The following is a 72,089-nucleotide window of genomic DNA, read 5'->3' as shown; positions in this document are numbered from 1 at the left end:
AAAAAGAATTGGAATGAATTTTTTTTCCTAAAAATACTTGATTCTAACTTGCCCATGTTTTTATAGAATAAAATATCTAAATACTCACAATTGTTGTCAAATATCTTAAAAGTGAAATTCAAAAAACTAGCTGTTGTTTTTAGAAAATTTTCAAACTCAATAAGCATTTCTCTGTTGCCCTTCCAAAAAATAAGAATGTCGTCCAGGTACCTTAAGTAAAGGGCAATGTTAGGCCAGAAACTAGAAGTAAAAACACTTTGTGTTTCACATAAGGCTAACACCAAATTGGCATAAATGGGGGCGCATCTAGCCCCCATGGCCACACCTGTACTTTGTTTATAATATTCACTATTAATAAACATAAAATTGTTTTCAAGTACAATAGCCATCAGTTCACGTAACAATTTGCATTTAGCCTTATTAGACTCACTAAATTTCAGCAAACTTGTCTCAAACATTTCAAGACCTAAGTCATGAGGAATCACTGTGAATAGGTTGACAACATCAATAGTTACCATTGTCATATCGTCTTCAATATCAACAAAATGTTCTCTAGCTAGGTGAAAGCGCTGAGTACAATTTTGGTTAAATGTTAGCATGTTGTCAGCAGTAGAGTGTAATGATATGCTTGAAGGTGTAGCTGAGCAGGCATGATGCATTAAAGCTATGATTGTCATTGTAGTGTTGTTTACACCAGTGTTAGTTCCAATTGTATATTGTCCGCCCACGTGCCACTTGGCTGATGTGTGCAGTATTGGCAGCATGTGATAGAGAGTGGACAGTATGATTGGGATGTGTGTAGCACATATTTGCAGGTGTACAGTTGTGAAAATGGTGGAGGTGCACTGTCTGCATGTACATGCATAGTGGACACATGGACAGGGTGACATGCTCTGTATTCCACAGTAACACTCCATAGTTTCTATTGGTGGCCATTGTACTACACACATTTTGGAACCTGACTACACATGTGTGTATGACATGGTTTGACACTGTGCTGTGGGTGATACTGTTACTATCTGTCATTGTTTTGCATTCTGGTAGTATACATGACTTCAACAGCCTGACCATAACCAATTGTTAGATTATGTCTTGACAACTGACACACAGATGTAGGACACACAGCAACATTTGAATCCTACATGTACTATACTATGCCAGTAACCAGTGATATTCAGCTGCACCCATTACTGAGACCATTCCTGTTCGGCATATGGCTCTCTTAGGTACAAGCAATCACAGTAGGGATATGTCTGTCCATGTGTGCTAATGCATACTGTGGCCTATACTGCATTTTGCAGGTGACACACACATCCTCCACAAGGGTATCATACAGATAGATACCTGTTGTTGAACCCATGCTGTAAAGCTATAGGCGAAACTAAGCGTAGTCATCCACCTTTACGGAACATAGTATCCCCACAGTAGCACATAGGTAGTAGCCACCAACATGATGAACAGGTACCGATGTGTACATGCAACTTAGTGTTATGTCATCTCTCCTTTGATAATCACATTCTCTAAGGTATTTTTAAATCCCTCAGTGGATCACATAAGCAATAAGGGGTTTGCATGCATGTCCACAAAGGTTGTTGTACACCCATAATGCTTAGTCATCATTGACAGACTCTGCTGCATTTGAACAGGTCTGACATATACCTTGGCCATAAACCCTCACTCACAAAATTCAATAGAAACCGTAATGAGTGTGTGTGACATGGAGGACCTAGGCCAGGCATCACTGCAGTGGCTGGCCTTGTCAGAAGCATACAGATGTGACCTAAGGTCTGTGAAGCAGCAGCACAGTTTGGCAAAGATGACAACTGTGTACTTGGATACAGCAGAGTTCCCACACATGCAATAATTGAGGTAACATGTACGTATATGTATTTGCCTCACAGCTACCTCTCATGTGCAATGCCTACTGATATGTCATATGGTGGTAAAAGCAAAACCCCCAACACAGTCACACACATACTCACCAAGTGTAGGATTCAAACCCCTACCTAACTACTTCATGATACTAGAGGAGTATGCATTAATACAGTGCACTATACACATTACTGTGGGTTCTCTTTTCCACAGGTATATATGTAGAATGGTGACATAATCAAACTTGGCTTAACACTTTTAAGGTGTTTTACTACTCTCCTTAAAGGTTGCTCCATCCCAAGGAGACCACATACAAACACACACACAGTTGTCAAGTGCAGGACTCAACCCCCTACCAAACTACTTCATGATAGTAGAGGAGTATGCATTAACACGACGCGCTACACACATTACTGTGGATTCTCTTTTCCACAGGTATATATGTAGGATGGTGACAACATCAGACTTGACAAAGATTGGTTTAACACTTTTAAGGTGTTTTACTACTCTCCTAAAAGGTTGCTCCTTCCCAAGGAGACCACACACAAACAGTTCTCAAGTGCAGGATTCAAACTCCTACCTGACTACTTCATGATACTAGAGGAGTACGCATTAACACGACGCGCTACACACATTACTGGGGAGGGTTTTTTTTTTCCACATGTATATTTGTAGGATGGTGACATCATCAGACTTGTCAAAGATTGGTTTTACACTTTTAAGGTGTTTTACTACTCTCCAAAACATTTGCTCCTTCCCAAGGAGACCACATGCAAACACTTGTCAAGTGCAGGATTCAAACCCCTAACTAACTACTTTATGATACTACAGAAGTACGCATTTACATGCCACACTATACACACTACTGTAAGTTTTCCTTTCCACAGGTTTATTTGTAGGATGGTGACATCATCAGACTATACAAAGTGGGTTACATTAGGTGACATTAGGTGGGCTACACTGAATGAATGTCTAAACACTTTGGCCATGTCGTCATCAAAGGGGAGTTTACTATCTATCTCTGTCCCCAGGGCCATGATGACTTTCTCCGTACATACTGTATTACCACCTATATGGTAATTTGTGTGCACTTTGTTGTACCCAAATGGGATGACTATGCATTCTTTGGCATTCAGCTTGAGGGCATTGTTTTGACACCAGGTATCTGTCTCTGTAAGACACTTCTGGAGGATGTCTGTGTTAGTCGTACAGATGATTATGGACCACAGTTACCATTCATCTGCAGACCTGTTCAGCCATGCACCTCCTGTGCTTGCCTGTACCTCTGAGCAGTATCCACTGAACAGGTGGGGTCCCAGGACCAAGACCTGTGGGATGCCATTTGTGACTGGCTTAGAGTTGGACATGGCACCAGCAACTCTGAACATGTGTGTTTGATCTGTGAGCCACCTGGCCACCCATTCTGTGACATAGCTGTTAATGTTCCAGCTGGTACGCTTGCCATTGATGACAGAGTGGGGAATGGTGTGGAAAGTCCTTCGTGAGGTCTGGGTGGGCTGCATGGACTACTTTCACCTCCATCTATGTCCTTGGTAACTGCTTGAAATGAGTCAGCTAGGTTTAGGAGCCAGGATCTGACTTTAACAAGGCAAAGTTGTGGAGAGTCCAGTGTCTGGAGGTCTCCAATGTCTTTGTTCATGGGTTCCATGACAATTTGCTCAATAGCTCTGTAGACCAGGCTGAGTAGACATATTGGGCAATGGTGTCCATGTTCTGTTCTGGCACCCCCTTTGTGGAGCTGGATGAAAGTTTGTGTATGCCATTCTTTGGGTACATAGCCTGTGGTACACTTATGTCTGGACAGTGAATGTAGGTGAGGGTCTAGTTCCTCATGGACCTAGTGTACGATGCAGCCTGGGACACCATCCAGTCACATTGATGATGTGTTCGTAGCTTTGGTGAGGGCTGTGCTTACCTGCATGTCCATGACGTCTGGGGCTCTGCATCCTTCTGTGATGGACCCAGGCCCTTTTGGGGGTGATGGGGGGAGTTTACACTGAACTTGTCCCCCTAGATGTGGGCAATGAAAGTTGGTTTGGTGTATTACTTTCCTTTTTGCAGTAGCTGACAGCATATTTGGAAGTTGACACCTACATGTCTGGTATAGCTACTGAAGGCTTTGTGCTTGTTATTCTTACATTCCTTGGCAATTTGTCTTTAGAAACTGTCCTTGGCTTATTTTATGAGCGATCATTGTTTCTTCCTGATAATGATCAGAGATGCCTTTCCTTTAGTGAAGTTGGCTCTGTCATGTGTTCGTTTCCTCCTTCTGTTCTCTAGCTTATTTATGGGTAACAATCACCTGATTGTTGTCCTATTTGTGGAGGAGTGCATCTTGGCTTTATTTGTGATGTCTCATTCTATGCATCCCTGTAGATGCTCATAGGATGCACTTGTAAATGATTCTGCAGATTGTATACCATTATCCTATTGCAAGAGGGCTTTGGAATGCTCCACTTTGGTCTTGGAAGTGTGCAGTTTGCTTTTGCAAATGTCTTCACAGTGGTTTCATTGACTGGGTGGGGGGGCTGGATGTGGATGTCCAGTGTGCTTACTTCATGATCTGATATTACCAGTAAGGGGGTTATCTCTGTAGTGGAACACTGGTACCCCATGTTGGTGATGATCATGTCCAGTATGTTGTCACCTGTAGTTGGTGTAGTGACCAGCTGTTCCAGGGTGTTAGGGTTTTTAAATTCTAGGAAACATTGGGCTGGGGACGTTGTACACAAGTAATTCCACCACTCAATGTTTGGGTAGTTGTAATCTCCTCATATAATGGTGTTTGACAGGACCTTTATACTTTCCACTGTTCTCCGGAATACTGAGTGAAGTTCCTGAGACAAGGTACGTGATCTGTAGCAGGCTACAATCTGATGGGCAGCTTTGGCCAATGTTAGTTGCACTTGCATGGTCTCCAAGGCCTCTTGCTGTGCCACTAACCTGCAGGTGTGGGTATCCATAAGGTAAATGGGTACATCCCTTCCTTTTGTATTTCAATCGAGGTTTTGGGTCCAAAGTTCGGAGGGATTGTGAGTGTTTTACGTGGGGCATATCCAACAGCTCTGTGTTTGGCCTAGCTTTGTATGTTAGTCAGTGAACACCTCTGAGTAGGTGATATGCAAGGGAGTACAGATGGAGCATTTTGAGATGGTCTGTGTATGGCATGTATTTCAGGCCACTAATGCTCTTTGTGTGGCATTGCTGCTGGCTTTCCAGTTGTTGTAGTTGTCTTGTGAGGTACATAGCAATAGTGGCATTGTACTCTATTATAGTTCTAGTGAGTGATGAGTAGAGGGGAACATTGTCCTCTTCTATTCTGCATGAGACACATTTTGCGATGAGGTGTGCCACATAGGAGGGTTACCTGACAACTGTGGGAATGCGATTATCACAGTTGTATCCACTGTCCACCTGTGACCCAAGATCTCTTGTCACACTTTCACTGTGAAGTATACTACCACCTCTGTTGTAGTTCTTGGCTACAGAGTTTTTAACAAAGGGGATGCCAATGCACCTTTTGGCATTGAGCTACAGCCCATGGCTTTGACAACAGCCATCTGTCTCAGTGAGGCCCTTTTGTAGGATGTCCGCATCTTTTGTGTTTACAATTATGGCTCCTGGTTTGCAGTCCTCCGGAAACTTCTGCAGCCACAGACCTGCCATGTTAATGTTTATTTCAGGGAAGTAGATAATACACAGCCTGAGAAGTTATCAGGTCCCATGGCTGCTGTGATACTTGCTTTGGAGAGTGTTTATTACCTGTGTGGCCGTGATGACAGCAACTTTGCAGTCTTCCATTATAGAGATGTGCTCTTTCATGGGTGGGAGGGGGGTAAAGTTAACAGTGATCCTATCTGCCAGGATGTTGGCAATATCTGTTGGCTCTGTACATTTACTGCCATTGAGCTGTAACTCAGAACAGATCTGAGTGTAACCATGACATGAACCTGTCTGTTGGGCAGTGATCTCCTGAGTAGACAATTTGCAACAGAGTACAGATTGGGTTACATTCAGTCTTGTTGCATGGGGCGAATATTTGAGGCCAGTAATCCTCTTGTTAAGGTACTTCATTGGTCTTTCTAGCTGCTGAACGTGCCTAGTCGGATTCGTCCCATGTGTGTTTTGGTACTCTCTGACAGGTCTGATGACTGCTGAGTAGTGGGAATCTCCTTTGACCTACATGCACAGACATTGGCAGTTTGTGTGAACACATAGCATGAATTTCCAACCACTTTGTGAATGTGTTTCTGGAAGTAGAGATGACTATCCACATTTGTCCATAGATCCCTTATTATCACATCTGTATTTAGCCTAAGTGTGTGAGCATGCTCAGTATGACCTTTCAGTATGCTGCTGCCTGACATTTGCTTTGTACGTGTGTGAGCATGCCCAGTATGACCTTTCAGTGTGATGCTGAATGGAATCCATTACATTTCTTGGAGTGTGTGAGCATGCCAAGTATAGACATTTATACTAGATGTGTATGGAAAATCAAGTTGTATTTTTACAGCAGGGCCCACCTTTGTGTCATAGATCAACAGGGATCATGCTGTGCCTGCAGGACTTCCATGCGACACTTTGCATAGACTTATCAAAATTTCTACATAAAGGGGGGACAGCTATTCTTTGTACATGTCTACCCGGGGGCACACCTGATTGTTACTGTGGGTGTACATTTTTATTTTATTTATTTTATTTTACATTTGTTAACCGGGCTAGTCTAGCTGGATATATGTCCATTTTCAGTAGAGGCCCGAGGAGAAAAGCTCCACACATACTAAATTTCAACAGGACAATTTACAGAATAAAAAATTAAGTACAAAATGAATATACATTTAGTAACATGAAACAAACAAAAAAAATACACGAAATACCTAAGGAACATACTATAAAATAGTTGTTCAGTAAAAGCATTACACAAAGTCAGGATTAGTAACATGGTTTCAAAAAATGTTGAAGAGAAGTAGAACAGGAGATAAGAAGGGAATACAAAGGAGGAAGAGGGAAAGAAGCAATAGTCTAGAGAGGAGAAGGGTAAGAATGTGTACGAGAGGACAGGGGAGAGAAAAAGGAGGAGTAGGTTAGATCATTAGAGGAGAGCAACAGGGCAATAAGAAGAAGGAATAAGTATATTTACTAAGTAAAGTGTAAAGTTCTAGTGGAGGAGGGAAAGAAGAGATTAGTCAGGAGTCCTACAGGAACAGAGCCAGTGATTTTGGAAATACAGTTTGATTTTTGTTTGAACAGAGGTAAGGAGGAGGTTAGAGTGATATCAGTGGGTAGCTGATTCCATATCCTTCCTATAGTATTAGTGAACAGAGAGTCACCAGCTAGGTTATGGGACTTTACAGATTTGGTCATGAGTTTGGAAGAAGATCAAGGGAGGTAAGATTATTGTAAGGGATTAAAAGTTGAGAAAGTATAGGGGTATTATAAGGTTGGTAAAGTATCTTGTGAGCAATGGTAAGTTGTGAGATCAAAAGACAGTTTTGTAGCTCAAGCCAGCCTAGGAGTTTTAGGTTGTGACAGTGGTGTGTTTTGAAAGGGTTGCTGGTGGCAAATTGGGCAATGCTATTGTAACAAGTTGCTAGTTTATTTAGGTTGGCCTTCTTAAGGTTAGTGAAGATAGGTGAGGCATAGAAGAGAGTAGATATAAGATGGGAGTGGGCAATAGTAGCTCTGGTAGAAGGTGTGAGAAAAGGTTTGATATGGTATAATGATCCTATTTTTTTATTAACAGTTTTGATGGTGTTATTGATGCTTTGATCAAAAGTAAGATTGTTGTCGATGGTTATTCCTAGCAGTTTAGTTGTTGTGTCAGGAGAGATAACAGTAGTGTCATTAGACAAAATGTTGAAGTTTAATGGGGAGGCTCAAGTGGTAGGAGTGAAAAGGAGAAGTTTTGTTTTTTTAGCATTGAGGAGGAGGTATCGTCTAGTAAACCAAGTTTCTACAGTGTTGAAGGTAGTTTGAGTTAGAGACAGTAGTTCTGCGGGGGTAGATGCTGAGCAAATGATTGTCGAGTCGTCAGCATATTGGATGCAGGTAGCTTGAGGGATGACTGTGTTGAGATCGTTTATGTAAAGGGAGAAGAGAAGTGGACCTAGAATAGAGCCGTGTGGGACTCCAATAGAAACAGGCAATAGAGAAGAGATATGATTGTCCCAAAGAACGGCTTGATGTCTGTTGTTAAGATAGGAGGTAAACCATTTTAAAGCCAGGTTATCAAATGAGAGGGATTTAAGGATGTTAATAAGGGAAGAGTGGTTCACCATGTCAAAAGCTTTGGAGAGGTCAATAAATAGAGCAGAGGAGAAGATATTGGAGTTTCGATAGTTGTTGATAGTATCCATGAAAGAAAGGAGGGCAGTGGAGGTGCTATGGTGGGGCCTAAAGCCATGTTGACAGTTGGCAATTATGTTGTGAGAAGAGATATTGTATGTGTTGCTGATGAATGCATTTCTCCATAATCTTAGCAAGAGGAGAGAGAAGAGCAATAGGTCTAAAGTTAGTGAAGTCAATAGAGTTTCCACCTTTGTGTAGTGGGATGATATGAGAGATTTTCCATATATCTGGTATGGTTCCTTCTTGGATAGTCCTATTAATGAGTAAAGATATAGGGTATGCAATCTGTTTAGCAGCCTTTTGAAGAAAGAGAGAGGGGAGTTTGTCAACAGAGGGGGTGCAGGGTTTCAGTTTAAGAATAAGCTTATAGATGAAGGAGGTAGAGATAGGATGAAGAGTGAAGTTTTGGGATGAATCCATAAGATTATTTGGAGGGTAAAAGTTATTGGTGTTCAGTTGTCTAGCAAGAGATTGAATGGTTTCAATAAAAAAGGTGTTGAAGGCATTAGCAGTATGGCTAGGGTTGTCTGGGTTTGCGTTTATTGGGGAGGGAGTTTTAGCTGAACCAGGAGAAAGGAGTTTGTTGATTGAAGACCAGAATTGTTTGGGTTTATATAATTGGGTTGTTTGAAGATCACAGTAATAGTTCTTTTTGTCAGAGATTATAACTTTTTTTGTAAGATTTCTAAGTTTGCAAAAATGATGAAAATCAGAGGTGGTTCTATGGTGTCTCCATTTGGCCCAAATTTTATTTTTACTGTGAATTAATTTCTTTGTTTCCTTTGAGAGCCATGGGGCTGTATTAGACTTCATTCTAATAGGGCGTGTAGGGGCATGTTTATCCAAAATGGAAAGGAAGGTTGAGTTAAAGAATGATACTGCTTCATTAAGAGGAAGTGATTTCAAGAGTTTCCAGTTACATGTTTGAGATCATTTTGAAACAAATCACTGTTAAAGTTTTTGGTAGAGCGTATTATTCTAATGTTAGGGAGGTTTAGATAGTCGGTCTTTACTCTAGAGATATAGGTTAGGCAGTGGTCACTGAGGTCATCAGGCATAGTTCCTACTTTGTATGAGACATTAACTTTGTTTATAAGTATCCAGTCTAAGATACTCTGTTTCTTACTTGGTTTATTAAACCTAGTTGTGGTGGTAATGGATTGAGTAAAACCATGTAGGTTTATATGACAGGAGGGATTGTCGCTACTAATAGTATTCCAGTCTATATTAAAGTCACCCAGAATTATAGTTTCTTGGGGGAAGTTTGTGGAAGTCCAGCTGAGGAAGTCTTCTAAGATTGGTATGTTGTTGCCTGGAGGTATGTACATACAGATGATGTAAAGAGCTTTTTGAGCATTTAACTGAAGTTTAGTGATGATGGCTTCAACACTAGGATCTTGGGTTGGGCAGGCTGGGAGGGTGGAGATGCTAAGATGGTTCTTAAATAGAATTGCCACCCCACCACCTTTACGTTTAGTACGATCAAGCCTATGTATATTATAGCCTTGGGGTATAATTTCAGTGTCTTTGGTGGCTGGCTTTAGCCAGGTCTCTGAGAGGCACAGAATGTCAAAGTGGTGAATGTCTAACAGGGCATGTAAATAGGGTACTTTGTTATTTACACTACGTATATTTAGATGACCTATGAGAAGGGTGTTATTGAGGTTAGGCTTAGATACTTGAGGGGAGGGATTTGAAGGGCCTGGGTTGGGGTGAATATCACCGTCTTGTAAGGTCGGAGTATTAGGTCAGGTTGTGAGGTTGCTTTTAAGAAGGGTTAGTTGTTTCATTTTTTTATCAGAGGGAAAGGTGTAGGTAAGATGATAGTGCCTATGGAATTTGGGAAGGTGATAGCTAGTGGAGGATGTGGAATTTAAGAAGGAGGTAAGAGAGGTGTGGAAGATAGCTGTATGTTTATTTATAAGGTCTGGCTGGTAAATAAGTGGGTGTTCAAAGAAGGTAAGAAGGTAAGAAGGTAAGAAGAATAAAGAGAGGTAGAGAATAAAGATAAGAATATTACCATGGTGGGTATGTATGGAGCCATTTGTAGAAGTGGTGAGGTATGGGAAGTTATGAAGTAATTGAGCAAGAGAGGGTGAGAGAGGTGAAGTTTTAGGTAAAGTGCAAAGAGGAAAGAAGGAAAGAAGTAATAGGTAGATATGAAGGGGTATGAAAAGAGAAAACAAAGTGTAGGTGTAGAGACTAAAAGTATATAATAAGAAAGTAAGGTGTAGAAGAGGAGAGAAGTTCGTGATAGGAGAGTAGGTAGGTTTTAGGAGTAGAGGAAGAAGAGGGGGTGGAAGAGTGTGTTTGGAAGGGAGGGGTTGAGTTTTTGGCGGGAAAGAACAGGAAGGGATGTAAGAGTAAGGGGGTGTGGCTAGGGAAGTATAAGGTTAGGACCCCTGGGGGTGGGCGGGAATTGGGGGTAGGGAGGGGAGCGGAGTGAGCCAGCAGGGTGAATGGAGCGGGATACACAGAAGAGAGAGAGGAAGGAAAAAGTAACAGAGAAAGTTAGCAAAAAGTAGGCTTGAGATAGAAAGGGTGAGGGGGAGTGGGTCACAGAGCACTACAGAGATGGAAAGGAATGGAGTGAGAAGGTGAGGGTAGGAAGAATATGGAAGGGAATATCCAGTTTTGTAGGTCTTGAAGTGGACAGAGTGACACCTAGTGGACAAAGAAGTCAAGGTACAGAGAGGAGTCACAAGGCTCAGGGGTAGGAAAGAAAAAAGGACATACACTACTGGGAGGGAGAGTACAGGCTAGGTACAACACTACGGACAGAGAGAGGAAGATTAAACAGAGTAAGGGGTAGGGGGGGCTGCTGCTAGGAAACTGGGTGGGAGCAAACAAAAACAGCACAAGATAAAAATGGGAAGAGACCATAAACAAATTAAGTAAACATACTCTCTTAAAGCTTGAGGTAGTGAGTTTGTAGAAGAGTGCAGGGGTCCAGAGCTTTCAAGGGTAGTAGGCAGAAAGTACCCTCATAAAGTGGAGAAGAGTTCAGCCCAGGCAAACAGACGCTGGGTTAGGCAGGAGAGTTAGTCTCTTAAAGCTTGAGGTAGTGAGTTTGTAGAAGAGTGCAGGGGTCCAGAGCTTTCAAGGGTAGTAGGCAGAAAGTACCCTCATATAGTGGAGAAGAGTTCACCCCAGGCAAACAGACGCTGGGTTAGGCAGGAGAGTTAGTCTCTTAAAGCTTGAGGTAGTGAGTTTGTAGAAGAGTGCAGGGGTCCAGAGCTTTCAAGGGTAGTAGGCAGAAAGTACCCTCATATAGTGGAGAAGAGTTCAGCCCAGGCAAACAGGCTGGGTTAGGCAGGAGAGTTAGTCTCTTAAAGCTTGAGGTAGTGAGTTTGTAGAAGAGTGCAGGGGTCCAGAGCTTTCAAGGGTAGTAGGCAGAAAATACCCTCATATAGTGGAGAAGAGTTCAGCCCAGGCAAACAGATGATGGGTTAGGCAGGAGAGTTAGTCTCTTAAAGCTTGAGGTAGTGAGTTTGTAGAAGAGTGCAGGGGTCCAGAGCTTTCAAGGGTAGTAGGCAGAAAGTACCCTCATATAGTGGAGAAGAGTTCAGCCCAGGCAAACAGGCGCTGGGTTAGGCAGGAGAGTTAGTCTCTTAAAGCTTGAGGTAGTGAGTTTGTAGAAGAGTGCAGGGGTCCAGAGCTTTCAAGGGTAGTAGGCAGAAAGTACCCTCATATAGTGGAGAAGAGTTCAGCCCAGGCAAACAGACGCTGGGTTAGGCAGGAGAGTTAGTCTCTTAAAGCTTGAGGTAGTGAGTTTGTAGAAGAGTGCAGGGGTCCAGAGCTTTCAAGGGTAGTAGGCAGAAAGTACCCTCATATAGTGGAGAAGAGTTCAGCCCAGGCAAACAGACGCTGGGTTAGGCAGGAGAGTTAGTCTCTTAAAGCTTGAGGTAGTGAGTTTGTAGAAGAGTGCAGGGGTCCAGAGCTTTCAAGGGTAGTAGGCAGAAAGTACCCTCATATAGTGGAGAAGAGTTCAGCCCAGGCAAACAGATGCTGGGTTTAGCAGGAGAGTTAGCTATTACAGCTAGGAGAGCTCAGCCACAGTCGCACAGCAGCAGCGAGGTAGGATACAGGTAAAGATCCATAGGTCCAAGGTACATAGGATGGGGGTTTCACCTGACACTTATACACATTTGCTATGCCTGCACTGCTATGTACAGGACACCATTTCAGTCAGTCAGCATCTTACCCTCACCAAGAATGATGCCACAATATGAAGACAAGATGATCAATTTCAACAATTGGCTTAAGTACTGGTGTCATTCAAAGTGGATCCAATTCCTGTCAGCCTGGGATGATAATGCTTCACTAGGGATGGCTTGCACCTGTCACCCCTGGGCTTTCAGATATTGGCAAAGGCTCTTGCTACCCCTATAGTGCCTTTTTTAGGCAAGGCTCAGAAGACAAACCCACCTCCATAGGTATCACAAGAGATAAGAAACTAAGAGTAATGCTACTCAACGCCAGAAGTCTAAACCTCAAGATGCACACACTTGAAACTCTCCTTAGCATGGAGAACATCGATATCTGTGCAGTAACATAAACCTGGTTCAGGGCCCCCAAGAGCACCCCAGCACTACCAGGTTATACCTCATACCATGCTTTTTGACTCCAAAACTTGGACCGAACCACAAAAGGAGGGGGAGTATCGATATTCATCAAAGATACCCACACCTCCAGGTTGGTGGCAAAGCACGAAACATCAGAGACTATCCATGTGCAACTAACAGTAGGTAAAACTGCCTTCCAGTTTATAGCCTGCTACAGACCACCCTCCCAAACCCAAGAACCCCACTCGGCCTTCCTGAGAACACTGGAAAATATGAAGGTCTCTCCAAACACCATTATATTGGGCGACTTCAACTACCCAAACATAGACTGGGAGCATTACTCTAGCTCCAACACTCTAGCCCAAAGGTTCCTAGAATTCATAAACTGAAATGCTATGGAACAACTTGTTACCACTCCCACAAGAGGGGAAAACATACTGGACCTGATCATCACCAACATGGGGACTCTATGCTCCAGACCAGAAGTGTATTCCTCACTGGTAAGATCAGACCATAAACTGATCTCACTGGATATTCACATCCCGACCCCACCCCCTGCCCAGAAATCCATAGTGAAAAACTTGTCTAAAGCAAATTTCACACTCCTCAAAACCAAGGTGGAATCCTTCAAAGCCCCCGGGCCTGTAGTAAATACAGCCCAGACCGCAGAATCCTTTATAAATGCATTCTATGAACACCTTCAGGAATGCATGGATCATGCAATCCCAAATAAAACCAAGACCCAATCATCCAAAGGCAGACGTCCTGTCTGGTGGACCCCAGCCATAAACAAACTATACAATAGAAGGAGGAAGCTACTACATGATAGAGCAAAATCCCAAAAAGGGAAGGCATCTCTGATCAGTATTAGCAATAAACTAAGGGCACTCATAAAATCGTCTAAGGCAAGCTTCAAGAGAAAAATTGCACAGGACACTAAGGATAATCACAAGGCTTTCTTTAGTTATGTTAGGAACCTGGGTGGGAATTCCCAGAGATGCTCAGAATTAGTCCAAAATGACAAAAAATACACCAAACCCACAGACATTGCCAACATCCTAGCTGACAGGTTCAGCGCAAACGTCATCCCTCCCCCTCCCCACCAAAAGGGCAAATATCTATCCCAGCAGAGTGCTGCCCCTGACATCTCAGATGCTCAGGTAAGAGCCCCTCTCCAAAGCAAAAACACAGCATCAATGGGACCAGACGGTGTCCTGGGCTGCGTCCTACATGAACTCCAAGAAGAGCTAAACCCAAACATAAAACTACTGTTCAATCACATCCTTACTACAGGATATGTACCCAAAGAGTGGCGTACAGCAACAGTGGTCCCTCTCCACAAAGGTGGTGCCTCAATGGACCCTGGAAACTATCGCCTCATAAGCCTGACTAGCTTGGTCTGCAAAGCTATGGAAAGGATCATCATGGACCTCATAAATAAAGATATTGGGGACCTACAGACACTGGATCCTACCCAGTTTGGCTTTGTTAAGGGCAGATCCTGCCTCTTAAACCTGGTCGACTTCTTTGAAACATTCACCAAGGCCATGGACAATGGGAAGGTGGTCCACACAGCCTACCTGGACCTCTCAAAAGCCTTTGATACAGTACCCCACTCGGCATTATAGATAAGCTCACCAGTTTAAATATAAACCCCTATGTCACTAGATGGGTTGCAACTGGCTCAAGGACAGAACCCACATGGTTAGAATTGCTGGAGCCATGTCAGACTCCAAACCAGTTACAAGTGGCATCCCACAAGGCTCAGTCCTGGGACCTCTCTTGTTCGGTATATATTTCTCGGGGGTACAGGCCATCACAGAAGGACTGTGGCTGATCAAGTTTGCAGATGACTGCAAACTGGGCACCATAATCGACTCTCCAGCTGACACAAGCATCCTCCAAAAGAACCTCATAGAAACATACAACTGGTGCCAGAGCCATGGCCTCAAGCTAAATGCCAAAAAGTGTATAGTCATCCCCTTTGGCAAAAACAAAGTGCCCACAAATTACCATATAGGTGGTAATCCATTAAGTGCAGAAGAAGTAATTAGGGACCTGGGGACCCAAGTTGATAGCAATCTCTCATTTGACAATCACGTGGCCAAAGTGGTTAGAAAAACATTCTATATAACCCACCTAATCATGAAGGGATTCACATCTAGATTAGTGGAGGTCATCGTGCCTCTTTACTCATCCCTCATCAGGCCCATAATCGAGTACAATGCCCCTTTTGCGATGTAACTTACCAAACACCTGCAGCAACTGGAAAGACCCCAAAAGTACCTCACCAAGAGGATCAAAGGGCTCAAACAGAGGCCATATGCTGCCCGGTTAAAGAAACTCCAGCTCTACTCAGTGGCATACCACCTGCTCAGAGGTGACCTGTGCCTGTTGTATAAAGCCATGTCCAACCCGGAATTAAGGGACATGCTGCACCTCAAAAAATCCAAATCCCATCAAGCTACACGCTCGAGAGACTTGAACCTCAGCACTGAAATAAATAGGACATGCTGGAGGGACAGATTCATAACCCAGAGGTTCCCTTCACTCTGGAATAAAATCCCAGTCCAGGTTAGGCAGAGTCCCTCATTGACTCTCTTCAAGAGGAATCTTGATGAGAGGATGGGAGATCGTAGGTTTACCCCAGGTATCACTTCTGTGTCACTGTTAGACTGAGGCACAGTATACTAACCTCGAAAAAGGGCATAGCAAAATTAATTTAAAATGGGTGGCGAAAGCCAAACATACTCTGGCTAGGCTTATAAATGTCCTAGGACAGATAGCCTAGTATGAACCTATGAACCTATTTACTCTTGCCTATCGTAGTGGCTTGAGGCATACTACTGTACTACAGATGTTAGTGTCCAAGGTCACATATATTACACTGCGACTTCATAGCCTACACAACCCACATCACACCGCCTAGCCTGATGTTCTCTGTCTGCATAGGCATGTGGGGAGGTTACCCATTTGCCTCTTTAGGGGCATGATACTGCATTTCTTTGTGTTTGCAATTGTGTACAATTGTCCTGCTGTGTCTGTGCCATTGTAATGCTGTCATGGCTTAGTGGTTCAGTACTGTGACAATAGTGCACAGTATCCTGAGTTCGAGCCCTGTCATTGCTTTTTATTTTCATGCTGGGCAGACCAGACTGCTTAAGGAACAGTAAAGCAGATATGAGCATGTTTAACTGACCTTGCACAGCATTGCTCAACGTTGCATGGCGTTGTGCTAGTTGGCACGAGCAATTTTGTTTACATATACTAGATATTGGTAAAAGCTGCTTAGCACTGCTTTATATTGCTTAAAACATGGCAATCATGCCTCAGGTGGTACTGCAGTGCTGCCTATGTCAGATGCACATACTACACTCCCTATACATGTTTGGAAACAGGTGTCAAGTTAGGCATCCCTATTATTTTATGTGCGAGTCAGAGGGAGGTATCATTTCCAGGGTTCCTACTGAGCCAGTGTATGTTCTATGCGTTGCCTCTTTGCCAAGGCTAAGGCATACTGTGCATGCCTCCTTCTGCCAACTGGGGCAGGCTCAGGTTGTTCCTCCTCCGAGTCATGTTGTGCCTGTGCAGGCCTTGGCAATGGTGGGGGAGCTGTTTGGCCCTGCCCATGCTGTTCCTGCTGCAGCTGTTTTCGCAGGATCATATTGTGTAGCATGGCACATACCATGACAATTTGGGTACATGTAGTTGGTGAGTACTGCAAGGCTCCACCAGGTGTGTCCAGGCAATGGAACCGTGACTTGAGCATCCCAAACACACACTTGATTACATTTCGTGTTTGTGCATGTGCCTCATTATGGAGTTCTTGTTCAGGTGTGTGTGCATTTCTGATGGGTGTCATCAGCCATGGCTCCAGTGTGTATCCAGCATCCCCCACTAGGTGACCATCAGGGATGTCTACATTGGCAAATGTCTGGTACAGCTGTGACAGATGCCAGATATGGGAATCGTGGTAGATTCCAGGGCAGTCAGCACACACATTCAGTATTATGCCCTGGGCATCACATACAACCTGGCAGTTGATGGAGTGGAAGCCCTTGCAGTTGATGTAGGCCCTACCCTGCTCACCGGCTGGTGCTTTGATGTGTATGTGCGTGCAGTCAATTGCACCCACTACCTCAGGGTATTCCGCTATTTGATGGAAGAGATGCATGTTGCTGGCCAATACCTCACGGGAATTGGGGAAATATACATGATCACCGACATGTGCTGTCATGGTATTTAGGAAATGGTGCAGTACCCTGGATGCTGATGCCTGTGAAATCCCCATCATATCACCAGTTGGTCTCTTGAAGGTACCTGTTGCTAGTATTCTTGGGCCAACACATACCATGGTTTCCACTGGGATGGGTTCCCCTCTGTTGGTTCTGTGTGTGAGGCATGGCCTGCACAGCTCAACAATTTGCTGCAGGAGCTCTCTGTCCACTCTATAGCGCTCCACTATCTCCAGCTCATGTAGCCCCTGGTAGGTTACCCTGGGTCTGTACACTCTTCTCCGTCTCCTCACTGTGGGTTGCTCAGCAGCATTCGCAATGGCACCACCCTCAGCATCTTGCACATGTTGCCTTATAATAGCAATGGCAACCCCTAACATTTTTGTCTCAGTTAAGCTTTTTAAGTTTTCACTTCTCTTTGTAGACTGCAGTGTTGCAGTGTTTCTGAGAAAAACATGGGGTAATGTTGTTTGCAGAGTTTTAAGTGCTAGGCTGGGCTGGGCTAGTGTACTGCCTGTGCATTTGGCTGATTCTGATTGATTTCACCTGGCAGCTCTGCTAGTTCTCCTTGGTTAACTTCCTACTACTTCCTTTCCTTCCTTTTCCTATTTCTGTTTCCACAGGGGGCATCACCGCGCAAACAAGCACAAACACGCGCACACGAATGCACACGTGCACACAGGCTTACAAGGGCTCAGGCAGCTGCACATTCATGCATACAGGCTTAGACAGCCTTACACAGGCTTACACGGGTGCACACACGCGCACACAGGCTTAGACGGGTTTACTGGCATGCACACGCGCACACACAGTGTAAACAGCTTTGCAAGAAACTTCAGTGATAGCCACGGCGTACACCTTCGGTTTCTGGGTTTCAGTTTGGACAACTGTTGACACGCCTGTTCCAGTCCTGAGTAACTCACAGCAAACACATGCCACTCTGCTCCAATAAGCTTAACGTCTTTTTGATACATACCCCCTCATGATATCACCTATCTTCTACTCTCTTACTCCCCTAATCCTACTCTTACACTCTAGGGACATGGTTCACATGGCAGGGAAATTTGGGATTCACTATCCTTATACTCATTTGCATAGGAGTGCCTACTAATGCTTGGTTACATCTCTCAGACTGAGCTTCCCTCCTTAGCAACCACTACTCAGTAGCCATGTTGTCTTCACCCTGCCATTCACCTGCATGGCAGATGAATATTCTGAATAAAATACCTATTTGTGGCTTTTATTTTTTGTTTTTAGTGTTTTTAGAGTGCCGCACGTTTGGCGGCGCTGCACTACGCTTAAACATCGGAGATCAAGAAAACAAAATATTTTTTTATTATTTTGCAACAGTTAAAAATGCCAATGGCCGTATATTTGGCCATTGGCATGCTTCCTCAACTGGATGCATCTTTTATTTGGAGCTGTCATAGCTCCATTTTGCTATTTGTAGAACAGTACTCAGTTGCCAACCGAGTACATTTCTGCAAATAGCACTACTCTCACTCGGACAGGTTAGTGTTTCCTGGATCGCAAATTTACCTCATTTGCATAGTTTTCAGCAGCAAATGAGGTAATTTGCATAAACTAACACTGTCCGTGCAAGAGTCATTTCAGGAGCTCTCTTGCACGCCCCTGCCGGCTGTTCCTGGATCGCTCGGCAGACATGTTGGCTCGATGGAGTCTTACTCTACTCTTAGACTCCGTGCAAGCCTTCATGAATCTGGCCCAAGGAGTTTCAGCCTTCAACACTGTCTTGGAATTTTTAAGGCACAGTTTGGTAATTTATTATTACAGGATTTAAAAGATCTATTAGAGATGCTAGTGACTACTGCATACATCTAAAATCAAATCAGGACTGTTAAGAGTACAGATCAGCTGAGTAATATTCCAACATTTGCATATTTTAGAAGTGAGAGCTGCAGAACTAAGGATGAGATATGTATAGTAATCTGGGACATGTTTTAATGCAACTAATTTGAAGACATCTGGATTTTGTTTATTCCATATTTAATTGTTTTACATTTAACCATGTGCCTTTAGCCAAGACATATTCTTACCATGTCATAAGAGATTGTCGTGGTGAATGAAAATTGAAATAGACTATGTTACAGTGAATGATTTTTATGATGCACCTGTAAAAAGGTCTACTATCACTGCAAATCATTGGACTATAAAACAAAGCTACCCAATCAACTAAAGTGATTAAAACAGCTAAATCAAACTTTTAGTATGAGCGGCAGGCCAGACTTCCTAAATACAGTATTGCCTTTAGCAAGCAAGCTAATACTATGGAAAAGAGTATAAAATTAATGTTTGCAAACTGCCATCACAACAATTGCTTTTTACAAAACAGCTGAAGCATTTGGTAAATCTGTTGTTACACATCTCATCCTACTCTGCTGATATAAATATTTTGTTTTTTTTTTCAACAAGTCATCATGTTAACTTTTGGACACAAGATTTACAAATGTTACTCTCTTCTTTGTCTGAAATTAAACTTAAGTAATTAAGGCACAAAATAAATGCGTATTAAGTTTATAAGCTTATCAACATATTACAGTTGTCACAGTTAGGTTATTTGCTACTACTGTTTAATCCTTCCTAGACAATATTTACTTTATTGGAACAAAGCTGAGGTTTTCCAGGTGTCCAAAAAGTTAATAAAAATTATGTATTTGTGATATTATATACTTGGCTTTATGAATCAAGGAAATTGTTTAAATATCATGTCATAACTACACTCATTAGAAACTCTGTTAGTGATGACTAGCACGATATTAATCAGTATGTTTAAGATGGGAAAGTCATTTGGGAGTATTTGAGCAGAATTTATGATCTTATGACTGAAACAATGAGCCATATGTTTCACACTTCAGTAGTTTATCTTGAGCTAACTAAGGCATTTGATGGCAATATCTAATTGCTAACAGCATTTGGATGCTATGGAAAAGAACTTGTTATATAATGCATAATAAGGAATTGACATCTCTCATAATGTTTCATTTTTCATTTTGGTAATGTTTTGAATGTCAAGTCATAGCTTTCTACTTGCTTATACGTTGTTTAAGTTTGAATTCTATTCATCTTCCAACATTGTTCTCTTTGCATCAGCAAGTTCGTGACAACCATAAAGAACGTTTTATTACTACTGACCAACAAAATTTGTTCAATCATTGACAAGAATCTGCTTTCTATTCATCATGTGGTCTGCTCTGAATTCACTCATGACTGTTTAATATTTTTCTTCTCCACTTTGAGAAAAAAACAAACTCATATTGTACTGCACAATAGCATTACTTGGACATGAAGAAGATAAATTCAAAGAAATGAGAAAATCATTAGGTGCTCTAAAATTTTAAAGTTACTCAATCCGGATGATTGAATCCTTCCTGTCTAATTAATTTTACCAAACTTTAGTGGATAGCATCACTTGTGTTTTATTATGTTTTACCTGTGTTTTAAAGTGTCTATTGGTATATGGACATTTATTAATACGTTTGTTAATTTTTCTTTTAGTAGATCTTCATTATTAGCAATGAAACCTTTCATCTTATTACATTTACCTCTGCTTATTTTCCAGATTTGCAGATGCTTACATATTTTGATGGAAGATGGTGGATGGTGAAGGATAGCCAATGGGTTGCTTTGTTTGCATCATTCCTTATTTATACTTGTTTACATTATCTAAAAACTGATAATCTTAACACAGATACTATTGTATTTATTTATTTATAGGTTCATAGGTTCATAGGTTCATACTAGGCTATCTGCCCGAGGGCATTTACAAGCCTAGCCCATCGGCCACCCCTTTAGTATGGGGAACTATACCCATTATTTTGCTGTGCCTCTGTCGAGCAGTGACACTGAGGTTATCCCTGGGGTATATCTGTGATCTCCCATCCATTGGTCAAGATTTCTCTTGAACAAGGCCAGCGAGGTGCTCTGCCTCACATGTATTTGTTCCACAGCATAGGGAGTCTTTGGGTGATGAATCTATCCTCCAGCACGTCCTATTAATAGCCGTGTCAAGGTTTAAGTCTCCGCCCTTGTGGCTCTGATGGATCTAGATTTTTGAGGTGAAGCATATTCATCAAATCTGGGTTTGACATGGCCTTGTATGTTAGGCAAAGGTCACCTCTGAGCAAGCGGTGGCGACTGAATAGAGCTGGAGTTCTTTCAGTCGGGCAGCATAGGACAGATTTTTGAGACCCTTTATCCTTTTGGTGAGGAACTTTTGTGGCCTCTCCAGCTGCTGCAAGTGTCGGGTCAGATACATTCCGAATGGGGCATTGTACTCAATCATTGGTCTGATGAGTGATGAGTAAAGGGAGACTATGACCTCCCTTGATCTAGATGAGAATCCTTCATGATAAGGTGGGCAATGTAGAAGGTCTTCCTAACTACTTTAGCTACATGGGTGTCGAATGACAGACTACTATCAGCCTGGGTCCCCAGGTCCCTGATAACTTCTTCTGTGCTCAGTGGATTTCCACCTATTTGGTAGCTAGGGGTAACCTTGTTTTTCCCGAAGGGTATGACTATGCATTTTTGGCATTTAACTTTAGGCCGTGGCTCTGGCACCAGTTATCCGTTTCTGTGAGACCCTTCTGAAGGATATCTGTATCAGATGTGTTTTCTACTATGGCGCCCAGTTTGCAGTCATCTGCAAACTTTGGCAGCCATAACCCTCCTGTGTTTGCTTGTACTTCGGAAAAGTAGATGCCAAACAAGAGTGGGCCCAGGACTGAGCCCTGTGGGACACCACTTGTGACAGGCTTTGAGTCTGACATGGCGCCAGCAACTCTGACCCTGTGGGTTCTGTCACTCAGCCAGTTTGCAACCCATCTTGTGATGTATGGGTTGACATTTAAGCTGATGAGTTTTTCAATGATACCCGAGTGGGGTATTGCATCGAAGGCCTTAGCCAGATCGAGGTAGGCTGTATGGACTGCCTTTCCCTCATCAATGGCTTTGGTGACTGTTTCAAAAGTCAACCAAGTTTAAAAGGCATGATCTGCCTTTGACAAAGCCAAACTGGGTTGGATCCAAAGTCTGCAAATTCCCTATGTCTTTATTTATGAGGTCCATTATGATCCTCTCCATGGCTTTGCAGATAAGGCTTGTCAAGCTAATGGGCGGTAATTTCAGGGTCGGTGGAGGCACCGCCTTTGTGAAGTGGTACCACAGTTGCAGTGCGCCACTCCTGGGCGTATCCAGAGGTAAGACTTTGATTAAACAGCTGTCCTAGCTGTGGGTTTAATTCCTCATTGAGTTCATGGAGCACACAGCCGGGGACACCATCAGGTCCCATGGATGCTGTGTTTTGGCTTGGGAGAGAGCAGTTCCCACTGGGGCGCGGGAGATGTGTGGGGGGCGGCAATCGTTTGGTATAGATATCTCTCCTTTTGGGGGAGGGAAGAAGTTTGCACTGAACCTGTCAGCCAGTATGTTGGCAATGTCTGTAGGATCAGTAATCTTCACATCATTTTGAACTAGCTCTGAGCATATCTGGGAGTTTCCTCCCAGGTTTCTAACATAGCTAAAGAAGGCCTTATGATTGTCTTTTGAGTCTTTAGCTATTTTTCTCTCGAAATTTGCTTTGGATGATTTTATGAGAGCTCTTAGTTTTTACTTATAGTGATCAAGGGTGTCTTACCTTTTAAGGATTTTGCTCTATCTTGTAGTAGCTTCCTCCTTTTGTTGTAGAGTTTGTTTATGGCTGGGGTCCACCAGACTGGGCGCTTGCCTTTGGTACAAAGAGTCTTTGTTTTGCTTGGGATTGCCTTATCCATGCAGTCCTGCAGGTGCTGGTAGAAGGCATTTGTAAGTGATTCAGCGGCTTGAGTACTGTTTTCCGCCCGGCACGGGGCCTTAAAGGAGACCACACTAGTCTTTAGAAGTGTGAAGTCGGCTTTTGAGAAGTTCTTTACTGTGGTCCTTTTTATTTCAGGTGGGGGTGGGATGAGGACCTCCAGCGAGATTAGTTTGTGGTCTGATCTCACCAGTGAGGGGTACACCTGCGGTGTTGAACATTGTGCTCCCAAGTTCGTGATGATGAGATCAAGTATGTTATCTCCTCTTGTGGGGATGGTGACTAGTTGTTCCATGGCATTTGAGTTTATGAATTCCAGGAACTTTTGGGCTAGGGTGTTTGGGCTTGAGTAGTGTTCCCAGTCTATATTAGGGTAATTGAAGTCACCTAGTATGATGGTGTTTGGTGATACATTTATCCCCTCTAGTGTTTTCAGGAAGGCCATGTGAGGTTCCTGAGTTTGTGAGGGTGGCCTGTAACATGCTACAATTTGCAGAGCAGTCTTGCCTATGGTTAATTGCACCTGGATGGTCTCCGATGCATCGTGCATTGCCACCAGTCCTGAGGTGTGGGTGTCCTTGATGAATATGGATACCCCCCTCCTTTCTTGGTATTGTCCGGATTTTGGGGCCGGAACGCATGATATGAGGTAAAACCTGATAGCGCTGGAGTGCTCTCAGGAGCCTTGAACCAGGTTTCTGTCACAGCACAGACATCGATGTTCTCCATACTGAGAAGGGCCTCGAGTGCGTGCATTTTGAGATTTAGACTTCTGGCATTGAGCAGCATTACCCTTAGTTTTTTCCTTTTTGTGTTCTAGGGTGGTAGGTTTAGAATTTGAGCCTTGCCTAAAAGGCACTATGGGGTGGCAAGAGCCTTTGCCAATATCCGGAATCCCAGGGTGACAGGTGCAAGCCGTCCCTTGCGAAGCAGCATGGCTTGTCCAGCATGTCATCCCAGGCAGACAGACACTGGATCCCCTTTGAATGACACCAGTGTTTAAGCCAATTGTTAAAGCTGATCATCTTATCTCTGTATTGTGGCATCATTCTTGGTGAAGGTAGGATACTGCTCAAGGTCAGGGTCATACCTGCCTGGGCTACATAATCAGAGAGCTCCTCAATGTCTCTTTTCATGTAGTCCTCAGGTCGTTTACACCAGCGTGGACAATGACTGAGTCATATTTGTACCTGCTGTTGAGAGACCTGAGTGCTTGCGTTATGTGGCGGATTCTAGCGCCCGGCAGGCAGCTTACTGTGACCTTCTCCTTACTCAGTCTGGTGAGCGGGACGTCAGTGTGTCTGACTATGGAGTCACCAATGACTAGTGGGTCTGGCATTGTGTTTGGCCTTAAGGGCTGTGACTGTTTGACACTCTGACTGTGAGGTCTATGTGTTGCAGGTGTTGTGTTCTGAGGTGGTGGTTGTTTGGTTGTCTGCTTTGGTGGCCGCTGCTGTTTTGGTAGATTTTTGATCAGAGCCTCCAAGTATGTCTTTGTGTGTTTATGTGTATGATTTGAGGTTGTAATGGTACTATGTGAGACTGGGTCTATAGTGTGTGTGGTAACCTTCTCCTCCTGACTGGTCTTGCCAGTCCTATGTTGAAGAGCTAAGCCTCCAGTTTGGCCGTATAGTTGCATCTCTCGCATGTATTTGTGTTTTGTGGGAGGAGGAGAGGGTTGTCTGTGTACATGAGGCAATTGTAACATTGCCTCAATATTCAGGTTAACCAGCTGAGCAGGAGAGGACACTAGCAACTGATCCCTCGACATGCTAGAAGGAATAGACAAAAACTTTAAAAAGATTCCGGGGCGTGGGTGACCGAGAAATGGGGGTTGCCTTTTGGGGTACTATCTATGACAAGAGTGCCGTATCAAGGTAATAGGTACTGTAGGAGCAAGTGCTACATTTAACAGATAGAGAATAGTCTACTTGGAGTCAAGTAGAGATGATCTTTTAATTATAGGATAAGCTGATTAGATCAGTAGTATAGTTCGAGGAAGGTAGTTTTAAGGAGAATTTGAAGAGTGGACTTTAGGTAGCCGAATAGTTTAAACCTGCTTAACCGCTGCTGCCCTAGTGTGCAACGGTAGCAACTCCGCTAAATCGGGCTAAATCAGCTAATGCGGCGGAAGCGTCTTTATAGCAAGGGGCTGGAAAAGACAGGAAATGACCCAAAATGGCCAATAAACTACAAGTTACTGCCTTAAACCACTCCTCTGAGGACAAATGAAGGAGTTATGGAAATGACCCCTAGTGGCCAATAAAACTACAGTTTCAAGTCAGTAACCACCTCTCCGGGGGCAGGGAAGCTGCTCAATGTTAGTCACTGCCACTGATGAACACAGAGACCCTCCTTCAGCCCAAGCAAAAATGGCCTCACAGAAACTTTCAAACAGTTCAGGAACAGCAAGCCTGTAACTGAACTTTTTTAACTCTCAGAAAAGTGGGAAAAAGCAAGATTTTTTTTTGTTTTTGTTTTACAGAGATAGCAGAGGTTCACAAGTAATATCAAGTTATAACAGTGCAGTAAATGACCCCACACAAGAGTGCTAGGTCAAGGACAGAAAATATGCAAGTTTTAAGAAAAACGATTTAAAATTAAGTGCAAACAGGAAATTCAGCAAACAGCTTTTGGTTGTGCTCTAAATACAGCTACTAATACAGAAATCAAGTTTAACAAGCCAGAAAATGCTCAAGCTAGGCAGCTATGCAGAAAAACTTAGCAAATAAACAGAGAAAAATACTTAAAATCTCAAAAGTGGCTCCCTTCTTCTCTCAGCGTTTTTTCCTCTTGGAGGGTGCTTCACCAACAGCCAACAAGCCTGAAAAGACGCTCAAACCACGAGGCAACTAGGTTTTAAGAGAGGAAGATGAAGGAGTTATGGAAATGACCCCTAGTGGCCAATAAAACTACAGTTTCAAGTCAGTAACCACCTCTCCGGGGGGCAGGGAAGCTGCTCAATGTTAGTCACTGCCACTGATGAATTACTGACTGATTATGTTATAGTTTGTTTACCGGGATAGTCCATTGGGCCGAGAAGAGCCCGTTTTCAATGTAGTCCCAGGGAGAAAACCTCCATAAGACATTATACAAATTTAGATAAGTCATTAGAAATCTGTAACGTAGTAGCTCCATAAGACATTATACAAATTTAGATAAATCATTGGAAATCTGTAATATAGTATACAGTTTACAGATGAAAAACATTTTACTAAATATTTACAGAACATTTCAGAAAGTATTTTCAAAATACTTTAGTTTATACAGTGGAGAATATAAAGTAGAAGTGAAAGGAGCCTTGCAGAGGTATCAGATGAGAGTTATAACAGGGGTAGAGAGGAGGGGATAGGAAGAGGTTAACTGTAAACGTAAGAAGAGGGAGAATGGTAAGAAGTGGTAAATAAGGGGTAAAAGGTGATAGGAGGAGGGGAGGGTATGGGTAGAGCTAGCTTGGTCAGAGGAAGGAGGAGAGATCAGGATGAAGAGTGAAAATCATGGTAAAATGTTGAGGGTAGTTATGTAGGGAAGGAGCAGGAACATTCCCAGAGGGATATGAGATGGGAATGAAGAAAGGTCTTAAACATGGAGTGGTTATAGTTGGTGCGGATAAGAGGTTGTAGGACATTTCAGAGCCGTGATAGAGAAAATTATAGTAGTTGTTTACCTGTAGGACAAGCGGGCTTGTGTAAGTCAATCAGATTCTGGTTGTTGGATCTCAGAAGTCTATCAGGTAGATGCATTTTGAGTGAAGAGGCTAGGAAAGGACAGAGAGAGGGACAGAAGATGAGCTTGTGGGCATGAGTGAGTTGGATGTTAGTAAGATGGTTGGGGAGCTCTAGCCAATTGAGTTTGTGGAGGATATTGCAGTGGTGGGTGGATGACTTGTATCCAGTGGCAAACTTAGATATTTTATTGTAACAGGAAGAGAGTTTAGCCTTTAGGGAAGATTGAAGGTTAGTAAGAAGTGGGGCAACATAAAGGAGGGAAGGAATGAGGTATGAAGTAGAGAGAACAATCTTAGTAGAGGGAGCGAGGAAGCGTTTGTGGTGGTAATGGATTCCAAGTTTCTGGTGAATTTCCTTTATATTCATTTGTAGGTGGCTATCAGATTTAAAGTGTTCATCGATGAGGACACCCAAGAGTTTGGTATGGGATACTATCTCGAGAGAGGTATTGTTTTGGCTAGTAATAGTCAAATAGTTCTTGTCAATAATAGTGTTTTTGGAGGGAGTAAATATCATAAGTTTAGTTTTTGATGCTTTGAGTGCCAAGTGATTGTTTAACATCCAGCACTCGGTGGAAGAGAAGGCCTCTTGGGTTAGTTTTAAGAGAGGAGATGGAGGTGGCAGAACAGATGATTGTAGAGTCATCTGCATGTTGGATAAGGTTAGCTTTTGGGATAGGCAGATGGAAGTTATTTATGAAAATGTTGAAAAATAAGGGGCCTAATATGGAACCCTGAGGTATACCTGTGGGGCTGGTAAGAAAGGAGCAGGTGATTTTTTTCCATTTGACAAATTGTTGTCTGTTGGCGAGGTTACTAGTGAACCAGTTAATAGAAGAGATGGATAGAGTAGAGAGTTTGGATAGAAGAAGGTTATGAGAGATAGTATTGAAGGTCTTGGATAAGTCCAGAAGGAGGGTGGAGACTAGACAGCCAGAATTGCAGGCCTTATTGATGGCTTTGAAGAAGGAGAGGAGAGCAGTGGTAGTACTGTGGCCAGGTCTGAAACCATGTTGTGTGGGGGTGAGCAGATGGTTATCTATGAGGTAGTGTAAAAGTTGTAGGTGGATACATTTTTCTAGTATTTTTGAGATAGGGGATAAGATGGCAATAGGATGAAAATTGGGAATATTGTTATTGTTGCCTCTTTTGTGAAGTGGTATGATGAAGCCTTTTTCCCAGAGTTGGGGAACATAGCTTTCTTGGACTGATCGGTTTATTAGAATGGAGATTGGAAAAGCAATGGTGTCAGCAGCTACTTTTAGAAAGTAGGAAGGAAGGTCATCAGGGGCATTAGAGCAAGGTTTCAAGTTCATAAGGAATCTGTTTATGATAGATGTAGAGATGGGTTTGATAGTGAAGTTGGGGGTGAGAGCTGGTTATATAAGTGGAGGAAGGGATAGGAAAAGGATGAAGATGAAGCATTGTTAGTGAAGGATGTTGTTAGTTTGGCTATGGTATCTATGAAGAAGGAATTAAATTGGCTGGCTAAGGCCAAGTCAGAGGCATTTGGATCAGGGGAGGGATTGTCTGCCTTGCTAGGGTTGAGGCGGTTAGTGATAACATTCCAGAATTTTTGGGGGTTTGTCTTGTGGTTATTTTGGAGTATGGCAAAATAGGTTTTGCGATTGGATGTGATACGTTTTTTGACTTTGTTATGAAATGCTTTAAATTCATTGAGGGAGGAGAGAGTTTTGTGTTTCTGGTAGTGATTTCAGGCTTTGTCCCATAGACGCATCAAGAATATGGGTTATTTGGTTAACCAAGGGGCAGTATTACTTTTTATTCTTTTGGTTTTCATATTATTTCTTTCTGTCATTAACATCTCATCTACACAAAAAAGCAGAAAACGATGATTTGTATTTTTATCATTTAAAAATGTCTGATTTTTAAGTCAACATGAACTATTCTTGATTTTTTTAATTGATGACCATATCATGTCCTTCTCAGCCATCATTTCTTATTTCGTTGAGCACATCTTCAACAATTCTATTTTTAGTATATTACAATCCTTCAAATTTTCTTTTTATAATTTCCGGATTGATATGAATAATATTCTGTCAAAATTCACATCTTTCTTTCTCATATTGTCTAAACAATATCATATCTATTGCTATCTTGTTTAAATCCCTACCATTTCCCCCTTTTTAAAACATCTTCCAAATTATGCATTTTTGGCAGGATAATTAAATGAACTACTCTCATTTGCATTTCAGTAACAGCTTTATTACACCATTACTATTTCCTGATGGTAAAATGTTCATTTTCTTATCTTCAGATGCCACCTAGGGTTCCCTTTCCACCAGTGACAGATATTTAAGACCATCCACCTATGATCCCTGTTAGGGTACTGTATTCAAATCCAATGTCATTCTGTAACAAGAATGAGATTATTTCAGATCTGTTGCAAGAAGCTGAACTTGCATTCATTACTGGGACATGACTGGATAACAACTTTGACATTTAGCTGCCTTTCCAACAGGACTTATGTTTTCCAGTGTACAAGGAGGAACACTATTGGGGGTAAGGTGGCTATTTGCAGTGGCCTTGGACTATGACTGTTGCATGTTGCATCTAGAAAGACCAAGATTTTTGAACATCTTAGTTGCAGAAGCAAATTGTAGGTTTCTCCTTTTCTACATCTTTCTTATTAAGAAAATTCCTAAAAGAGTTACTGACCTCCTTCTTGAAAATTTTTTGAGCAATAATGATTAACTGAGCTTGATGATTTTATTCTCTGGGTCAAACATAAATCAGTGTATCTTGCCCAGGAATTTAGCCATATAATGAAATGCAGTGGGTTGCTCGGGTCATTACATCTGCAGCACACAGATTAGGCTATACATTAGAATTGGTCTTATCACCCCATAGTTTACTGAGACACAGAGTTCTTATACTGTGGTCTTCCTAATACTGAACAGAAGTGTGTCTGCTCTATTAAGCATATTAGTCCAAAGCTTATTTCATCAATGATTTGCCATTTCCTTCTAGGAGATTGTATTGAGACTCTCAATGCATTACTTGGGGAGCATTATAAGTCCCTGTCCATTGTGCTCATTTATCTTGCCCCAAATCTGTTTGCCTTGTTCTGTTTAGAAGACTTGAACCATGCTTTGGCAAAGATCTCAGTCTTCATCTGCAAAGTGGTACATCTGTGGAATCAGTTGGCTCTCTGGAGTGTCAGGCTTGATTTACAGGAGCATTATGAAACTTACCATGGTGGGATCACTTACAAAAAGCTGCTTTTTACCTGGGGAGATCTCTATGGCACTAAATCAACTAACAATCCTCTTCTGTTTGATGAAGAAATTGTAAGCCCAGCCTGCCTTACTACTCTGAGTATTATATACCATGGAATATAAATCTGATTGTTTCTTCCCTGATAACTTTGTTGCAATCAGATCTGCTTTTTCAAAATTGTACCCCATGAGTACTGCTATGATGTCAGTCTGTTTCTAGCTCCTCACATGGTATACACTATATCTGATTACAAGGAATCTATGATTATTTTCCCAGTTATGTGACTAAAATGTGTAGATCAGACCCTTGCTAGTCAAAGTTTCTTATGACTAGTATTGATGCTTTTTAGATACTGGTTATATCTGAGAGCAAGGATTTCTTCATCAGCACTGAAAGAGGCTTTTATTATCCCTACACTCAACAAACCTACATTGGAACCAGACATTCTTGATAGTTTCTACCTGAACTCTGACCTCCCATTTTCGGGAAATGTTAATGAGATAATTGTCTCTAGGCAGCTTCAAAATTTTCACATAGTCAATAGGCTCATGGAAACTTTAAATTCCAGGACTTACACTCATCATAGCATAAAATCTGCTCTTGTTCAAGTAGTAAACAATGTCATAGCCAGTGACAAGTGGAAATGTTCGACACTGGATCTCTTTGCAGCATTCGGTACCATTTATCATGGCCTACTGACTGAGTGGTTACAGTCTTAGTGTGGTCTTTCTTTTATGGTCTTAGAGTGGTTTAAGTCTATTTATTTATCTATCTATCTGTCTCTCTATCTATCTATCTGTCTATCTATCTATCTATCTATCTATCTATCTATCTATCTATTGACATTTGATTACCAGGAAAGTCTGACTGGGTAGAAGAAGCCCATTTACAGCAGAGGCCCAAAATTCATTTTAAACCCATCCATTGGAATGTATACTATTAATTTGTTTGCCCCTCCTGACCAGAAAAGTATGACAGAGCAAAGCACATTTTCAATGGAGGGCTGGGGTGAATAGCTCCAGCAGATACATTTATGATGTCAAAACATTTTTTTTTACAAACACACGTTACAGAGATAGTTCTTAAGACATCTAGATATAACCAGTTAATTGTTCTGAAATGACACTATATAATGATAAAATGGGTATTTCTTCAGTGGTGACATTATACATGATATTAAATTCCAAGTGTGAAATATTTAGTATACAAACAGTTCTTGAGCAATATATGGGAAAAGCATAAGACATGGGTAGGGAGAGTTACAGTATGGATGCTATGAATAAAAAATGTAAGTTTTGGTCACTGGTGTTCAGAATTTATATGCTTCCATTGTGTGATGTTGTTAGGAAGAGGGGAGTAGCACTTCATAGCTATGCAGATGACACCCACAATTACATCTCCTTTGTATGAGATGAAACAACAACTGTGTATTCTATGATCAGTGATCTTGAACCTACCTATCTATTTCTTTTTTTGTTTGTTTTGGACTGTTTAGTTGAAATTAAACAACAACAAAACTATTAAGGTTATGGTATTGCACCTCACCTTTCTAGAAATATCTCAGTGAGGAAACAAGCCTGACTTTGATCAATCAGTGCATAATCTAGGTATTATATTGGATCACAGATTGACAGTCTGGGAACAAGTGTCAGCTGTTGTGAAATCATCCTGTTTCCATATGTGAAATATCTCTAGGTTTAAGTACTTCTTGACTCAAGCAGATCTCTTGGTAGGTGTACATGCCTTAGTCTCTAACAGGCTAGAATATAGTAAAGCTCTCTACTTGACATTTTCCAACACTGAATAACCATTTCAGATGGTTCATAATACTGCTGCAGGATTACTTACTGGTACAATTCATGACCGACGTGAAGAAATTATAGACTGTCACCTGTGCTAATATGTCTGGCTGAAGTTTTGTACATAATTTCAGATTAAACTGTGTATTGTATGCCAACATGACCAGCTGTCATTTTGTAAATGGGTTCTTGTGTGTTGATTAATGCTCTGTTTGTACAGGATGTTTAGAATGTTGAACAGTGTTCTATTACATGTCTAACTGTGTATGTTTGTTCAGGAGATTCTAAATGCAGGCTGTGCCAGAGTCAACTGATCTACATATGATGTCTTTGGAATGTGTCCAGATGCTCTGCATTTACTATCAGAGATGGAAAGATAAGAAAGAACTTAAAAAACAGCTGTTTGTTGATTTTCAATGAGTGAAACAAAAATAAGAACTGGAACAGTTAAGTCAGTAAAACTAGCTTATAAAAGAGCCTGCACTCCTGCAGAAGACAGTTTAAACAGTTGTTGAGTTCAGTTCACAGTTGAATTGTGTTCACAGATATGTTATTGTATTGAGCAGTGGATACCAAAAGGACTCACCAAGAACTGTAAGCTTGTCTTTGCTCTGTTGTAATATTTAGTTTAGATCAGGAACTGTGTTCTTCAGTTAGATAAGAAATTATAGCTAACTAGTCAAGAGTTGTCTAAATGTTGGCTTTCTGTCCTTCAGTATTAATTTCAGTTTCCTGATATTGAATTCTGTTTTATTTATTGAAATTACTGTTTTATATTTTTAATCATTTTGCTCATTATTAAATAGTTTTATTATCTTATACAGTGGCTGGCCAATCAGTGTATTCTTTAGTGATTTGAGAGTGCTTATATCTGCTTTGATAACTCCCAGACAACTCAGAAAGCCTGGCTGCTTTAGGTCATTTTCTACCATTTGTTTTGATACCTAATTTTAATAATTGAACACCCCCTTTAAAAGGACATGTAGAGGGTCTGATTGCTGGCAGCGATTACCATGTTATTATGGGGAAGGGGCACAGCTGTATATCTGTGTCAGGCTTTCCCTGAACTATTTGCATGAGAGATTTAATTTATGCAGGTGTGAATGTATCAGGGGTCATAAACTGGCTTAAACTGGGGCACATTGCTCTGAAGTGTGTAATAAGGAGTTATATTTGGGTTATACAGAAGCATGCAGTCAATTCTCAGGGTATAGAGCACGTTCCTGTTGTGGTCTTAGGGGAAAATTGTGAAATATCAATCTTGTTTCAGTGATGGTCTCATATTGGACACCACATATTGGTGGCAGTTTGGTGGGATATTAACCTGACATCACATGTTGGTGGCGGCTTACTGGGATTTTTAATAGGACTTCAGTAGCCTGTGGGTATTTGTCATTAAGGTGTGTATTCTCGACAGCAGAAGGTAAACCTACAGAATTTCAGTCCACCACAGTTTTATTTATTTTTATTTAGTTAGTCAGGGATAGCAGGCAAAGATGTCAGCAGAAGACTAGACTAAGCTGACAAAGAGTGAGTTGGTCAAGGAGTGTGAAGCCAGAAGACTGGTGCATGCCAACGTGACTAAGGAAGCAATGATTTCAGCATTTGTTGCAGCTTCAGCTAAGACCAGCTGTTAGGAGGATATCAAGTTTGGCACTGGGGATGTGTAGTCTGCCAAGACAGGACAGTCAACCTTTTCTTCAAAGGACCTGAAAATGCATCTGGAGTTAGAGAGACTGAGCCTGGAGGCTGATGACAAATAGCATCAATAGGAACTAGAGGCCAAACATCTTGAACTGGAATCAGTAGATAGACTGCGCCTGGAGGCCAAACAACTGATGGCTGAGGAGAAACAGCATCAATATGAACTGGAGGTCAAACATTTAGAAGCCAAGGAAAATGTGAGACAGCACTGGCATGAAGTGAAGCTTTTTACCCTTCAGGAGGGTCATGGAAGTAATGAGGAAGGGAATTTATGGACCCCAGAAGCTGTAAAGGTCAGTAAACGTTTTCCTCAGTACAGGGATGGGAATAATTTTTATTCATATTTTTAGAGGATATGTAAACAGTTTGATGACCTTGAGATCTGTGTTCAGCTCCTGACTCCCTTACTGTGGCAAAGCTGATCAGGATATGTCACAAATGCCTGAAGTAGATTGTTTGAATTATGATAAAGTAAAAAAAACTGTCATCTTTATTATTTTAAACTAACACCTGAAGATTATAGAAAAAAGTTTTGTGAACACAGACACAAGGTAGAATAAAGAGTATGTGATTATATTGTTTATTTAAACACTTACATTCACGTGTCACCAATTTTATAGGACTGACAGATCTTTTGGTGAGGGAACAAGGTCTCAGTACTTTGCCTGATGACATGTGAATCTTGTTAGCAGAAAGAGAGTGTAACTCTACAGAGGATTTGGGGAGAAAAGGGGATCTCTGCTTAGCAAGCAGAGCACCAGTGTGTAAGAATAGGATACTCAATGTTGCACATGGACTTTAACCCATGGGGGAAGACTAAACCACTCCAACAGAGGGCAACAGTAACAGGGGAAACTACCAGCCCAAATAAATGGTTAGGGATTAGATGTTTAAAATGTAGGGGCCACATATCAGTACAAATGTCCATCGAGGCAAAGTGAGAAACAAATGGTGAGGGAGCCAGCATATGGTGATGTCAAACTGCCAGTGTTAAGTTGTTTGGAAACAACAGGGTACCAAGTTATCACCAAAATGTATCTCCTATCTTAGTAGTTGGTAAACAGGTTCTGCTAAGAGAGGCACAGGTTCTGATATAACCATTGTGAGGTTTGCAATAGTTAAAGAGAAGTACTTCCTTGGACAGTCCACTCCAGTGAGAGCTTTGGAGGGAGTCCATTACAAATACCTTTAGCTAGGGGTCATCTTGACTGGGAGGGTGGAAGAAGAAGCCAGTAGGTAGGTGTGTTTGAGGATATTCCTGCAGATGTCCTGATAGGGAATGTCTTTGATGATGCAGCACCTTGTGTGCATGCAGTGACATGCAATCAGGCTTGGAAACAAGCATGTAGGTTCGGTAGCCTAGTGGAGACCCAGACAGATCTCATAACTGAAGATGGGACTGGTGCAGTGGCTGTTTCCAAGAAGTAAATATCCTTTAGTATTAAGTCTGAAAGGGAGCCACAGCTGATGGTAGATATTGATGTTGCCTTGGACACTGTGACTGCAAGGATGGAGGTGAGTGACAGTACCCAGATTGACAGTGAGGCACAGCTGTGGAAGTTATTAGGCTTCCTGTGGAAGTGGAGCTGAGGAGGGTCACAAAGGTAGAGTTGAGACAGGCTCAAATTACGGAACCAACATTACAAAGCTTGAGGGAGGTGGCTAAGTAGGCACCTGAGGCTCAAGACAGAGGGGAGTCTGTATACTTCAACAAAGGTTTGTTGTATAGAGAGTGGACTCCTGAGGGTAGGCTAAAAGGTGAGGTAATACAGCAGTTGGTAGTGTTTAGATCTTACTATTAGCCACTTGTAGCCATAGCACCTGAGATTCCTTTTTCAGACCATTTGGGTGTAAAACATACTAAGAGATGTATTATGCAGAATTTTTGTTGTCCTGGGATTGCAAAGGATGTGGTAGGAAATTGTAGGACTTGTAAACAGTGGCAAAAAGTTGGCAAGGCACGGGACAAGGTCAATGTTTCATTAATACCTTTGCCTGTTATGAAGAGCTTTTTCAGAGGGTGGCCACAGATATTGTGGCACCTCTTAGGATTCCAAGTTCTACAAGGAAGAGCTATAGGTGGTGGATTATGCTACCAGATACCCTGAGGCAGTGTCTCTATCATCTATTGAGGCAGAGAAGGTGGCAAATAATTTGCTATAAATTTTCAGCAGGCTAAGTATTCTGAGGGAGATGCACAATGATTGAGATGCTAACTTTATATCAAACCTGCCAGCTTGTTTGTGGAAGTGTTGTGGGATGAAACATCGAAAGACTACCCTCTAGCATCCCCAGACTAATGATCTTGTGGAGAGGTTAAACTCTACATTAAAGACTATACTACAGGCATATGCAGACCAGTTTAAAAGGGCAAAGTTGACCATTAAACCCAGTAAGTATCAGCTGGTTATGGCAGATGTCACTTACTTAGCACACAGAGTGGGGTGTTATAAGATTAGGCCAAAACCTGTTAAAGTAAAAGAGATTCAAGTGTGGCCAGTTCCTGTTACTAAAAAGCAAGTGAGAACATTTCTAAGGAAAGCGTAGTACTATAGAAAATTTGTGCCTAGTTATAATACAAAAGCTTCTTCCCTTACTGACCTAACAAGGAAAAATAAACCAGATAAGGTAGTGTGGACCACAGATTGTGAGCAGGCATTCCAAAAACTTAAAAAGATTTTGGGAGGACCCCCTGTGTTAGTCAACCCAGATTATAGCAAATAATTTGTTGTGCAAATAGATGCTTCAAATTATGTGGTGGTGGCTGTACTTAGATAGCTTTCCTCAGAAGGAGAAGAGCACCCAGTGGTATATCTTAGCAGAAGATTTGAACCTATGGAAGAATGTTATGCAGCTGTGAAGAAAGAATGTCTAACCGTATGAGCATTGCAGAAGATGCAGCCCTATCTTTATGAAAGAAAATTCATTGTACTCACAGATCATAACCCTTTAACATGGCTAAATAGTGTCATCAAGCAGAATGCCAACTTACTGAGGTGGAGTCTATGTTTGCAAGCATATGACATGAAAATACAATACCATAATGGGGTTAATAATGCCAATGCAGATGGACTTTCCAGGAGAAGAGTAGGTTAATGTATTCCCAGACAGACCTATTTTTCTCAAGCATTGTTTTTAAGAGTCACTTGAAAATCATGCTTGAGTAATGCAGGGAGGGAAATGTAGCTGACGTTTTGTACATAATTTCAGCTTAACCTGTGTATTATATGCCAGCATGACTAGCTGTTATTTTGTAAATGGGTTCTTGTGTGTTGATTAATGGTCTATTTGTATAGCATGTTTAAAAAGAAGAGCAGTGTTCTGTTGCATGTCTAACTGTGCATGTTTGTGCCGGAGATTCTAAATGCAGGCTGTGTCAGAGTCAACTGATCTATAGATGATGTCTTTGGAATGTTTCCAGATGCTCTGCCTTTAATGTCAGAGACTGAAAGTTAGAAAGGAAATTAAAAAAAAAACAGCTGTTTGCTGATTGTTAAAGAGTGAAATGTAAACAAGAACTGGAACAGTTAAGACAGTTAACCTAGCTTATGAAAGAGCCTGCTGTAGACAGTTTAAACAGTTGTTGAGTTCAGTTGACAGTTGAGTTGTGTTCACTGATATGTTTTTGTATTGCACAATGGATACCAAAAGGACTCACCAAGAACTGCAAGCTTGTCTTTGCTTTGTTATAATATTTAGTTTATATCAGGGATAGTGTTCTTCAGTTAGATAAGAAATTATAACTAATTAATCAGAGTTTTTCTAAATGTTGGCTTTCTATCCTTCAGTATTAATTTAGTTTCCTGGTATTGAATTCTGTTTTGTTTATCAAAATTACTGTTTTACATTTTCTCATTTTGCTCATTTTTAAATATTGTTATTATCTTACATTCTGGCTGGTCAATCAGTGTATTATTTAGTGATTTGAGAGTGCTTATACCAGCTTTGATAATTCCTGGGCCACTCCAAGAGCCTGCCTGCTTTAGGTCATTTGCTACCATTTGTTTTGCTTCCTAATTGTAATAATTGGACACCCTTTTAAAAGGACATTTAGATGTTCTGATTGGTTTCAGCCCATTACCATGTTATTTTGGGGAATGGACACAGCTGGAAATCAGTGTCATGGTTTCCCAGAAGTGTTTGGATGAGTGAGATTTAATTTATTTAAGTGTGAGTGTATCAGAGGTCTTACACTAGGACACATTGCTTTGAAGGGGCCTACATGAGATAATCTAATGTTTGAAAGGTCGACTGCCATATGGTCGACACCATATAATCGAACTTTCAAAAGTTCAAATGTCAAATAAACTATACAAAATACCTACCTGAATGCTCTAAGCACCCCACACCCCATACTTTTTAAATATGCCAACTCTGAGATTGCACTACAGTGCAGAAAAGGGAAATCTTCCCATTCTGTGATGTACGGAGATCTCCGTTACAACATTTGAACATTCAAAAATCCAATCATATGGTGTCAACCATATGAGATTCAAAATTTTGAATGTTCAAACATTCAATATAGACCCACTTTGAATTGTGTAATAAGGAGGTATATGTGGGATGTACAGAAGCATACAGTCCAAACCCAGGGTATACAGCATGCTTCTGTTGTGCTAATAAGGGGAAATTTTGAAATATCACTCTTGTTTCAGTGATGGCTTCCCACTGGAGTCAGTAGTGAGGATTGAAGTTCCTTAGTTACTGACCCTGGACAATAAAGATGACATCAAATATCGGTGGCAGTTCGGTGAGATATTAACTGGACATCACATATTGATGGCCAGTCAGTTGGACATTAACCAGACATTACACAACATATCGCTGCCATTTTCCATAGCCTTCATTGGCTGCCAGTTCAATTCAGAATTATAATTAATTTCAGGTGTTGGTATATTTCTCCATTCATGACCAGACACCTACAACAGCTGGAGAGGCCAACAAGTACCTCACAAAAAGAATCCTAGGCCTTAAACACATGTCCTGCATGGACAGACTCAAGAAACTTCAGCTGTTCTCAGTCTCTTATCGTCTACTTAGAGGTGATCTCTGCTTGACTTACAAAGCCATGTCCGACCCAGCTCTACTTGAAATGCTACACCTAAAGAAATCCTAATCCCCCCATGCCACATGCTCCAGAGATCACAACCTCATTACCACAATTAACAGAACATGCTGGAGAGTCAAGTTCATCTCCCAAAGACTGCACATACTCTGGAATAAGCTTCCCATTCATTTCAGGCAGAGCACCTCACTGGGCCTCTTCAAGAGAAATCTTGACCAGTGGATGGGTAACAGAAAGTTCACTCCAGGGATCATTCTATTTGCACTACTGGATATGGGCACTGTGAACTAACATCTGGTAGCACGGTGCCTGGGCAGTTTTTTTTTTAGGCTAGGCTTGTAAAGGCTCCAGGGCCATTAGTCTAGTACACACCTATGAACTTATGAACCTATGAAAATTAGTCCCACTTATCTGAGGAAGTTAGCATTGTCATATTGCCCTAGTCAGGTTTTCCCTTCTGCCAATCAGAAGCTGTTTCTGTTTCAACAGTTGCATCTTGAAAATTCTGGTGTTTGTTTTTCAAGGTCTCCATATATTTTATAGACCAATATTTAAACAAACTTCAAAAAGTGCCATGTACATGACATTGCTTGTATGCACAATTATTATTATTATTATTATTATTATTATTATTATTATTATTATTATTATTATTATTATTATTATCATTTTATTAACTAATGTGATGTTTTTGCATGGTTGGCAGTATGTTGATTTTGTTTCATCATTTTATGTAAGGATAAAGATAAATTTGTTGACAAAAACTTGGCCCAATTTGAAAAATTAACTAATTTGAAACTTGAATAATCAGTATAACTGAGACTTCTTTTTCTACTTAAACTCAAAATAATTATTTGATTTTGTATGATGAATCTGCCAAAAATCATTTTCAAATATATCTCTCCCAGATGTGTTTACAAGAAAAAGGTACATATGTTTCAAAAACAAATTATTTGTTTTGCTATGCAATCAAAATCACCCACGTTGTCTAGAGGAAAAATAATTGTACTCAAAGCTGCAGATGATCCTTAATTAAGTCTTGTATAATTTCAGTACTTATGGCCTAACATGTCTGCTCAGCTATTTGTCAAAGACCAAATATGCTACAATACAAGGCTCATCTAGCTTCTATCCAAACTTTAAGTTATTGAATATGTCCATATATTTGGGACAGATGACAAAAGGAGTAAAGTCTAGTTTTCAAGGTGAGAATGGAAAAGACTGAAATACGGTCTGGGTCTTGGAAAAACTATGGTGTTAAGCCAAAGAATCTGAAGCTCAAGATCACTTGTACTATACTTATGTAATACATTTGGTTACTTGTGTTAAACATGGCGTTATTTCTCTTGGAAATTTAAGTGATGGTCAAGGATGAGTACCCATATCCTTTCAGGATATGCAAGGACGTCATGCATGCTCACATTTGAAAAGATAGCAATATGTATGAAGGAAAGGCAACTGCAGCACTAGTTGCCAAGACAATTACAGGTTGTGGAAAAACAGCCTGCTGTGTGCTGAATTGTTGGCTGCCAAAGATGCAGCCATTGCAGTTTAATTCTTGAGGGCAAGGACACTCCAGCACTAGCCACTGAGTCCAATAAAGGTTGTAGGAAAACACTGTTTTGAGTTCTGTGCTGTAAGAGTTTCCAAAGCTTCAGAACATTTGTGCTAAGACCACTATAAGTTGAAGGAAAAGAGCTTGCTGTTTTGAGTTAGAACAACAGTCTGTTAACATACTTGCCTTGCCATACGGATAGAAGCTGACAAAACAAAGGACACCATATTCTTTTAATTTATATAACTGCTGCTTACATTCCACATTGTCTTTATTCTTACTTGATTTCTTTATGTGAGCTAGCTTCCCTTCGACTAAATGATTCTTTCCTTACAGTAGATATTAACATTTCTTTTTCTAACTCTCATCCCCACTCACCTGAGCTCCTGTCTCTGTTACTAATGCTTTAGAAATAAACATTAGATAAAATGCTTAGATTCATTCCAGTTTACATTTGTTATTATCTGTTACAAGCTAATAAAAATTGGAATGAAATAAATGAATAACTAAGTTCAGTAGCTGAAACCACACATTTGTAAAGGTAGATGACCCCTCTTTACAAACCTAAACAAGACAACCCTTAACAAACTTGCTTCTTGTTACAATCACATAGCTAGATTTGCCACAAATTCCACCTTTAGAACGCACCACTGCACTAACTTGAAGCAACTAGGGTGGTTAGAGTTTTCCAGCCAACTCCATTTCAACCAACTCAAAATGGCTCACCAGATACTGTATCACCCAGAGAAAACACCAGCTCTGAAAAACATCATTCACCCCTATATTAACCTGCAATCTTTACGCTCCTCCAATAAGATCTTAGCTCAAACTACCAAAGCCAATAATTCTGCTGGGGATTCTCTATTCTCAAACTTTGTAGGTAAAATGTGGAACTCCTACCGACCATGCTCACCTCAGAACCCTCACTCCTACAATTCAAAAAAAAGCTTAAACCCCATCTCAATACTCTCTGGCAATGTCCCTGTTCCAAACCTGATTAACCACTATCATTTACCCTTCTCTTACCTCACTATCCTTAACTGCTTTTAACAAGGCTCGCCTTTGTAACTGACCTATGTTTTTTTATATGCTGCTGTTGTTTTTTTTTTCCCAAGATGTGATGTATCTTTATATTGTATTTAGAACTCAACTATCTTCCTTTTTTTGCATTAACAATGTTCATATGTCTGTTATGTACTTGGAGCTTTTCTCCCCGGGCCTCCGCTGAAAATGGACATGTATCCAGTCGGACTCTCCCGGTTAACAAATGTAAAATAAATAAATAATAATAAATAGATAGGAGTAGAAAAGCAAAAGAGATACACATCTGCATATTATACATACATACATACATACATATAGGTTATTTTGTGAGTTATTCACACTTGATGGAAAGGAACTTCAACAAATGAAGGCTTCTTAATTATGAACAGCTGTTTTTTTTTTTCTAGTCAAATCACCGAAGGTTAATTTGTGGGGGTTCAGTGATCCAGTAACAGCTACTATTTTCTTAACATTTTCTTTTGTAGGACATTTCAGTGTTTTTGTTTTTTATCAAGAAACATTTTTATTAAATTATCACGTATGACATAGACAATCATAAATTTATATAAATGAAAAAACATATTAACATAATTTTTGTTGCAAGAATTATACATCACAATGTTGATATAACTGTCATTGAAAACATTGTGCATCGCTTATAATCTATCCAGTCATAGTCAGTCAAACATTACATAACTCATTCAAATCCTGCCTTCTTTTAAACCTTGCCCCTCCTCTGCATGTATTATTCCCACAATTCCCATCTTTTATGTAATTTGCTCCTAGCCTTTTCTAAAGATCCTATTTCCAGTTGTTTAATCTCGGTTACTATATTCACTACTTCTAGTAAAATTAGTTTAGACTTTAGTTTCCATTTTCTAGTAGTTGCTTTTTTTGGCAGCCACCATAATTAGACTCAGCAAGGCCTTAATATGCCTGTGCAATTCTGATTTTGTATCATAGTTCAAAAAAATCATTTATTTACACTAATATGATTATGCAGTATAGCTGAAAGAGCAGTCTGCAGGGAATCTTTAAAGTCTGCCAACTAATTACACTCTCAAAAATATGTCCCTAGTTACATCTTTCTCCCCCATCACACTTCCAACATTTGCCGTCTACCCGAGGAAAAAATGTCTACTTGGGGTATAAAAATACCTATGTAAACACTTCCAAGCAAATATCCTAAATCTTCTAGATGTTGTTGCATATTTGGGAGATATACTTATATCCCACAATTGTTTTTTGTGACTTGGTTATTCAGTCTCTCTTCCCAATCCTTTATAACCTCCTCTGCTTGATTCTTACAGTTATCATGCAATATTTGTATGCTGGGCAAATTATTCCTTTTTTTAACAGCAGCTTTAGTTCTAGATTCTACTAAAGACTCTTCTAGTGTTGGTCTTTTGCTTAGAATCCCCCCTATTTCTTTTTCTTTGCCTATACTCTGATATTAATCCTTGATAAGGAAGGTAATCTCTATCCTGCAGCCCAATAAATTCTTGGCCTCTTCCCGTTCTATTACTTTTCCCTGTGTAACCATTTGCTCCAAATACCTTGGTTCTTTTACCAGTTTTCTCCAATAAATTCCAACCCCCACCCTTATTGCAGGCATACCTATTGGCAGAATCTCCTTTCTCCATTCCCATGTTGGCTTAGGTCTTACAATACTTTCTGCTGCTTTATAAAAATGTAATATTCTGCATGGTTATTGTTATTTTCCTTAAGGATCTGCACCCAAAACTCCAGTCTCTCCTTATCTATTGAGCCCCCCCCCGAGTTTCAACATCATCCCTTTCCACATTGAATTATAGGTTTCTGCTTGTACTATGTATAGGAGCCTTAAATGTGTAGATCTGTAAATACCCTTCAGATCTAATAATCCCAAACTGCCTTGTTTATTTGGAAGAATTAGCTTATCCCACTTGACTCTTACCATCTTCCCCTCCTAGATAAAGTCTTTCAGCTCTTTAATTGCTATTCACAACTTCTCCTCTGGTTGATAAAAATATGCCTGACCTGTGTATAAAACAAAAGGGACTAAAATATTTTAACTGCTTATGTCTTGCTATCCATATCATATAGTTTCTCAGTTTTTGTATTATCTTTTTTTAGTCTTTTCCCACGTATCATTAGCTGCCAAACCAGAATACTTTTTAATCCATACTCATAAATATTTAATTTTATCATGTCTCCATAAATATGGATATTGCTGAACCAATTCATGTGTGGGTACATAATTTACAGCTATTGCCTTTGTTAGCTTTATTAATTTTATATACTGAAAATATCTGAAACTGCTTCAAAATGTTCCACAACAAGGAAATGTCCTTTTCTGGTTTTATCAGTATAAAACAATATTATCTGCAAATACAGCCAGCTTCGCTTGACTACCTTACCAATTTTATCATTGAATTTCTGAGTCTCTTCTTTTATTTGCCAATGGTTCTAAATATAGTACAAATAACAAAGGGGAAAGCAGGCACCCTGCCTGGTTCTTCTGTGCAAAAATAAATTATCAGAGAGGAACCCACACACTTTAATTTTCACCTGTGATCCCTCATATATCTTCCTAATCACCTTATAATTTTATCATGGAATGCAACTGCTTACATTGCCCTGCTCATAAACTCCCAGCTTATTTTGTCAAATGCTTTCTCTACATCAAGACCCACCAACAGCAGTGGTATTTTCTTACATTCAGCTCCCCTCTGGATCATCAATGTTCTGTTAATATTGTCAAATGTTTACCTCCTGTCCACAAAACCACATTGATACATATCTATCAATTTTGGCATCACTTTTGTTATTCTTTTAGCCGTTGTAGACATAAACATTTTATAACCATGGTTTAGGATTGAAATTAGCCTGTGTGAAGCTGGATCTGATGGGTCTTTACCTTCTCTAGGTATTGCAGCCACAACCTCTTTCTTCCAGGAAGTCGGTGCTTCTCCTCCTCTTAAAATACTGCTAAACAAAACCTTCCAGATTTTTATCATTTTTTCCCCTCCTAGCTTCCAAACTTCCACAGCAATACTGTCTATTTCTTGGGACTTTCCTGTTGATTGATTATACATCACCATTTTTTTGTATCCCATCTCCTCGTATAGTAACTATTAGTAACTGAGCCTCATCTACTTCTAACCTTGGAATATTTCATTCTTACATAAACATTTCCAGTTGTATCTTTTCTTCATCTCCATATTTCTCTGCTTTATACAGACTTTTATAACATTTTCAAAATGCTTCTAGTACCTTAACATGATCTTTTGATTTCTTAGCTCCCTAAGCTTGGTGACAACCTTTCTATTTTTCTGTCGTCTGAATCGTTTTTGTGCTCTACCATTATTATCAAAAAACAGTTGCTTAACAGCAATCTTTTTAAACTCGTACATATTATTGAGGCAATTCTTCGTTTTCTGCTTAGCACTCTGCAGTTGATCCAGTTCTTGTTTTGATTCCCCCCTATTCTGCAATACTTTAACATGTCGGTCCCTCCAAATAATTCTTGTTGCTTCATAACCATATCTCTCTTTATTTTATTTCAACCCTATTTATAAACTCCACTTTAATTTTATCCTGTTCCATAGCTATATTTTCAGAAGAAATTTCTGTCTTCTCTAATAACTCCTGAATAATTTGCCCTACCTTTCCTTAAATTCCTAACTTTTCCACAGATAGGTGGGAAAATGCCAGTGTCTCATTTTTATTTCATTACCCTGAATTTTTTATTTAATTATTATTGGCACATGATCTGAAATAGTTACTGTGTGCATTTCAAGACTTTCAATTAAATACACATGTTCCTGTGAAATGTATGTTCTTCCTAGCCTAGCCCATTTTTTGTATCTTGGGGAATAATAAGTCAACTCATTCCAAACTCCTACTACTGAATTCACCTGTTCCGTGCCAAATTATTTTCAGGCATTTATTCAAAAATCTATGCTGCTTTGTTATATTTTTCATTCTGGGCCCCCCAGACACTTCTTCCTGCTGCAAATCAAATTCCATCTCCTACCTATAAGTAATATTCCTTGATGAAAATTGATTATTTCTCCCAGAGTTTCCATAAGTTCCATTATAGTAAATTTAGGAGGAATATAAATACATGCCAAGGTAATTCTCCTCCCTTGCCAGTAACCAATTAGTATTATAAATCTACCATTATTGTCTGTTTTGTCCTCTTCTATCACTGTTGGAGCTCCTCTTACAATTAATATAAGTACTTCTCTTTTCCTTTGCCCCAAGTATTCCACTGAACAACTATCCTGAAAACCTTTCTCCATCAAATTCACATGTTCAATTCTTCCAGATTTGTCTCCTGTAGCATAACTATTTGCACTCTACATTTTTTAATATAGTTCTCTACTCTTTCTTTTTGAATATATCTGTGAGAACATTGATATTTAAACATAATATTGAAAGGCTCGTTATGTTAAAAAGTTATTATTTCCACCTTTTATTTGTAACAGTTGCTTTTTAAGTATCTAATTACAGCTTTTGTGTTACATGCACACACTAATGTTTTGGAAGTTGACCTTTTATACACTTGTTTCTTGTCATATCCATTTGAGTCTATGTCACATCTTGCAAAACATTTTGTTTAGGACATTTCAGTGTTGTACAAATTTCAGGATAGACCTTTGTAATATTTGTATCTGGGAAGTATACATTGACATCTGTTAAAGCCACATCACAAAATAAATTTTCAGAGCATAGTAAACTTTATCTCACAAAGTATGTAAGCAATGATATACATTTTAATACAGTAATCTTTCCGGATAGGTTTTATTTTATATTTACAGATTTATTTTAGTATTATGCCTATTGATGCATTTTAGCAACTAAATATTTGTTTGAGTATATACACAGAATTTTGAACTGTCTTCATATAGTGGTCTTATAGATTCATAAGGTCATAGGTGTGTACTAGGCTATTGCCCTGGAGCCTTTACAAGCCTAGCCCATAGACGTACCCTGGCATCGTGCCGCCCAACGTTAGATCCCAGTGACTCTATCAAGTAGAGCCACTGGAGTGATCCCTGGGGTGAACTTTCTATTTCCCATCCACTCATTAAGATTTCTCTTGAAGAGGGCCAGTTAGGTGCTCTGCTTGACATGTATGGGAAGTCTATTCCAGAGCATGGGCAGTCTCTTGGTTATGAACCTGTCCCTCCAGCATGTTCTGTTGATTGTGGTAATGAGATTAAGGTCTCTAGAGCATGTGATATGGAGGGATTGGAATTTATTTAGATGTAGCATTTCTAACAGGGCTGGGTCAGACATGGCATTGTACGTCAAGCAGAGATCACCTCTTAGTAGATGATATGAGACAGAGAATAGCTGGAGTTTTTTGAGTCTGTCCATGTAGCTCATGTGTTTACCTCCTAGAATCAACTTCGTGAGGTACTTCTCTGGCCTCTTCAGCTGTTGTAGGTGTCTAGTGAGGTGCATGCCAAATGGGGCATTATACTCAATGATTGGTCTGATGAGGGAAGAGTAGAGAGAGATGATGACCTCTTTCTGCCTGGATGCAAAACCTTTGGTAATGAGAAGTGCCTCATAGCAGAACTTTCTGACCATACTGGCAATATGTTGGTCAAAGGAGAGATTGCTGTCAACCTGTGCCCTCAGATCTCTTATAAGGCCTTCAGTGTTCAGTGGGCTCCCATCGATGTGGTAATTAGTGGGAAATGAATTTTTCCCAAAGGGGATGACAAAGCATTTTTGGCATTAAGCTTAATGCCATGGTTATGACACCAGTCATTGGTCTCAGTGAGGCCTTTCTGTACGATGTCTGCATCTCTTGTAGAGTTAATAATGGCCCCCAGCTTGCTGTCATCTGCGAACTTGGTCAGCCAGGGTCCCTGCATGTTGGCCTGGATTTCTGAGAAATAGATGCCAAACAGAAGAGGATCCAGGACCGAACCCTGTGGGACTCCACTGATGACTGGTCAGCAGTCTGACTTGGAGTCTGCTACTTTCACACTGTGGGTTCTATCTGTGAACCAGTTTGCAACACACCTAGTGATATAGAGGTTGATGCCTAGTTTGGTAAGTTTATCAATGATTCCTGAGTGAGGAATGGTATCAAAGGCCTTGACCAGATCGAGGTAGGCTGTATGAACTGCCTTATCATCATACACAACTCTGGTGACTGTCTCAAAGACGTCAACCAGGTTGAGCAGGCATGATCAATCTTTCACAAAACCAAATTGTATGGGATCTAGAGTTTGGAGATTCCCTATACCCTTGTTAGGTCCATGAGGATGTGCTCCATAGCCTTACATATCAGACTCATCAGGCTAATGAGGCGATAATTCCCAAGGTCTGTAGTCACTCCCCCTTTATAGAGAGGAATGACTGTAACTGTGCACCATTTGGTAGGGACAAATCCTGAGGTGAGGCTGTGAGAGAACAGGGCACATGGATGTGGTGTCAGTTCACATTGTAGTTCATGTAGAACACAACCAGGGATATTGTCATATCCCATGGAAGCTGTATTACTGGCCTTGTGTGCCTGGCATTCTTCTGGTATTGTGACTGGTCCTTTAGGGGGGAGAGAGGGGTAAAGTTGGCACTGAATCTGTCAGCTAGAATGTTGGCAATATCTGTTGGCTCAGTATAGGAGGCACCATTGTGCAGTAACTTGGAGCAAATCTGGGTATTGCTGAGGAGATTCTTGATATAACTATAGAAGGCTTTGTGGTTGTTTTTAGTGTCTGCTGCAATTCTGCCTTCATATCTGGCTTTAAAGGTTTTGATGAGGGATCTCAACTTTTTGTTGAGGCAAATAAGGGAGTTTTTCCAGTCTTAGGACTTTACCTTTTTCTGCAACACTTTCTTCCTTCGGTTGTAGAGTTTATTAATGGCAGGGGACCACCAGATTGGCTTGCTTTTTTTGGAGGAGAGTGTCTTGGTTCTATTGTGTATGGCTAGTTACATCCATTTATGTACATGTTTGTATAGTGCATTGGTGTATGATTCGGCAGTCATGCATCTATTTTCTATTGGTATGGGTGCCATGAAGTTAGCCACCTCTGTATTTAGGAGCCCAAAGTCAGATTTGTATAAGTTTTTTATGATGGTTTCCTTTGCGGGAGGTGTGGGTAAGATGTGGATTTCCATAGAGATTTGTTTGTGGTCGGATCTAACAAGGGAGGAATTGACTATAGGTGTAGAGCAATGGTTGCCCATGTTAGTAATAACTAGGTCAAGGATGTTGCTTCCTCTAGTGGGGGTAAGAATGAGCTGGTTCAGGGCATTGGAATTGATGAATTCCAGGAAGTGTTGGGCCAATGTATTAGTGCATGAGTAGTTTTCCCAGTTGTCGGAGGAGTAGTTGAAGTCACCTAGTATGAAAGTGTTGGGTTGGACCCTAATAGTTTTCAGGGTGCGTAGGAACATGGAGTGAGAGTCTTGGGATATGGTTGGGGACCTATAGCAGGCTATGACCTGAATTGCCATCTTACCCAATGTTAGTTGTACCTGAAGTATCTCAGATGCGTTATGCTGGGCTACTTGTCTGGAGGTGTGCATATCCTTTATGAATGTAGAGATACCTCTGCCATTGAAGCTTCTATCCATGTTTTGGGGCCAAAAGGGGTGGAATGAGTTGCAGCCTGGTATCACATGTAACAAGCTATGTGGAGTTTACCCTTGGCTGTTTGAAAAGATGCGGTAAAATATAAAATGAGAGTTATACTAAGCTGGCATAAAATGTAATTATCTTTCAGAAAAATATGTAAAGGCTATGTAAAAATGGTGATTGTTGCTTTCAGTGAACACTGCACCGTGCAACACACAGTTGTCTTTGTTTTTAAAGAAAGCCTATAAAGTGAAGCAATTTCATGCACATATTTGTCTAAAGATATGTTACCTTAATAGGGCTGCACTTCCTAAAGATGTGTGGCTGAGCAAATGAGAACATTACAGTTTTATTTAATTATTTGGCCCCTGTGCCTGACAAAGTTTAACCTTCAACCACTGTTCATTTGTTACCCATAGTTGGAGTGAGGGCAGTTTATGGCACCTCTGTTTTACATGCAGTCAAGAGATGCATCTCTCTTTAAGGACCTAATCTGTCCCATTGGGTGGGGGAATATGCAACTGATATTGCCATGGAGGCCAGTAAACCTTCTCGTGCACATGCATGCATGCTTTTTGCACTTGCCAATGAAGGCTGTTGAGTTTATTAAGACTTGGTGTACTACAGATGTACCCTAAGATTACTCAAAGTGTTGATGCCCTTCTTCTGAAGACAACTCTACTTTGCCCTTTATTCCCAGGGACAACTGATAAGTTTTTTTTTCATAAATGCCATGCTGTTAAAACGATTTGCCTTATATTTTCCAATTATTTATTTGCTGTACATTTATTCCTAAAAATCAATTGTTTAACTGTGTGTGTGTGTGTGTGTGTGTGTGTGTGTGTGTGTGTGTGTGTGTGTGTGTGTGTGTGTGTGTGTGTGTGTGTGTGTGTGTGTGTGTGTGTGTGTGTGTGTGTGAGTGTGTGTGTGTGTGTGTGTGTGTGTGTGTGTGTGTGTGTATGAAAAATAATTTGATCAAGTCTCAGCCAGTGCTCATATGACTGCACTTCAACACTTGTGGTGAGTGCAGGATGGATGGTCAGAAGCAAATGATTATAACTCTGTTCAGAGTAAGATGGGTATGGATGTGACAAGTGTTACTCATAACCTAAAACAAGAATGCATATTTGCCATATACTTTTTAAGCCAGATGCAGACCATAGCTCATGAACATTGTGGTGTAATTGGTTGCGATGGGTGGAATTTTATGCTTGTTCATCACACAGCACAAAACCATCATGTCTCTCAACTATACAGATTTTTGCAACATGTCCATATTTTTGCTTATTATTTTTTGTCTGGTCCTCATAAAAATTATGGTTTGAAAATCTTTAGGCAACTTGAGGATTAAAGTCACTAAATAATGACATGCATCTCACCTTCAAACTTCATATCCTTCAAAAAATGCATGTCAACACATATTGTATTATTCTAGCAATGTTCTAAGTTTAAGAGCAATATTTAAAATGTGTCCTTATTTTTGGGCCCTAGTCCCCACATTATTTTAGGGTTTGTCCTGATTTCTTATGCTAAGAAGTTGAGAGATATACTCAGAACACAATCTTTGTAATCTAAACTCCTTTTCCAGTGTATAGCTTGGAAAAGAAATAATTAAAATTCCCTGTCAAACCCATTTTCATGTGTGACAACTGTCCCTTAAAAAAGCTCAGTTCACTTGCACAATCAGTGGTGGAAAAGGCCAAGGTAGTTAATGCATGATAGCGGTTATACATAATACTTATAGATATGAAATATGGCAACCTAACTTCTTGTTATACAAGGAGCAGTAACGGTGCTCATCAGTTGAACTTGAGTAAAACACAGCTGCCTGACAGATTGTGTGGTAACACAGTGATAGAAGGGGATGACAGTGGTGAAGTCGACATCATACAAACAGAGGGAATACAATGGTTTGGCTGGGATTGTACAATAAACAGGGGATAGATATAAAAAGGCAGGGGGAACATCAGGATGGAGGGATAGGACGAGATTCCACTGCTGCATTCACTGCCAGCTGAAACCCAGTGGCATCTTACTTGCCATCCTGGGTTACATCACCCCGGGATCTGTTCCAATTAGTGTTTGGAGAAGGTGCTTTATTTAATCAATTTAGGCATCTCACTTCCTGTTGGTTACCCCCACCCCCACCACCACAATGTCTGCCAGCTGACAATGACTGACAAAGTTGACACCTCCACTGGTACTGCTACCAGTGTGTACAACAGTCCCAGCAACCAGTGCAAGGCTACCTGTAGTTTGTGGTGCAGGTAAAGAAAAACACAGGTGTTTTGGATACGTCTGGTGGTGGTTATGGCCTACTGCCACCTGTAAGAGCCAAGAGGCCTTGCCTGAGGGATGCAAGCAGGTCTTGATTAATAGTTGTATTTTTAAATGTATTTGTGATTTCTGCTTAGCTCATGTTATGGTTGAATAGGATTCTTGGATGTATCACATACCCAGTTCATAATTGTAAGCTAAAATAAATGAATGCATGAACTCTTTCCTCCACTAAAATAATAGCTTTAAGGAGCATGATATATATGATTCTAGTACTTTTGCTACTTTACAGAAAATTCATGCCATCTAAATATTTTGCCTTTGTAGGTTCCCGCCTCATATAATCAGTTTCCTAGCAAAAAGATTCAATATGTTTAAGCACTTCTAAAGAATGTGTCTTAGACTGAGTCCCATGAATAAAGCATTATCATTAAGAAAAGTATTTCATGGGTAATGCTCAGCCCTCACACAAGCTTTATTTCTTCAGTATCGATAAATTCCATGCCTTCAAACATCAAAACACCACCTCCCACTCCTTCTATACCTTCTCTCTTCACCCATGCTTTCTGAAATCACAGATTTCTTGCATACTTAAGTGAGTTCCTGTGAAAGAAAAATAACAGGATTTATATAAACAATTCAAAACATTTCTACCTTTTTACAGATTCAGCACTGTTAACATTCGGTGATGCAATGTTCGTTAATTCCTCTTTTTTCCTGTTTCACTTTTGGGCCCGTGTCTTTCTTCCAGTTTGCCTTTGCTGTATCAGAAATATTCAACTATCACTGTCTTTTTTAACTAACATTAATTTTCAGCAGATTCTTGCAAAACCATAAAACTTATTTTCAGCACAACTCCTAGGTGGACCTTCATATACTTCCAGAATTTGTCTCATGCATGCTCTTCAACTAACTTTTTACTCTGTAATTCAGAAACAACATCATCCTGTGACTTTGAAATACTACTCACATTCAGTTATTTCTTTCTTGAGTAACTTTACTTACTGTCATCTTTTGTTTCCGAGCAAACTGTTTTTTTTTTCATTTTTTTTTTTTTTTTTTTTTAATGAGAAGGCTTCAGAAACAATCACTACTCACCAAATTTACATGTGCAACAATGCTGGATGATTCACAGACAGTATGGCATAACATTCAGAAATTAAAATCCATAGTGCCAGATCATGCACAATATGCAATGACCTGAAGGACCACACCATAGCTCTCAACCTCTTGGCAGAAAAAATCTGGACAAAGCCAAAAATAATGGGGGGACAAAAGCCCCAAAATAGGGACAATTTTAAATATTGAATATATATATAATATGAATATAAGAAAGAAGGCACTTAGAAAGTTGCTAGAATAAAAGGTCTTGGGTTATCATATATTTTTTGAAGGATATGTAGTCTGAAACTCAAATGCCTGTCATTATTTAGTAAATTCAGTCCTCACTGATTTGTTCCAAAAATTCAGAAAATCACAAATTTTATGAATAACAGACCAAAAATACAGGACAAAAATCTGGACAGTCTGTGAAAATCTGGACAGTTGAGAAATATGCACAGGGCATTTGCAATACCAAAGACATTGTCTATTTCTCTGTCACTGTGTGCGCGTGTGTGAGTGTGTGCATGCGTGCGTGCGTGTGCGTGCGTGCGTGTGTGTAAGATTATACCATGTGTAGGGCACATGAAATTGTATGCTGGAACTGTTCACAGTATTCCTGTTACAACATAAACATGGCTCTCTCAGTTACTCTTTTCAAACTATATCTTTGAATATTCTATATTTCATGTTTCCAATGTCCCATTGAAGAACAATTCAACAACACTGCATTGAACCATGTAATACGAGACACTGTACCTATGCCACCTGATTTAACAATATCTCCAAATGATTTAAGCTCACCTTCTTTTATACTTTTTACAGGAGGCCAAGATACAGAATCCATCAAGAAGGAAAACATTTTTTTTCAGCTATTTAAGGCCTCCTTAATTCGATGGATCCACATTAAAATATTTATTTTCCCTCCATTCCCTTCCATGTATGCTTTTTTTTTTTTGACTACTGAAGTATTGTGTGGACTCTTGGGAGTGATTCAGTTTGCCCCTTTATATATATAGTTCTATGGTTAATGACTCAAATATAGAGCAGAGTGACACCGTATTTGATCCATGTAGTTTGTTTCTTTGTCCATTAGGTCTGCAAATTGTACTGTCTGGTGGCATTATACTATCATTTTCAGACAGAGATATCTATGGATCATTCTTTTTGAAAGGAATGTTTCTGGAAAGAAATGTGCATGAATCATGCTTAATGAAAGAAAGTTTTTTTGTCGTATTGCAGGGAGATGGTTACCTGCTAGGCCTGTCATGATGTGCTGCACTGACCTTTCCTGGAAGAGAACGATACATGTGAATTAGTTGTCTGGACCAACATTTTCCTAGGAAAAATGAGTCTGTTGAGAATGACTGGACTATATAAAGTCTGACTGAAGATGTATTGCAATACTCAGGATATGTGTTATTCGTGAATGAATTTCACTCTGAAAAAGCAACACGGATCTGAAATTGTTATCCCTTAATATTACTAGATTAAACAGTTCTTTGATATGCTTTATACTTTTCATGTACCAGTCATTATGTGTATTTTGGAGTCCTATCTTACTACTCTGGAGTATAAGGACATTAACAGACGCCGATAAGAAACGTGTATATTGTGTTCATGCACATCTTTTAAGAGATGGGGAGTAACCATTCTGATTGAGAGTCTTATTATGGATTTGCAGATGGTGCATTATTGGAATAGATGCAGTATAAACTGAGAATGGCTGCAGTAAGTTCAGAAGGAGGGTTGTTGTCCATTTTGTGCTGTATCTCTACCTGAAGCGATTAACTACTCTGATGAGGACCTTATTGAAAGAAGGCATGACAATAACTACTGGACATTAAATGCAGTATCCAACTGTAGGACCCCACATATTCTATTGCCCCTGATGTTATTTCCATGACAAAGACTGTAGCAATGTTTCTTCAGGATATGGCATTTATCGACATGAGTTCTTAAGTCAGTGTGGTTTAGCAGTACTTCTGCCTCACACAATACCACATCTATGGCAGATAAAATTTACTTACTGCAAGGTTTAGCAAGTGTGCTGGATTTGCAGTGAAGTTAAAAACCTTTCTGATTATGTTGAGTTGACTAGACTAATGCTAATGTAGGTAGGCTTTGCTTGTTTTGAGCTGTTCTTATACCAGTGTATATTGAGCTCATAGGGTTTCCCCTGTGGGTGCTAGAGAGACTGCAGACTTTCCATGCATACCACAGTAAAGATTCAAAACCAGACTTATATAGGGGAAGCAATGAGGGGATACATATTACTCACTAGACAAAATGGAAAATAAAGTTACAGTTTGACTCATCAAACAAGCTTCTCTCATATCCATAATGTTCAGCACATCAGATGATAAGCATGTTAAGCATATTTCACATGAAATACAACTAAATAAAGGGATGAATTCTATTGAGTATCTTAAACAAAGATTCATTCTTTAACTTCACAAGGGCTGAAGCTGCTAATAAGAGGATTTAGTCTGAAAGCAGGGGCCCAGTATATTATGTTTGTACAGGTACAAGACTGCCTAAATGGTGACATTTACAGGTTTGTGCTGGGCAGCTCCAGGATAAGAAACATCCCTTTGGTGAGATGGATGGAGGGGATCTTTCCACATGGCTGAGTAAAGTTATGATGCCATAATCATCATCTAAGTAGAAAGAAACTTTTTGAAGCACCTTTTTTAATGAAAAAACTTTGATGAATGGCCGAATGTTTGATGCCAGAGAAGTCCAGGCTTCTAATTAGTTCACAAGAGAAATTTAGAGATACATTGAGTAGAATTATTCAATTTTGTCCTGAGACAACTTGATTTCTTTGTTCAATAAGCAGGCTCCTCCTGTCCCTTTCACAGAAGTAGGAATCAAATCACCAGACTAAGAAAAGTTCCTGAACCATGTCGGTACTGTTATCCTATGTTAGAGTAAAAAAAAGTAGAACATAAACTTTTTATGTACATGCAGAATGATGTGCTGAACCAGCTAGTTCTATTGTTAGTCCATTCATAACAAACAAGATTTATGCAATACTGGCATGATAGGGATACTCTACATATGGTGAGAGCTATTCCACTGCCACCTGTGGCTCCATGGTATGTCTTGTTACTTTTGGTATAACATTATATATAGATATACCTGAGCTGCAGGCATTGTCAAAAGACATTATTCCCCTTGCCTATCCTCACTTGACATTCTTAAAATGACAGGAAATTGTGATTTTCTTCATTCTTTAAATCTGCTCAGGTGAAGATTCCACCTGAAATTAGCCCAGAAAAAGAGCATTACCTTGTACAAATTGGATGTCAGCACACAAACTTCATCTCTCACACAAAATGAGGGCATGACATATAAGCCCACATATGCAGAGGTACTCACTAGAAGCCCACCAAAAGATCAGAGACCTCCCAAACGTAAACCATTTGCACACACTGCTGTGTCAGGTTGGACAAGGAGAAGGTCATGGTCAGCTGCATGTCAAATGCCAGGATCAGTCAAATCACACATGCACTTAAGTCACTCAACAACTACCGTTATGACTCTGTCATAGCCCATGTTGGGAGGAATGACTTAAGATGTACCTCTCTGGACTATATGAAGACAGACATGACTGAATTCTCAGATTGTGTCCCAGGCAGGTATGATTCTAGCCCTAAGCAGCATTCTACCTTTACCTAGGATGATGCCACAATATAAAGAAAAAATGGTTGACTTCAACAATTGGCTTAGCTTGTGGTGTCATTCCAGGGGGATCCAGTAAATGTCAACATGGGAAGACCTGGTCGACAGGCCATGCTGCTTTGCCAGAGATGGTCAGCACTGTCTCCTCTAGGCTTTTGGATACTGGCATAGGTGCTTGCCTTCCCCATATTTCCCTTTTTAGGCAATCTCAAAACAACATTTCTGATGTAACAAAATTGAGATAAACTCAGGATTCTGTTGCTTAATTCTAGGAGTCTAAATATGAAATTGCACTCTCTGTAAGCACTCCTCACCATGGAAGATTCTGACATTTACGAAGTCACTGAGACATGATTCAAGGCCACGGAGAGCACCTCACCCACGCAAGGCTACTATGCCTTGCACATGTTCAGACCTCAAAATGAGCATGAAAGAACCAAAGATGGAGGTGTATCCATCTTCATTAAAGCCAATTACACTTGAAGACTGGTCAAACATTATGACTCTGTTGAACTACTCCATGTCCATTTAACTATAGTCAAAATACCCTACCACATCATTGCTAGCTATAGGTCTCCCACCATGAACCAAGAAAAGCAAACCACCTACCTGAACTGAGTGGAGTCACTCGCTACACAGCCCAACACCTTAGTTATGGGAGATTTCAACTATCCTTCCATCGACTGAGTGACATATATGAGCATGAACATGCTCGCCCAGAAGTTCCTGGAGATTGTCAATACAAATGCTCCAGAACAGATTGTCTGCAGCCCACAAGGGGCTAAAATGTTCTAGACATAATACTTGACACCATGGGGTGGTCACTGCTTTCCACCACTGTGTGATGCCCTCATTGGTAAGGCTGGACCATAAATCTGTTTTGTTCAAAGTAAGTATTGAACATGTCACCAGTAAGGATCAAAAAAACTAAAAACTTTTCCAAAGAAAACTACAGCCTACTAACTGGTGGTATAAAACGTTTTATACCCCCACACACACACACAATCATGGACAACAGTAACTCCTATGCAGCAATGTACACAAATGTCCTGTATAAACACTTAAGGAACTGTATAGACTCAGCTATGCCTGACCGGAATAAAACCAGGTCCTCCTGAAAAAACAAGCCACCGTGGTGGACCTCAAATAAAAACAGATTATATGACAAAAGGAAGAGACTAATGTCTAAGTACAAGAGTCCTCTAAAGCTAATTGCAAGGTAAAATAGCATCCTTAACTAAGGCTAATCATAAGGCATTCTTTAACTATGTCCGACATCTAAATGGGAATGCTCAGCTATGTGCCAAACTGGTCCTAGATGGTACCACTCATACTATACCAGAGGAAATTGCCAACCTGCTAGCTGACAGATTTTTTGCAAACCTCACCCTCCTTCCCCCACCAGCCATAACCCAAAGCATATCTGACATCAGTCTTCTGGCTAGTATCTCTAGGGATCAGGTCATATCTCTGCTCTCCAAGGCCAAAAACATGGCCACAATGGGACAAGATAACATCTCAGGTTGCTTAGTTAGAAATCTAAAACAGGATCAAGTGGACCCACTTGGCATTCTCTTTAATCATAGCCTGAGAACTGTATCTGTTCCAACAAAGTGAAGAACAGCAAGGGGTGGGGAATCAACCAATCCTGAGAAGTATAGATCCATTAGTCTAACCAGCCTCAACTGCAAGGCCATGGAAAGAATCATCATGGGCCTTATCAACAAGGACATAAGTGACCTTTAAACTCTAGACCCAACCCACTTTGGCTTCGTTAAGGAGTAGATCATGCTTATTAAACCTAGTAGACTTCTTTGAGAAAGTCACCAAAGCCCTGGATGAAGGTAAGACAGTGCATACTGCCTATCTTGCCCTAGCCAAGGCTTTTGAGACAACCTCTCACACAGGTATCATTTAAAAGCTATCCTAGCTGGGGATTAACCTTTATGTCACTAGATGGGCAACCAATTGACTCACTGACAGAACACATACTGTCAAAGTTGGTGACTCCACCTCTACCTGTAGACCCATCACCAGTGACATACCACAATGATCTGTGCTGGGGCCTTTACTGTTTGGAATCTATTTCTTGGAAGTCCAGGCTAAAGTAGATGGTCTTTGGCTTATCAAGTTCAATGATTGCAAATTGGCAAAGCAGAATTCCCTGTTAATTACCAAATTGACAGCACCCCCCCAAGTTCAAACCCAGTGGTGTGAGATCTGGGAACACAGGTAGATGGCAATCTTTACTTCGACCAATAAGTTACCACAGTGGTTAGGAAAGCCTTCTATAATGTGTATCTCATAAGTGAGGGCATCACGTCCAGGTCTAAGGATGTTATAACTCCACTGTACTTTACCCTCATCAGACATTTAAGAGAGTATAGTGTTCCCTTCTGCATGTACCTGACCAGACACCTGCAGCAGCTGGAGAGAACACAATGGTTTCTCACCAGAAAATACAGGGCCTCCACACCATGCCTTGCATGGATAGGCTGAAAGCCTTGTCACTGTGTCCTGCATTGTATAGGCTGCTGAGAGGCGACTTGTGCCTGGCCTACAGAGCAGTCTCTGACCCTGCCCTGATGGACATGCTGCACTTCCGCAAGTCAAATGGCAGAAGATTTACTCACTCAAGGGAGCTTAACTAGCCTGTGACATTAACAGAACATGTTGGAGAGACAGACGTTTCTCCTGGAGATTGCCGCTACTCTGGAATAAACTTCCAATTCACATGCAGCAAAGCTCCTCACTGAGCCTATTCAAGTGCAACCTGGACAAGTGGATGGGAGACCACAAATTCACCACAGGGGTGGCACCCATGTCCCTCATGGACAGGGATAGGTGGTGTTTTTCATAGACATGTTCTGTGAATTACATCCATCTAACCAAAGACAATTGAGGCAACTCAGGATTAACATGGCTAGTCTTGTAAGGGCTCTAAGGTCATTAGCCTAGTAACCTCCTATGAACCTATGAACTATTTGACAAGCTATGCTCACACTCTAATGTCACATCATCCTTGTGGGAAACCTTTCATATCCTTGCCTCCAGACCTCCTGGATCCCATCCACTTCACTTTCCTGATAGACTTCGGGATGCATGTAGTACAAGTATAATCTTCAGTTCAGGCAGTAACCAGATATAAGCTGGGGTTGATGCTATTGTGCATGTTCTACTGCTAAGGAAGAATATAGTCAGTCAGGGAGAGATCATCCTTCTCTTTCTACAGCAACATATAATACCTGACTTGCTACTCGGGGTGGGGGGGGGGTCCTTCCCATAATAAATGTGCTATCAATTTTTGAAATTTATCAGGGTAGGACAATATCATATTTTGTGGAATATGCTGAGCCTGGGACAATAATTTAGGTAGAATCACCATTCTGACATTGCTGATTTTGGCAGTAAAGTGCAGTTTATATGCCTTGCATTTTTAGAGCGAAGTGGTCTACCATTAAAATTCAATGTGTTACCATACTCTCTGTATATATGTTTCCTTAAATAATGAACATGAGCTACCACAGGTATCTCATGCTTGGCTAAGGCCCCTTTTCAGGTTATGTAAACTCTGATTGAAAGACATTAGAGTGGATTTTTGATTATTCACCTTTAAAACAGATATTGCCCAAAAACTTCAAGCAAATCAAGAATTCACAAAAGGTCTTCTACAGGAGTTGAAGTCCAGATGATGCTGTCATCTGCAAACCATGCAGAGCATATATACTCATTAATTATGATAGGATTATCCTACCTAGCTGTAATTTGTTTAAGATGGCAATGTCTGTGACTTTGTCTAATACAGAGAGTATGGGGGAGAGATGGACAGCCTTTCCTGATGCCTCTTTACAACTTAAAAGTGGGGAATTTCAGCCCACTGGCTGAGGGATAGGCCTGCACAGTTGTGCCTCAAAACACCCCAGGGTGTGCAATATTCACACAGTAACCCTCACCCTGTTGAATATTATTGCTTGCTTATCCCCTGTAGGACTCTAGAAATTACTTACAAGGATATAATTACCCCTAACTTTTACCCTTATAATTAATCCTTTACCCCATATGTCCTTCTGTGTATTAATTTGCAACCAGTCTATCTCGCTTTCACCTAAGTAACCAAACCCTTTTAGCTGCAGAAGTTTCACTTGTGGTCTATCCCTTCCAACATGTTTCAAGTCTGGCTAGTTTATCCTTTTTCAGTTCTGTTTTCTGTAAGAAAACTATGTGTGCTCCTAGTTATTTTTTCAGTATCTTAAGCACACGTGCATTTTGTGGATGGTATTTAGGTTTCTCAGATTCCAAGGCAACAGACATGTATTTGTTAAGCTTTCCCAGTATGGTAACAACTTGAAAAGTCAGAAGCAGCGAGTGAGTGCCAAAATGGGGAGACTGAATGACTTGAAGAATGGACTTACATATATTTAATCTGAGATGCCATTTCTTAGAATATTCCCTTTTCTCCAAAGTATGCTGATCTCAGCGTTGCTATAAATAAGTTTGGCAGGTGTGGGGGGACTTGCAGAAAGAAGTTTTAAGTAGAAGAATGATTTTTCAAGATTCGCTCTTCTGTGTTTTTATTTTGTTTTTTTTTTTCACTTGTCAGAACTCCATATATTGAGTGCCAAAATTTCTGTAGCATCCTTTCACCTACATTGATGGGTCTTTTCTATTTTAATAGTAAAGGACTGGGTAATACCAATAGGATGTTAATTATCTATAAGAAAATCAACTTTAAAATATTTTATATAAAAAAAACTATTAAGCATTTCACAAATAAACCTAGTAACCTGATGTAGTAAGGTAAAGTGGTGCGTGCGTGAGTTTGTCAGGGTAGAATGTGCAGCAAGTGTTAACAAACACACTATATCCCTCCTTCCCTTGGCTGGATAGGTGCAGTCCAATATTTGATTTTAGATCTGAAGTATGGGGCTTGTCACTTCTCTCAATACCTCAGCCTCTGAGTCACATCCCCCTGTGTAAATATCAGCTGCTAATGCAAACACAAGTGATCAGGCATTGCAGAGTTATCAATTATCACCTTTATTATCCTGCAACAAGAAAAGGCAACACAAAAAACTTTGATGTTTATAATCGGTGGCCTCAATATAATCTGGGTCTTGGAAGGGGACAGAGCCTACCAAAAGCTTAGCTTGAGCCTTGCGTATTATCCTTTTCAGGCCTCAGTCCTCTTCTCCATCTAATCCCTCCATTAGCTAGACCACATGAGTACCAAACTCTGGAACCACTCTATGCATTTTGCATTAAAACTACCATCTTCTCACCATTCTCAAAAATCACAAGTCTGACAGTCATACCTCATTTACAGCTAGAGTTGGATTCATTCTTTTTCAGAGTGTGTGTCCATCTATGCTTTTCCTCTGCTGTCAAGTCTGTCATGGAATACATTCTATCTTCTTCTTCTAATGTTGGACAGTATTCTGCATGCTGCCAATCTGCAGGCTGCCAATCTGATGTGTATGGATGGCAACTGTTTTCTGGTGGGCTTTTAGTTCCTGTTGTTGAGTCTCCAGTCTGATAGCAATATCTCTTAGTCTTCTTTCATGCCAACTGCTAGCTTCATTTATAGAGGAAATATCTTTTGGTTCCTGTTGCAGCTGAACTGCAATTTTCTTGTACTGTCATCTTCTTCTTTTTCGAGCTGCAGGGCAGCTATGGTTGTTGACAACTGATTCCACTTCATCTCTGGGCACATTCCAGCTGTGGATCTTTTCAAGTAGGAATATTTAATGTAGTCAGAACGTGTTCTTTCATTGTTTAGGTGACATGATATCTAGTTCACTAAACTTGTTTTTAGACATTTTCCTGTGATGAATTTATCATACATTTTGTTAAATGCTACCTGGATTGAGGGAGTCTTTTTGAAAGCATTTTTCTTGTACAGATAATTTTGTGAGTCCCATTTTTAGAGCATCATGTTTGCAATCAACTCATCAAACTTTGTAGCACTGTGCACAGCATTTCTTACTACATAGAAGATGAAGCTGTAATTTCAATATATTTAGATGGGCAGGAACATTAAGTATGTGGGGGCATGAACATAATTAGATTACAAGCATATCTAAATAAAAAGGAATGAAGAAATAGATTCCTGGATAGACATATGTGTCACTGGAAGATAGCTGTCAGAATTCTGAATGACCACAATGTCAAATGGATAAACACAGAGTTGGTAATATTGATGGTCATAACACTGGTGGACAAGCTCCTCTGCACTCCGCATGTTGGGGGTATACACCCCACTCCCCATGCTAATTATTTATACCAACTACTGAGATTGCACCACAGTAGGGAAAGAACCAGTTCCTTGATCCCTGCTGCTCCAAGCTGTCAACGAATGCAGTCAAATTCATTTTTCTAGGGTGATGTTATGGTCATCAACATTATTGGCTCGATGTTTAGCCATTTGTCATTGTGGCCATTTGCCATTCTGACAGGGATCTATTTCTGGGATGTCTCTTGTTTTAATCCAGAGCAAATGTTCACAATTATTAAATCCAATCTTTCTCTCACAGATCTTATATCCCATTTAAAACATTATGGTCCATTCTGAGGTATGAAAAGTTTACAAACTGACTGCTATATTGTTCAGATTTTCCTGGTTACCTATTAGGCTTTTTTTTCAAAGAGGGCATCTATGGATAAGATTGAAAGCAGACAGTTTTAAGTTCTCTACTTTTGCATTGTTAATAAACAGGACATACCCTTCTTAACCTAAGTTCCATTGATATTTTATAATACACTGAAAGATTAAGGAAATAAATGTAAACCAGGATAGTTCTCTCATTCTGGGGGGGGGGGGTGAACCATTTCTTGCAGGATACTGCTCATTCCAAGATCAACAATAAAAGGTAGAGAGATAACACAATAAGGGTTGACTGTTTTGACAACTTTTACTACACAGGCTATTGTTTCAGCTAAAACATCCAATAAAAAGGATAATAAGAAGCCACGTGTTGATGGCTTGATACAGACATCGTCAATGGCATTGACAGTATGGTACAGTTGATAAAATAGACTGTAGTTCCCAGTTTCAGAAAATAAAGTGCCAGGTGTAGGTGCTGTCCTTTATAACATGGTAATGCATGTTTTATTGTTCAGATCATTGTGCAATAAAGGATAGGGCATTTATGAATTTGCATTTCCTTGTGCTTGTTAGCTGTTTGTTAGGGGTCATGGCAAGTGGCTCTTTAAAATGTTCATATATTCTTAATTATTCTAGACCCTTATGAGTTTCAGTGCCCCCCTCCCTCAACAGCTTTGGGAATGAGAGTAGCACATTGGAGCTACCTGTCTTTTGGTAAGGTTGTACTTTCATTTACTTTGCATAGTTTATTTCCTCATAATATATGAGAGTACTCACCTGGAAGCATTTTCAATATTCCTTTGTAAAACACAAGCGGTTTCATCGGTATTAACTAAATACCTTTGATAATTTATTAGAGGAATATGTGTTCTAGTTTAGGGTTTGGACAGCACATCTTTTTGGCCTGCGCTAGCTATCATCATTTTGGGGGTAGATTGAAAAGTCACGTAGGATCATAAGTGTAGCTGAGCTACAGGGTAAAGTTGGTAAAATGTTGTTAAGAGTTTCAACTCCTGAAAGGGGTCCTCTGTCACATTACTCTCTTCTGGAGATTTCACACTTTAGAAAGAAAATGTGTTAGTAAAAAACAGAGAAAGTAAATTGTCCCCATCATCAGACATTATAGGTTGCACAGAGAAATGCTACTGGAGTTAGCAATATCGGTTTAATACACTTTCATTACCACTGTATGCAAACAACTATAGATTTTGATAATTGGGTAGGTGCACTGATCTGTTTATACTTACAGCCACAATATGTGCCCAGTGGCAACAAATGTAGTAGATTCTCAACATAAATGGAAATACAGAAGTTTATCACACAGTATAAGTACAGCAGAAGCATTTGTACAATTTGTTAGACTTCAGTACAGTTCAAGCCAAAAGACATTACAATATTGCTTTATATATATATATATATATATATATATATATATGTATATGTATGGGATAAGTACAGATCCCCGACTGCACTTTCCACCAAAGCCGAAATTACCGAGCATACTTAACCGAAAGTGCTGTTCACCAAAGCAGCACTTTCAGATAAGCATGCTCATTGTGCCGGTCATACAAAGGTGCGGATAAGGGAAAATTCCCTTTTTCCCCACTGTAGTGTGACCTTGGAGTGAGAATATTAAAGTAAGGGGGGCACATGGCTGGGGTGCAGGGGGGGCTTGCCCCTCTGCATAGAAGTAGGTTTAATGTTGGTTTTTTCTTTGTTTTTTTTATTTTTTAAACATACTTTACCGTAAGAACTTTTTTGGTGAAAGCACTTTTGGTAAAGTATGTTCAGTGATAATGGATTCGGACTTTTGATCTTTCGATCAGAAGTCCTAGATCTACATATATATATATATATATATATATATATATATATATATATATATATATATATATATGTGTGTGTGTGTGTGTGTGTGTGTGTGTGTGTGTGTGTGTGTGTGTGTGTGTGTGTGTGTGTGTGTGTGAGTGTGTGCATGTGTGTGTGCATGCACGCGCGTGTGTGTGTGTGTGTGTGTGTGTGTGTGTGTGTGTGTGTGTGTGTGTGTGTGTGTGTGTGTGTGTACACGTATGCATGTTCATGTGTGGATGGATTGTGGTGGTTGTCTTACTTCCATACAACAGCAGACAACACTGGAACATTGGGTTGGGGAAACACTAGACACCAGGGATAACTTTTCAGACACGGGTCAGAATTAAACATTAGGCACCAGGAAGAACAACTTCTGATGTCTTAACGGCACTTTAACAATGCAAGGATGGGGAAAAGCACTAGCCATCGGTGAGAATAACGTCTCGTGCCTTAGCAGCATTTGCTCAGAATGTGGATGGGGGCCAACAAAGACCTGGTATACTACTCTACGTAGCATGGTTTAAAGGCACTACAAAGAATTTCAATCATGTACCTTTTCACTTCCCTCAGAGAACATTAGCCCACTGAACCAACACTAGACACCAGGGAATGTGCTAAAATAAAGATATAAGAGTTAAAAAAAATATGAATATAGAGTGTTTCAAAATCTATATCCCTGTCACTATAAACCTCAGCATTAACCTGTTGCTGTAACTGATAAGTTAGTGTAGTAGGAAGTTTCCTTAACTTATATTGAAGATCAAAGTGATTATTCAATGCTTCAAACAGTTTATGACGTACAAGGGGAGAGGAGGAGGGAACAGCACCCATACCTTTCAGCTTAGTAGCACATGATAGGGCAAGATCAAGAATGCATTTTAAGTATGCCTCCTACAAACTTAGAATGTTGTTAGTCTAGCAGTTGTTATAATATACTGGAATTACTGAAGGATATGAAGTGTGAAACTTTAATGTCTGGATTTATGACTGACTGAAATCATCTCTGATTTATGAGGGAAGGAAAAAGGAGATATCACAGACATTTTGAAAATATACAGACAAGTGTGTGTGTGTGTGTGTGTGTGTGTGTGTGTGTGTGTGTGTGTGTGTGTGTGTGTGTGTGTGTGTGTGTGTGTGTGTGTGTGTGTGTGTGTGTGTGTGTGTGTGTGTGTGTGTGTGTGTGTGTGTGTGTGTGTGTGTGTGTGTGTGAGTTTGAATGTGTGCATTGTGTTTGGGAGAAGGAATAATGGGGTGACTGTGCTAACTCAATGTGGCTGCTGCCACCATTAACTACCTCAGGAAGTGCCAATCCGCACTGGGGTAAGATATCAAAAATTTAGAAACAGGCAAATTAGCTGATAATGAGTTATTTTTCCATCGTGGCTAATGTGTCATTAAATCACAATTCTTTGCATTGTACAAATGGGGCCTTTTTACTGCAGCTCTTACCACAAGTACTGGTGTTCTTTCTGAACATCTGAGAATATGTATTTACCTCAGTACTGCTCAACTGCAGATTGTTAGTGTTTTGCAGAACTTTACTCCTTCAAAATAGTTCAACTCTAACTGCAGTTTGATGGAGTAGGCTAACCATTGCACTTCCAAACCATGTGTTAGACTAATGTTCCTATAACATAAAATTGCTGTACTGAAATCAGAACAGATAAGACTCCTCCTGCAGGTATGGGTGCTGATGTTTTACTATGGCCCCTTCCATCTCCAATTTCCCAGCCCTGCATCTCCCTACTGTACTCTAATGGAGTAGGATAACCCTTGCTCTTTCAAAGCACATGTTAGACTACTGTTCCTATTCCATAAAATTGTTCCACTGAAACCATAACAGATAAGCCGGTGTAGGAGCTTTTGTCCCATTACACTCCCCTCTCACCCCTAATTCTATACACAACAGTCATACCATTACATGTATAGGCCATCTTTTCCACCCTTAACTGCATCTAATTCCCATCCCTCTTAACAGTGTACACAAAAATAAAGATGTATCCTGAGCCATCTCTCTCAACCTCTTATCACAAGAAATATTAATAAAGCCTAAAATAATAGGTGGACAAAACCCCAAATATAGGGCCAGCTTTTATATGTTGCTGCTATTAACTAAGAAAGTTGCTAGAATAACAGGATTTGTGTTAGTATGAATTCTCTGAAGGACAGGAAGTCTGAAAGCTAAATGTATGCCATTATTATCGGTCTTTAATCATCAGTGATTTGCCAGAAAAACACAAAATATATGAAGAGCAGACTAAAAATATAAGACAAAAAATCTATAAACCAAAAATGAGCCCAGCAGTGTCAATGTCCACCAATAATACCAAGCAGGCACAGCTTTGGATATGCTCACTCATGATCAATTTATTCAGCAAATACAAAAAGTTAGATTGAGCACTTTCTTCCCTTCCATAGGGATTTCATCAGAATCAAATTATTCTCCAATTTCCCAACTTATATCCACCTATGATAATAATGTCATCATCAATTAAAAATTTTTTTTAAAAATACAACATTTAAAGGGACATCCCTTTTAACCTACCCTATTTATAAAACAAGTTAAAAATTCAAACATTTAAAGTTCATTCCACTCCTAAAAAATACTAATATGTATATAGTATTGCTCGAAACTATAGTATTTTATATATTTAATTAAGCGTGCTCTTGAATTTATCTTAACTATACACAAAAATATGTGAATATTAACATGTATATTTATGCCATATAAAAATATATATTTATACAATTGCATAAAAGATGTATTAAAAACATATATAAAAAAACATGAATACTTTATGTTCTTATTTTGCGCATTCCATTCTCTTAATTAATATAGGTTTTATTGAAATTATTTCATTTAAACCGGGGGGCTGACTTGATTGTAATTTTATTTGCCATCTTAATTCCCTTTCCTCAATATGACTTCTATAGTTGCCCCCCCCACAGGGTTTTGCGACACTTTTTCTAAAATTGCAAATCTAAACTCTTTATATGCCACACAGCTAATAAAATGCCTATATAGGGCATTATTTATATTTTTAGTAGCTATTTGGTATGTATGTTCATAAATCCTGTCCCTCAGTCTTCTCTCTGTCTTACCTACATAGAATAAGGGACAGGACTTACACATAGCCAAATATATAACTCCTATAGTCTGATAATGACCTTTTTCAAATCTAACCATGATTTGTAAAGAATTATTGATGGTTACTTTCTCATCTAGGCAAATATATTTACATAGCGTACAATGTCCACATTTGTTAGTGCCTTCTCTATTTTTGTTTTTCATGCCCTTCTCAAAAGTTTTTTTTTTTAAATTAGGGCCTACTTTATAAACAAAGTTTGGTTTAGTACCACCAATGTTTCACAACCTCTGATTATTCCTTAAAATAGCCCAATTCCTTTTCACTATTCTCTCTACCGCATATGTATTTTTTCCATATGGAACTACCATAGCTTTCTCAAACCTGTTTTTCTCACCATGTATTAAATTTCTACCCTCTTTGGTACTCTCTAAATTCCCTAACAGTGGCTTATATTTTTCCCCATTCACTTCTTACATAATTAAGATATTCATCCAATATTTTTCTGGGGTAACCTCTCTCTTAAAATAAGGTGACAACCCCCTTCAATTCTTTATCAATATCTTCAATATTTGAGGTCATTGTAGCTATTCTTATTAGTTGCCCCTTTACTATACTGTTCTTTTGTTTAAAAGGGTGATCACTTGTATATTGTAAATAAGAATTACTAAAGGATGGTTTCCTATATACCTTACTTTTAAAACCCTTTTCATATGTTTCTATAGATGTGTCTAAGTAATTTATTCCATTCTTATCATAGGTGTATGTAAATTTAAAAAATCCTGTATTCTCATTTAGGTGTTGAATCAATTCCTTTATTAAATTCTCTGGTCCTTTCCATAAGATAAAGATGTCATCCAAGAATTTCACATATAAGTTCATATACTGAAAAAGTCTACTTTGAAAGACATGGCTTTGTTCCCATTCCAGCAATACAAGTTTTGCGAATAGAGGGGAACAGGACTCCCCCATAGCAACCCCTTTGTATTGCCTATAATATTCTCCTTCAAAAATAATATAGTTATGCTCTAAAATTATTTCCATAAATTCCATGATTAGCTCCTTTTTAACATTTTATATATATATATATATATATATATATATATATATATATATATATATATAGCATAAATATATATGTTAATATTCACATATTTTTGTGTATAGTTAAGATAAATTCAAGAGCACACTTAATTAAATATATAATATACTATTAGTTTCAAGCAATACTATATACATATTAGTATTTTTTAGGAATGGAATGAACTTTAAATGTTTGAATTTTTAACTTGTTTTGTAAAAAGGGTTGTTTAAAAGGGATGTCCCTTTAAATGTTGTATTTTTAAAAAAATTGTTTTAATTGATGATGACATCATTATCACAGGAGGATATAAGGAGGGAAATTGGATAGTAATTTGATTCTGATGAAATCCCTATGGAAGGGAAGAAAGCGCTCAATCTAACTTTTTGTATTTGCTGAATAAATTGATCGTGAGTGAACAAGACAAAAAAATCTAGACTTTCTGTGAAAATCAGGATTATTGAGGGGTATGTCCTGGGCACAATAATACAAACACAACTCAAAATCCATCAGTCAGCATTTAAACACTCTAACTCTATTCATCCATTATATTTACTAACTGACACCAGTGGTCACAATTTATTCCAACTCCCACATTCAGCTAGCTACTCCTACCCCTTCTATATTTGTTAGCCCAATGTTTTATCTCCTTTCTCATTGGCCTCTCGCTCTACAAACCTACATACCATGCGTCTCTTAAATTTTACTGCATCCTTACTTATCCTGTTTATCACATTGCATCTTACCATACACCATTCAGTCTTACATACATTTCTCCCACAATCTGTTCCACCTCCAACCATTCAAATCACCCCAGTTCACTACTTATCACTTCCAATATGTACAAGTCACTCAATCTTTACCTCAAGTTCAAATTACTAACCCCTCATAACTACCACACCAAAAATAAACCTAACTCATAAAGATAAACCAAAATAGGTTTACAAAAATTATCCATCATTCTCTCTCTCTTAACCTCTGCACCTTTTCCCATTCTGACTTCCCAGTATCCTCCAAAACTCATCCTAAGCCAAAGCCCCTTTCCTACTCAGGCCAGCCATCACCTTCCAATACAAAGACCAAACCACCATCACTAAAGCCATCAAAACCTAACCGTGCTAACTCAAACTCACCCAAACAGCTTAAATTCACACCTGGATGCATCATAATAAACCAGTTATTCTTCACTTAACTCAGGCATGGTTAAACCCCCACATACGTAACTTTTAACTATCACTCTCTGGTTATAATATTATCAGGACTGATTAAACTGAAAAAAGACAATGAAGTAGCTATACTCTAGCTAGATATCTTAAAATTCTACCCCATAGTAAACCTGTTCCCAATTCCATAACTCCAAAATTCTCATCTCCCATTTTAAATAATTAACCCTAAACAACTATGTAATACAATACTGTATATTTCCCCTAGCAATAATGCTGCAAACAAAAACAAAAGAAAACCGGCAAATGCAAAATCTCAAAACACTGGAACTGGTGAAGTAAAATAAATAACAAACCGACACACTAAACTGCACAGAAATAGAAGCTAATTGCTTTCATTCATTTATTTTGAACTTCTTCAGAGGTTCAGTGCAATGTGAAAACAGCCATTATATACCACATGCAAGCCGTGTGACTAAAGAAAAATTAAATAATTAATCAGGCAAAAATGCTACAAATTGCATAAAAATATATGATAAATACATATAAAAACATGCAAAAAATCCAATATAAAATACACAAATGCACAACAACATCAACTAAAAACTAAAAAGGCAAAAATCACATTTTTAAGAGGCATTTGATATTAATGGCCTCATTAATTCCTGGTATTTTGTTAGTGTATAAAAAAATCTGCTGGTTTAACTCTTACTTCCAAAAAAATCTTGAAATCATCACTATATAGACTAAGGGTTAAAAAGTTCAATAGAAAAAATAAAAACTTCCTGAAGTTGGTGCAAACCATAGAATGTTTAGCTAAAACATTTTGTAACATTTTTCTTCTTGATAGCTAAGAAATACTCAAAAATTAATGTGCATAATTTTCTAATAGTCTTACCAATATGAAATCACTGGCAGGAATCAAAAGTAGCTAAATAAACCACAAATGTTGAATGACAAGTAAATCTACTTTTTATCCATAATTGGATTATGCCCAAGGACAGCATTGGAACCTTCATTAATATATGTACATTGCTTGCAGCCATTACAATGAAACATTCCCCTTTTATTAATATTGTCAGTAGCAGTTGCATAACCTAAAAAGGCATATATATTCCCCATATGGTAATGCATCAATCGTATGTTTTGGGTGACAACTAGAAGCTTTTAAATAATGTATATTCCCTTGAAATTTCCTATGTACCTTATTAGTGAGTCTTCCACCTTCAATTAACTTCAAATCTACATCTAACAAAGAAACTTCCAAACCTATTTGAACACCATCAAACTGTAAGTTAAACCTATTGACTTGTAACTCATCCAAAAATCCTTTTAAATTTTGTTCACCACCTTCACATTAAAAATTTCTGTAATAGCACATAACATGCTCAAGAAAACATTTTTTCTTATAAATATATTCCAACTAAAATAACCCCATTGTAAAATTGGTATATGAGGGGGCAAAGGTCATAGCTGTACCAAATTTTTGATGGAATACATTATTAACCTCAAAAAAACTTCTGGTCAAACAAAAATGAACTAGTTCCACAGTATATTCAGTTGTAGGGGACTCACCAAAAAATAATCTAATGGCCTCCAGGCCAAGGCAATGGATAATGTTAGTATACAAACTTGTATTTCTTAAAAATCAAAAACATCCTTGATGTATGCTGGCAATAGAATGACTTTAGGTAACAATAAAAAATTAAGCAAACATCCTAAATTATAAGTAAAATGGTTTCTTCCTGAAACAAATGGATGCCCAGGGGGTGCCCAAAGATTTTTGTGTACCTTGGGTAAACAATAAAATAAAGCAATAATACATGTTTCTATGTTAAACTTTTTCTTTAAATCATCACTAGTAAGGTATCCTAATCTTTCACCTTTATTAAGTAACTGTTTATATTCCTCCATCGCTAAAAATACTCAGATATATCTACTTTACCATAAGTTTTGTCATCATTTAAATGTTTATAGCACATTTTTAAATATTGTGACAGATGCATAATAACTAGTTTGTTCCCCTTGTCTGAGGGTTTAAAAACCAAATGATGATATTTAGACATGGTTAACAACACTGTCCATCCGTTTTGTGTTAGATTGAAAACTATATCATCCCCCTTTTTTTTAAATCTTTTAACTCACATTCAACAAAGAAATCAACCATTTTGTGAAAACAGTTGATATCTACATAATTAAAAACAGGAACATACTTACTTTGTACCTTAATATTACTGGTATCTAGTAAACTGTATGCATTATAAACTTTTACAGAGACACAAGAAAAAAAAAAAACTATTATCTCCAGAACTAGAGTCCAAACTAGTGTCAGTAAAACATACATTATACTCATTGTCACGTATGGACCCAAATAAACATTTCAATTGTAATTTTCTAGCCAATCTAAAAATATCACGTTTGACATTGTATAACCTTGGTACAACAGTAGGGACACATTTAGGTCCAGATTCAAGCACTGAAAGTTCTGTATCCGTAAAAACATGTCCTGATGAATTAAGAATGTAACAATCATTGCTACCATTTGCTGCATTTGTTGTTATTGTTGTGTGGGGCATGGGAATCCCACTAGTGGGAGAACAGAACTTCATGCTGGTGTTTTCTGTTTGGAGGTTCCACAACCTGGCCATTCATCCCACTCCGAAAGGT

The sequence above is a fragment of the Protopterus annectens genome, chromosome 4.part1, assembly GCF_019279795.1.
Source record: "Protopterus annectens isolate FY-2018-M chromosome 4.part1, PAN1.0, whole genome shotgun sequence".
Classification (NCBI taxonomy): domain Eukaryota; kingdom Metazoa; phylum Chordata; order Ceratodontiformes; family Protopteridae; genus Protopterus; species Protopterus annectens.
This window is presented reverse-complemented; position numbering follows the sequence as displayed.